We start from the raw sequence: 69,566 nt of genomic DNA on the forward strand, positions 1-69,566 counted from the left end.
TGTGTAAGAAATTCATTAATAAATAGAATAAGCGAAGAAGTATAAAAGAGATTACTAACCTGAATAAAAGAAAGTAGAAGACCCAATAGTTCTCTGGGTAGACAGAGAAAACTGGTAACCCACTATTCATGACAAATTTTCTTAGATATTTGCAAAAATTGGTCATGCTATGTTATAGAGCTTCTGATCCCACATCTTGTTGTAAAGCTTAACAACGTTGTCGAAACATAAAATGTGTTTCTCGTGGTTTTTGGGCAATAAAAATGCCTCTTCTTTTCATCTTCTCAAGTTTCATGCACTATTTTTCTTAATTAGACGATTCATGCTTTGCATTTTAACAATGAAAATGTAGTTATAGAGCTTTCTGTTAAATAAAATCATTGTCTAGTGCTTATTTCAGATTTTTCTGCTTAATTTCCTAATATTTCTCCCATAGTTACCTAACAGTGCTTCTAATATCTTTCTCTTATGCCTCCTGAATTTAAACAGCATAAGGTCGATCATATGCCTCAACTTGCCCAGCTTTTCTGGTGGTCTAAATCCTTGGGGAACACCAAGTGGCAGAAAAAAGAATGAAGTTAGTTCCTGTTTTTGATGATTTGGTTGATATATGACATTTGGTTTGCCTTTTTGTTAAGATTATCAACCAACTTTGCTTGTAAGAACCTGATAGATGGTTTTTTTCCCATGAATTTACAGAGAGACTTGACTGCACCGTATGTAGATGATGGCCTTCTGGAAGTTGTTGGTTTTAGAGATGCATGGCATGGGCTCGTGTTGCTGGCTCCAAAGGGACATGGAACTCGCCTGGCACAGGTAAATAATTAAAGAAGGCAGGCATATTTCAGTAGTCAAACCCTGTTCAGATTGGACATCCCTAGTTCAATTCTCTCTCCCCCAAACTATTTTAAAACTTTATGAGAGAATTTTTCAAACCAATGATTTTGCTTCTTTTCTTATTTCCTTGCATTGTTACAAGGACCTAGATGTGTGTAAAAAAGTTAAGAGGACCATAAAATTAGTATAGTTAAATTGATCAAAACAAAACTTTTTGTGTGCGTGCTCACATGGTCATATTTGTTTTTAGGCATAATTATTAATTTGGACCTCCAATTTTACAAAAAAAAATCATTTTAGTTCTTTAGTTAATTTTATCTTTTTTAGCCCTTAAACTTACATTTTTTGTCAAATCACCCCAAAATGGATAGAAAAGTTTATGTTTTTTAACTTTGCTAATATGGTATACTCGTGGATTGCCATGTGGATGACATGTCAGCATTTAATTAATTTTTTAAAATAAAAAAAAGTAGTAAAAATATTGTTAAAATTAAATATCATTAAAATTATTAAAAAATATTTTTTTAATTTTAAAAAATTAATTAAATGTTGACATGTCATTCACATGGCAATCCACATGCATGCCACATCGGCCAAGTTAACAATTGTTAACTTTCCTATTCATTTTGGGGGTGATTTAACCAAACATGCAAGTTAAAGAATTAAAAAGGTGAAAAATTAAATAAAAAGCTTTTTTTATTTTGTAAAGTTGGGGGTCAAAAAAGTCATTATGCCTTGTTTTTATTGGTATTGATCTCTTTCAGTGTTCAGTTCCATATACAGTCGTTTGGTAGTGGTTGATTTGTTTTTGTCATGGAAAATAGGCACACCGAATCCGCTTTGAGTTTCACAAAGGTGCTGCTGACCATACATATATGAGGATCGATGGGGAGCCGTGGAAGCAACCACTGCCAAAAGATGATGACGCAGTTGTAGTTGAAATTTCCCACCTTGGACAAGTCAACATGCTCGCAACCCAAAATTGCCGATCGAAAAGTGTGAACGATGTTTCCTCATCAACTAGTCATCATAATGGTGAAGAAGATGATGATTTTAGTGATGAAGATGACTCTAGAGCTGAGCCAGAGTTCAGGAAATTTGGTGCAGCAGACACGTTCAGAATCCCAGATGAGATTGATATTTCTCAACTTAGTTAAACATCTGATAATTCCATTTCTTGTGTTCATTACTTATTCACTGTAATAATGTTTGGGGTTCATTTGGTTTAAATATTGCTGTAAAAGGTTATAACTCAATAGTTAAATTGCCGCTTTTTAAACCAGAAACCAAATGATCCCATCTTAATGACTCCATTAGCTTCCCAATAATTTGATTTTGCTTTGGTAATTTGGTTGTAACTTGCACTCCGTCAGCATTACGAATCCCCTATTTTTGTTTTTATTACTGTTACTCGGTGTATCTTTTTTTTTTGGAACTTGAAAGCATTGCAGCAGCTACCTCCTATTTGGGTATTTGAAATCAATCTGAATCTTTTAAAACCCTAAAAAGCTTGAAGCAAATGAATGAGAGGATTCATACATTAATAGAATATACCAATTGCTTTGAAGTTGAACCTCCTAAGTTTATAGAATCCTTTAGATTTTCTTTAAGAAATCAAAAACAATAAAATAAAATTAATGTTCTTGAGTTAACATCTCTTGGATAGACTTCACTACTTGGTGGTCTTCGTAATAGAAGAGACATTAGATAATAAGCTTGTGCTTGCTTGAAAATATCATCATAAATGATTAAGGTGTGCCGTCCAGATGCATAAATTATTTAGCCAAAACAATTCCTGTTTAAGGAGCAAGGTATGATAATGTAGCTTGAGAATCCACTGTTTTGGCTATCCAATGGTGTACTCCATCACTCCCCATTATTGGAAAGTGGTCACTACTTGAGCCACGGAAGATGTTTTTTGACTAATAGCTACATAAACAAATATTACATTTTGCCCTTATTAATTGAGAATCATATCCATGGCTATTGTTGTTTTACCGGTTAATCTAGCATCAATAATTAATTCTCGCTAACCACGTCCTATAAAGATCATTGAATCGATAACAATAAGTCATGTTTGAAGATACTCATAAACAGAAGGTCTCGAAATAATACCTGAGACAGGAGACTCAATTAATCGAGATTCAAAAGCGAGGTCGCAAACCAGTGGATGAATATTAATTGCTACATCTGGAAGAGTAATATGAAGGGATTTAACACTACATTACTGTTACAGTTTTACAAGTTATATTTAATTAATCTAACCATGAACTTTGTAATACAATTGTAGTTTCTGTTCACTTGATTTTTAATCATTAATCATATCAATGGATCAATACTCAACTGATTCTGGACTTCAATTTAATACAAACTGCAGACCGAGCAGTGCATTAGGTTTCGGAGAATAACTCTTTTCTTGTATAAAGAAGGCACTAATTTAGCACCAACTTAACAAAGATAGCTTCAAAACTAGGATTTGCCTCAAATGTCACTTAAATATCAACTACTATCTTTAGTTCAGTCTTTGATTCAAAGTAGTAAAGAAAAACTAAATTGCAAGTGGCAGTGGAGTGTTATGTGTCAGTCTTATCCCGTGAGTGTTGAGTGATGAACGTGTCCAGGGTATTCATCAACTCACGTGCATATATGCCTTGTGCTCCAATGCCTAAGGAAGGAAGGAACGTGCTCAGCATCTTCCTCAAGCTGCAATATTTTTAAAGTTATTTTTATTAGTAAAGTAGAACCCCCAGAAAGAATACGGAAGAAAGGGGGGAAATGTAGGTATTGCCATATATAATAGTTTCCATAAAGATTGAGATGGGATATAGGGATTGATTTTTAACTTTATTCATGTCAGTCTTTCCTCTAATGGAATCTAGCCCACTAACATGCATTAGTAACTAGATACCTGGCAGTGTTGCATTTGCCACTCACTTCTACTCTGTAACACAGTTGAGATACAAAGGTTAAATAACAGGTTAGAGACAATAAAATACAACCCAATTGATGCTTTTTTAGGTAATAAATCCATTGGTAGAAAAGATCATGAAGCAGAGGTGAGGTGGAATGAAATTCAACTCTACTACACAATATTAAATTTAGATGGAATGGATTTCGCCAGGTGGATTAATCAGATGAATTAGATCCCCAATGGATTAATCTATTTATGTATCCATCATACATGTCAAGTGGAAACCATCTCCAATAAACAATTTTCTTTTCCTACCACCAATTTAAAACAGGTATTGGTCCCAAGGTGGTCATTATATATACATGATTTCCAGTCATCTCTCTCTTGTAATTTTCTCCACAATTCTCTTTCTTTCTTTCTTTCTTTCTTTTCTCTCTCCCACTCCCTTGATTACACACAAGAGACAAGTATAGAAAGGTAGGCAGAGATGAGCTTGAGGAACACAAGCACCAAAGACCAAGCTCCAAAAACTGAGTCGGGTATGGGATGTTGTTCAAAGCCAGTAAAAGGCATTTCTGGATGCTTTGATCCAATGAGTACTGATAAATCTGGTAAAAGCAGTAATGACAGCAAGCTTAAACAGGCTGAGGATTCCCTCAGGACTGTCATGTACTTGAGCTGCTGGGGTCCCAACTCCTAATTAATCTCAACCAAATATGTTCATCAACTGATTCAATGTCCTTAACCTTTGACTTTGACTCTTTGAGTGCCTTCACTTCTTCTAAAGCTGTCTAACAGTCGACAGAGTATTTGTACGTATAGTATCTTTCTTTTTTCTTTAGTTTGTACAAATATATGTTCCATGTTGTAAAAGTTGGCTTGCCTGTATAGCTAGGTTTCTGCCTCTCTTGTACAAATAATAATTGTATGTTAAGGAGTGTCGATGCGTTTGATGAAATTCTGCAAAGGTTTAGTTTAAATTATCGCTTTCATCCCATCCATTACTAAGGCCCGCTGGAAACCTAACTTGAAGGACACTAGGAGCTTTCCATTAAGGGGTTAATTAGCAGTGTATGTCGATTTTGAAAGATAATAGGGAAATAAGTTAACTTTTTCGATACAAAAACAGATCGATTTTGAAGAGAGAAACAGAAATATATAACACAAATGATAAATATAAAAAATATATATAATTTCATTATATAATTACATATTTATTATTTTATTTATATAAATAAAAGAGTTATTAATTAAAAAGATGAATTAAAGAACTTGAAAACAATATATTTATTAATTATTAATTAAAAAATTTAAAAAAAATTAAAATAATATGAAATAAAAAATACAAATGTAAATGGGAGAGGAATCAAACTTGAGACTTAAGCATAGCAGAAAACCTTCCTGCAAGACATGTTTTCTATTTCTCTCTTCAAAATCGACTTATTTTTTAAAATATCGAGAAATTCGCTCTAAATCCCTAATTATTTTTTAAAAACAACATTTTCTTCAAATTTTCCCTTTGATTAAGACCCAATTTCATATCTACATTTTTTTCACTCAATTTTTATTTTTATTTTGGTATACCAAAATTCATAACACTCACTTAAATACATATAATTCTTAAAAAGTAAATAATATTTATTAGAAACAATTATATTATTAAAAGTAAAATAAATCAAAATAAGAAATTTTTAAATGAACAGATGTTTTAAAAGATATTTTAAGCTAATTTTTTAAAGTAATGACATGCATTATTGAATTCAAGTGCAATTAAAAGCTTTATAATGGTAAGGTTAGTGTCTTAAACTTTTAAGTGATCAAGTTTGAATCATTCCGTGTAAACCATGAGCAGTTAAGCAAGGATTTCAAATCTTATAAATGAAAAAAACGTAATGTAGGGAGAGATTATCCATCATTTAAGAATTTAATCCAGTTGGATTTTAAATTTGATTGGGATACAAGATATAGAAATTTATTTACAAATGATAGGAGGAGAATGTAGCATAAGGTAAGTGATGAAGAAAAGAAGAGGGAAAAACAGTAACTTGTTCCATATATTATGGGCTGAACATACCAAAAGTAGCCGCTGGTTAGAAGAAGAAGAAGGAGGTATTCGCCAAAACAACATGCTATAAAAAGTAACTGCCTCTTTCCTTTTAGTCTCCTTATTTTCCTCCCTCTACCTTCATTAATATTTATATGCCTCATCTAACCCTAAGTTTTTCGCTGTTCTCTGTGTGTTTATGTTGTAGGAATGAGTTGGAAGAGTAAGGCGTGGGCTGTTGCCGCCACTACTGTTACGGCAGCTGAAGTTTCCAAGGAAAAAAAGCTATGCCTATGGAGCTCAGCTAAGCACCACCACCAAGCTGCCATTAATAATTTGGTGGGATCCTCACAAAGGGAGAGACCATCATCATCAGCAGCATCCACTTGTTCAAGGAGGAGAGACAGGGAAGAAATGCGCCATCAATCTGAAGAATCACTTAGAACAATTATGTACTTAAGTTGCTGGGGACCCAACTGATCATAACCATAACAATGGGAAATACAGTGAAAGGATAATAAGAAGGAAAAAGAGGGATATTTGTGCATTTTATATACAGTTTGTATACATGGAGAGGGTGGGTGACTGACGAATTAATGTATGGTTTAAATATCCTTATAGCTTCAAATCAAATGCAAAGAAAATGATGACCAAATTTAAGGTTTTTCATCTGCCAAACCAATCATAACATTATCTAAGGATATATCAAAGTTTTCCCTTTTTTTTCTTTTTCATGCAGAAGGGAAGAACCTTATTATACATATTAATTTCAGAGTGAGTATTATGCACAATAGTAGGTTTCTCAACCTCTTTTTCTTTTAATTTGAAACATAGTCAGGTTATTGGGTTATAAGACAAGCAAACTTTTGCATGTGTAGTAGACCATTACAACCAATATATAGAGGAGAAAATACTTAATTAGGCAAGTAGGTGTAAATTAATTAATAGTTGAGGGCTTTCGGGTTTTAATTTTATCATTTGTAGTTGTAATGTGTGGATCTCTTTCTTATTTCTTGTATATGCTTTATACTGAATTTTGTCTAACTTTTTCAAATTAATTTAGTTTTTATGTTCGATTTTTCATCTTTCCAATTTTGTGTGTATATCTTATATGAGTTTTATCCAATTTATTATGCTAGTAAGTAGAATTGAAGATGTTATAAATATTTATTTTTAATTTGCTTTATTATATCTTGTATATTACAACCTCAAATACATAAAATTATATTGGGAATTCTTATTTAAGAATGCACGTGAAGTATATGAGTCACAAAATGAGAGTGGTAAGTAACGTTTATAATCGTCAAGAGTTTTAAAATAAAATATCAATATAAGTTTTCATTTATGAGTTCAACACGAAATTTCTATGAATGCAAATTCATCACTTTTACTTTTTCTTTTTTTTGAAATAAAACATTTTAAAATTTTTCAAGACCAACCATAATTCTATGGGTAAACTATCAAATAATTACTTTTGTCTTATCTCGGGTTATATTTTAGTCATTTATGTTTGAAATGTTACATTTTTAGTCACTCACATTAACGTTTTGTAACATTATAGTCACAAAACCGTTAATTGTCATTAACGGTATAACGGTAAGTTGACTTGGCACATTAAATCATTATTTCAAAAAAAAAGTTTAGGTTAAATTATATAATTGGTCCCCATATTTTGTTCGTTTTGAGCAATTTAATTTCTTCTTTTTATGTTCTTTTAACTTTCTTTTTTTTTTCTTTCTTTATTTTTCATTCTCTTTTGCTTTTACCTTTGTTTTCTCCCCTTCTTCATATCTATTTTCCACATAATTAATTCCAAGAAATGAGATTTCAAACATGAGGCATCTGGAAAATTGTTTTGCTTGAATGATCTAATAATTAATTCAAAGAATTGGGATTTCAAACATGAGGCGTCTGCAAACCATGTCAAATAGTCAACTCAAGGTTACTTGTTAATGTGTAACATTTAACCATATGATGGATTTAAGAGCCTCGTTGCACGAAAATCATTTGAGGCAACTCTTAAAACTGCAATTAGAATATGGAGAAGGAATGAGGGAACATAAAAGAAGAAAAAAAAGAAAGAAAGTTAAAAGAACATAAAAGAGAGAGAGAAGGGAAGAAAAGCAAGGAGAAGCATAAAAGAATGAAAAATAAAATAAAAAGTTAAAAGAACATAAAAGAAAAAAATTAAGTTGCTCAAAACAAAAAAAATATAGGGATCAATTGTATTATTTAACCTAAAATTTTTGTTTGAAATGATAATTTAATGTCGATTACAGCTTCCTAAATAAGGAATATTGTGTGTGTATTATCTAGGATTCTGTAAATATTTCAATGATTGTTATCCCTAACTTTAAGGCTGTTTTTAGGGTCAACATTTCTAGAATTAATTTGTTTCCTAGTATAGAGTTTCCTAAGTTAGCTCACTATGTGTATATATATCAGTGTAATTTCCTGTGAATATTTTTAAGCCTGATTTTAACATAGTATTTTTGGGATTTTTTTATTATTTGTTTGGCAACTTCTTCTCATTCCCGATCAACCCTCAAGCCTATAGAATTTGTTCAAAAAACATGGCTGAAACTGTCAAAATCAATAACACGGGGGGTATTTCAGAAGTCTCAGTGAACAACTCAAACCCAACAAGTGAGTTGCAAAACATCCAAGCACCCTACAGGTTAAATGGGAAGAATTACCTGAAGTGGTTTCAACTGGTTCGCACGTTCTTGAAGGGAAGAGGAAAGCTGAGTCACCTACTTGGAACTGGACCTAAAGAATGAGATCCTAAGTTTGGTGCTTGGGATGAACAATACTCTATGGTAATGTCTTGGTTATGGAACTCTATGATGCCAGAAATCAGTGATACATGCATGTTTCTTAACACAACCAAAGAAATATAGGAAGCTATGAAGCAGACTTATTCTAAAGTTTGAGATACTGCCCAAATTTATGAAATCAATACTAAGATTTCATCTACCAAGCAAGGAAGTCGGTCAATTACGGAGTATCCAAATCTGTTGCAAAGCTTATGGCAAGAGATGGATCACTACCAATGCATTCAGATGAAGTGTAGTGAAGATGCAGCACTCCTGTAAAGGTTCATTGAAAATGATCGAATTTATGATTTTCTTGCTGGATTAAATGTTGAGTTTGATGCAGTAAGAGTTCAAATACTTGGAAAAAAGGATCTACCGTCACTAAATGAGACAAATTACGATTGTTTGTGGTGAGAAAGGAAGAAGAGGAGTTATGATTGAGAATAGTTAGGTGGATAGTTCAGCCTTGCTTACAAAAGCTGTAAATGAGAGGAGATTTGGCCTGAAGCAGCCAACTAGCAAAGATAGTAGGCAGACAGAACTTACAAGGCCTATTAACAGGGATTCCTTATGGTGCACCTACTGAAAAAAACCTCGTCACACTAAAGAAAGATGCTAGAAACTCTATGGGAAGCCACAGACAACGAATAAAAATTTTTCAGAAAAAAGTGGACAACCAAAGGGACAAGGGCAAGCACATACAACAAGACAGTTGGCTGGAGAAGAGAATTCTCAAGAATCATCTATTGAGTTCAATAAAGAAGAAATTGAAAAGTTGAAGAATCTGCTGGGATCATTGGAAAAATTTTCTTCAACAGGTACTTGTAGTTTGGCTTTTTCAGGTATATCCTTTTCTTAAGATTCTAAAGTCTCGGGTATACCCACCAAAAGTTCTTAAGTTATTGACTTAGGAGCTACAGACCACATGACCCATTCCTCATAAAAATTTGTTTTATATACACCTTGCCCTAGTAATAGAAAGATAATAGTAACCGATGGTTCTATGATCATAGTGGCTGGTCAGCGTGATATTGTTATAAATAAAACTCTTACTCTTAGAAATGTCCTCCATGTTCCAAAACTGTTTACCAATCTTCTATCCATCCAAAATATTACCAAAGACTCTAATGGTAGTGTGGTTTTCTATCCCAATCGATGTGTTTTTCAGGAACAAAATACGATGAGGATGATTGGACATATTAAGAAAGTAAATGGCTTATACTATCTTGAAGAATCCAGTGGACAAGTTAATACTCTGAATTCCTCACATTTATCATTCATCTCAGAATCTGTTAAAACCAATAAAGACCAAATTTGCCTTCATCACCTCCGCCTTGGTCATCCATCATTTAGAGTCCTTAAAGTTATGTTTCCTTCATTGTTCAAAGGGTTAACTGTTCAAAAATTCCATTGTGATGTTCATGAACTTGCAAAACATAAACGTATCTCTTTTTTGGTAAGAAATAAAAGAACATTTACTCATTTTACTCTTATTCATGGTGATGTTTGGGGACCATCCACTATTTCAAACATTTTTGGGGCTCGGTGGTTTGTATCCTTTATTGATGATTGTACCTGTGTGTCTTAGATATTCCTTTTAAAATAGAAATCTGATGTAAAGTCTATCTTTCCAACCTTTTACAATATGATCAAAACACAATTTGGTGTCGAAATAAAAAGGTTTAGGTCAGACAATGCCAAGGGCTATTTCAATCAATTTCTCTCACCATATTCCAAGAAAGAGGCATAATACATGAGTCATCTTATGTTAGCACACCCCAACAAAATGGTGTTACCGAAAGAAAGAATGGTCACATTTTAGCTATTACAAAAGCCCTCTTGTTCCAAAAAAAATATCCGTAAACAATACTGGTGAGAGGCTGTTTTAACTACTACTCATATGATAGATAGATTGCCTATAAAAGTCCTTTAATCTCAATGTCCTATGTAAGTTCTAGCAAAATTCTTTCCTAATTTCAATACTTCAAATAACCTTACTCCAAAAATATTTGGTTGTATTGCCTTTGTACATGTACATTCTTAAAATAGGGGAAAACTTGATTTACAAGCTGTCAAATGTGTCTTTCTCGGTTATTCTTCCACTCAAAAGGGGTACAAATGCTATCATCCTACCACAAAAAATATTATGTACCAGCTGATGTTACTTTTACAGAACAAGAGAATTAATTTACTAGTCCTTATCTTCAAGGGGATCTCATTCACAGAAGATAATGACAGAGAATTCTTTCTCCTTGATTTTCCAACTCCTGCCCAGTCAAACACTCACACTCAATCCTTTACCCAGCCAAACACCCAGTCCTTACTTGCCAACCAGCCCGCCCAACCCAAAACAAAGCCTAATACACCCAAATTACAAGAAGGGATTTAGGATACTACTCGTCATTTACTGGTTTACTCAAGGAAGAAGGCATCGGTGCAAGTTCAATCATCTTCTTCTTCTATACAACTTACTACTATACAACCCGAGGTAATTGTTGTACCTACTTTGAATATTAATACTGAAACTACTGAAAATTCAGATCAGAAAGACTATGATTTTCCCATTACTATTAGAAAAGAGACTAGAGCCTGCACAAGACATTCCCTGTACTTATTCACGTCTTACCAAAATTTGTCTTATAAGCACAAAGTCTTTCTTACTAGCCTGAAATCCATCTCCATTCCCAAAATCGTATCTGAGGCATTAGATGATGAGAATTCGAAAAATTCCATGAAGATTAAAATGGAAGCCCTTAAAAAAATAAGACACGGGACTTGGTGAAATTACCGAGAGGAAATAAACTAGTGGGATGTTGATGGGTGTTCATAGTGAAATATAAGTCAGATGGTTCTTTGGAGAGATACAAAGCAAGATTGGTTGCTAAAGGGTACACTCAAATGTATGGAATAAACTACCTTGAGACATTTGCTCCTGTTGCAAAGATGAACTCTGTGAGAGTGTTGTTGTCACTAGCTACCAATCGAGGCTAGAAATTACAGCAATTTGACATTAAAAATGCCTTTTTACATGGTGATATTGAGGAGGAAGTCTATATGGATGTTCCACTAGGATTCGGTCCAAATATAAGACAAGTAGTTTGCAGACTAAAAAAGGCTTTGTACGGACTAAAACAGTCTCCGAGAGCTTGGTTTGGAAGGTTTACCAAAGTAATGCTCAAGTTGGGGTATAAACAGAGCCAATAAGATCACACTCTGTTTGTAAAGCACTCATCTTCAGGGGGAGTGACTACTTTATTAGTCTATGTAGATGCCATTATACTGACTGGTGATGATCTGGAAGGAATGGAAAATTTTAAAAAAATGCCTAGTAAAAGAATTTGAAGTCAAAGAACTCGGTAAGTTAAAATATTTTCTTGGTATTTAAGTGGCACATTCTTAGGAAGGAATCTTCATATATCAGAAAAAATACATAATTGATTTGTTAACAGAGACGGGCAAGTTGGGATGCAAACCAATAGAGACGCCCATAGAGGTTAACCACTGACTTGGAGATACACTAGAAGATGTAGTCGTTGATAAAAGTTCATATCAAAGACTTGTGGGGAAGCTCATCTACTTGTCATATACTAGACCAGATATTGCCTATGTAGTCGGTGTTGTAAGTCAATTCATGCACAACCTCAAAAAATCACATCTTAGAGCCGTGTATCATATTCTACAGTACTTAAAGGGCACACCAGGCAGAGGAATTTTATTTAAGAAAAGGGAAAAGTTAACCCTTGAAGCCTATACTGATGCAGATTATGCAGAGTCTATTGTTGATAGAAGATCAACCTCGGGCTATTGCACTTTCCTAAGAGGCAACCTTGTGACTTGGAGGAGTAAAAAATAGAATGTTGTGGCTAGATCTAGTGCAGAAGCTGAATTTAGGGTGATGGCACTCGGGATTTGTGAGCTATTATGGCTGAAAATCATTTTGGAAGATTTGAAGATCAAGTGGAAGGTCCAATGAAGTTTTATTGTGATAATAAGTCTGCTATCAATATTGCACATAATCCAGTTCAACATGATTGTACGAAGCATGTTAAGGTTAATAGACATTTTATAAAAAAAAAAAAAAGCTTGACAGCGGCTTAATTTGCACTCCGTTGTGTCCACTGATGGTCAACTGGCAAATATACTTACCAAAGGATTGTCCAGGAAGTTCTTTCAGAAACTAGTAAACAAGCTGAGAATGGATGATATCCACTTCACAGCTTGAGGGGGAGTGTCAGATTACAGTTTCCTAAATAAAGAATATTGTGTGTGTGTTGGCTAGGATTCTGTAAATATTTCAATGATTGTTATCCCTAACTTTAAGGCTGTTTTTAGGGTTAACATTCCTAGAATTAGTCTGTTTCCTAGTATAGAGTTTCCTAAGTTAGGCTCACTATGTGTATATATATCAGTGTAATTTCTTGTGAATATTTTTAAGCTTGATTTTAACATTTAACGTATCACGTGAGCTTACCGTTACACCGTAAAAGATAATTAATGGCTCAATAATAAATATTACAATACGATAATGCAAATGACTAAAATGTAACTTGAATAACTATTTTAATTGTCTATCCTAATTTTATTTATACACAAAAATATAAAAATATTATCCCTTATACAGTGTGATTGGTTAAAGAAAAAAATACAACTAAAAATATATATAAAAATAAAACAAAAATGAATATGTGGGTGAAATCATTGCCTGTCAAACCTGATTTGACATTGGGATGAAAGAAGGAAAGATGCTTTTCTTTTTTATTTATTATTAGATTTTGAATAATTTTGCAAGAGGGCCACATGGGTGGATGTTATTTTAATGCTCCAAAAGTAATATATGTTGTTTACATCATAACATTTCATCAAAAACAGAGCACACTCCATGAGCTCATCTCGATATTGTATTTTTCGAACCTTTCAATCCATTCTTTCTAAGCAAAATTAAGGCTTATTTTCTACAAAAAAAAATATATTTATATCAAATGATTACATGGAATCAAAAAATGAATAGACATCAGCATTGCACTGTCATTTTCCAACAATGAAAATTAAGTAACCATGAAAGTTGAATGCCAAGAAAACAAAACAAAAATATGTGTATGTTTTGCTTGCAAGCATATGTTATTAGACGTTAAGGAGCTTTCAACAACAGTGACAACTCAAACCACATCCCCAAAACTGATATAATAACTTAGTTTAATATTTAATTCCTACCCCATATCCATTTACGAACAAAATTCCACCCTTGTTTCAACTTTTTATTTGCTTCTATGTATTGAACTTGACAAACATAGACAGATCCAAGTGTGTGTGTAAAGCCAAAAAATATGATGGGTGTTGATGAGGAGAAATCTGAAGGTGAAGGGAAAGTTTGGAGTCTTTGTACGATGCCAAAGTTATGGCAGATGAGTAGTGGCAATGGGAATGGCTCATCTTCATCTTCATCATCATCAATGGGGAACAACAATGTTTACCAGCAAACCCCAAGTAGTGAAAGATCAGCTGTGACTTCTTCAAATGCATTTTTCTCTATGGCCAAATCTTTGCTTCCTGCTCGAAGAAGACTTAGGCTTGATCCTTCCAACAAGTTATATTTTCCTTGTAAGTTTCTCACCTTTTAACTGGATGGGGTTTTGAAGTGAAGTTTTTTGGCTTCTATGATTTGGTTTCCGTTGCATGATCCTGTTCTGTTTGTGGAACTGAAAAGGGGTCCTTTTACTTATTGCAAATGCGTTTCTGCTCAAGTGATTCAATTGCTAAAAGTGAGATTTCATGGCTAGTGATGTGCTATAATTGCCAGTAAGTTAATTTGAGTAACTCAATCTGGGTGCATGAGGTTGAATTTTGTGGTTTCTGTAGATGAACCAGGTAAACAGGTCAGGAGTGCCATTGACATTAAGAACACTAGCAAGTCCCATGTAGCATTCAAGGTATGGAACATGTCCTTATTAATGTCTGATGTGTGGTAAAAACATGTTGCTACTGGTTCTACATTGATTCAAAACATCTAATGAGTGAGAGCTTTGTGGTTCCTTCTACAGTTCCAAACAACTGCACCAAAGAGTTGTTACATGCGACCTCCGGAAGGTATACTTGGTCCCGGAGAAAGCCTTATCGCAACCGGTAATCCATCAACTTAAATAACCCCTTTACTACTTTCTATGCGTCGGCAGAAGAACACTGATTGATTTATGGTTTTAATGAGTTGTTTTTTCTGACGAACAGTATTCAAGTTTGTGGAACCACCGGAGAACAATGAGAAACCAATGGAAAAAAAGAGCAGGGTTAAGTTCAAGATCATGAGCTTAAAAGTGAAAGGAGAAACAGATTATGTCCCAGAACTGGTATAATTCTGCAGATACATTTAGAACATACAATTTCTTCATGTCAAATAGTGAAAACTGAAAATGTGTGGTATAACAATCTTGCAACAGTTTGAGGAGCAAAAGGATGAGGTCACAGTTGAGCAGATATTACTTGTAGTTTTTCTAGACCCAGAACGTTCTTGTCCTGTAAGTAATCAAAACATAATCACAACTGGATTACTTGGTTTATTCGTAGTCTGTTTCTAAAATAAATATCGGTCTCAAAGGCACTGGAAAAACTAAAACGTCAACTGGCGGAGGCAGAAGCAGCACTGGAATCGCGGAAAAAGCCACAAGAAGAGACGGGACCGCGTATCGTAGGGGAAGGACTGGTTATAGATGAATGGAAAGAACGGAGGGAAAGATACCTAGCTAAGCAGCAGGTTGAAGGTGTTGCTCCTACTTAGCAATTACCAACTCCATTCAATCTTTTCCATTGCTTTCTGTTTGTGTTGTCATATGTGGTAAATTTGAGCTGAATTCCATTTGTTCAACGACTGTCATGTCCCCCAATTTATTGTAGATAATGGGGTATATAAGTAACAAATTTGTGGAATTTGGAAGAACCATGTCACGTTCATTATGGTTTTCCTTTAATTTTTTTGTTAAAGTGCACTCATAAACTTTGCTACTTCAGATTTTCAAAGAGTTGTATAATTCATAAAAGCCATGCTCTCTCTCCCTCTCTCTCTCATGGCCCAAACTGGACTTATCATATAACCATTGGTTCACAACATAGGCACTTTCAATTAAAGCAGAAAAGAATTATTTTTTATTGAAAAAAAGGGAGGTCTCACGTAGATCCAGTAAAGTCATGAACAATGTAGCGCCTCAAGTAGGTTCACCCTGGGAAACAGGGTCTTGAGGAAATCTACATCTCAATGAAACGGATCACTCATCATGGACCAAGTTCTAAGACATTTATTGTTTAAAACATGTCTACAGGCTCGGGAATAAAACAGCTTTCTCAATCAAGAATCTTCAGAAGCAGAACTGGCATTTTAAAGCTTGCATATAAATCCTCATTGCCAAGATCCATTAAACAAAAAAGTAACTTTTTTTTCTTATTATAAATGGTGGGTTGCTGGCTCATATCAAGAAATTCAACCATTTTTATTACTTATTTGCTTCATCGATTGTTCTCGGAAGCGCGGATAAAATAAAAGTAATCATCACCAGCACAACTTTAAAAAGAAAAAAGAGATGGGGATGTAGCCGCCGATTTGACACAGAAGAGCCATTGGAAAAGAAAGGCTGTTCCGCAACACGTAAAACGGCATGGTTTTAGCACCAACAATGGGGCATTTTTCTTCAAATCTAAACATCAGATAAGCCCGGGAGAGTTTGTGCATATATTACTTTTGCCATCATAACAAATGGAAAACAATGGACAAGGGTGGAAGCTCCAAGACGAGAATATGAACAACAGAGGCGCTCTTCTATCATTTATATACAACTTTGAAACAAACCCTAGTAAACTACTTCAATAAAACTACTTGGGTGCTGGGCTCACCGTCAACTTAGCTCATACTTTTCTTCATCACTAAACTTTTAGACTCACAATTTCTTATATTTGGGGCTTTCAAATTTGATGATTAAGGTTTTCAAAATTATATCAGTCGTGAAATATGTGAACCATTAATTCATCGGTTTGATTCAATGTGTTGAATTGATTTAGTTAAATAAATTATTAAATAATTTAAAAAATTAAATTATATTTAATTGATTTGTACGGATTCTAGAGTTAATTAATTTAATGTCGTTTTGAAAGACGAGTATCTTAATCATCCGGTCTAATTCAAACTTTACTGATGATTATATCAATTTCATCATGAAATTTCAATATTTCAAACATATTCAACTTAAACCTGAATTATCCACCTTTTAAGGCCTCCCAATTTTTTTTTGACAAATTTCTTTTCTTTTCTTAAGAACACATATAAGATTCGTTACTACAAATAGGATAATAGTAATCTCACGATTAATTACTTCATTTATAAATTTTATAGTAATAGAAATATATATCTTATCGAAATAAAATTTGTAACTTGCTATCATCTTGCCAAGTGAGCAAGGATTTACCTTTATGGAAAAGATAATTCATTCGGATCCGCATGAAAGTCCAACTCTATTGCATTGTCATAATGCATGTATATTTGAAAGAGGATAGCAATCCTCCTTGCTTCTTGCTTCTCTCATGGTACAATCATTTTCTCACTGAGCTCCTTTTTCCTTGATTTATAGAGACAAAATGTAATGTAAGACTAAGATTGGGGTCAACAATTAATCACGGAAAAAAGGACTCATTGAGTCAAGATCACTAACTAATACTAATAGAATAGAACTAGAACTGATCCAAACTTAAATTGACTCAAAACCTCAAATAAATCCAACCCAAATAGTAAAATAATCCTATCCTAAAACAACCTAACTCTCAAATTGAGTTGATGGAAAAATTTTAAAATCCAAATTACCTTGATTTAATAATTCACCCAAACCGTCCAATTGACCATCTGCGTAAAATTCTTTCTCCGCTGTTTCCTAAGGGTCAGTTCTTCATTGCTTTTGAGAAGTGTTTTTGAAGAGTGCTGTGGAAAAGTGCTTTTGAAAAGTTTGGTTTAAAATTTGAGTGTTTAGCATTACTGTTAAAAAGTACTTTTGAGAAATAAAATGTCCATTTTAGACATGTTATTATCAAGTAACAAATATGCATTTAAATAATATTTAAATTAGTTAATATTATTATATTTTAGTAATAATATAAAAAAATTATTATAACTTGTTGTTAATATTTTAATATATAAAATATAAATTGTAAATATTTTTAAGCAATAAATATTAATTATTTATAAAATTTAATTAGAATATATAAACTATATTTTAAATATTTAAATATTTGTAATTAGTATTTTAAAAAATATTTTTTTTATTTTTAATTAATGATTTTAATACAATTGTAATTAAACACCAAGAAAAAGTAATTAAGCACCAAAAGTGCTTTTGGGAGAGGAAAAGCTAAAATTTTTAGCTTCTCCTTTTCAACTCCTTTTCAAAAATGCTTTTCAAAAACACTTCTAAAAAACTAAAAATTTCAACCAAAAGCAGCTTGTTCTTCACAGCTTTTCTTTCAAAAGTGCTTTTAGAGTCAGAAGTGCTTTTTTTAAGCAATAAAGAACTGACCCTAAAGTTCCTAGTGCTAGAAAGTGTGTATGCATCGAGCTTGCTGATGTGGTCTATTTGATCTTTCTTTTTCCTTCGTACTCGTTTTACTTCTCCTCATGCTATTTCTTAATGTAGGGTAATATTTTTCTCTTTATATACATATGCCAATGTTACAGCCATTATTGGCTACGAATTCTTCCTACTTGAATCATTAACACAAATATCGGGGTTTCCCATGATACACTTGTCATTAACAGTTTCTTCTCTGCAAGGCATGAATAGCATCAGATTTGAGGAATGATGCCATCCCGATATTGTATGGGTGCTGTTGTGTCAATATGTCATAGCACAGCAAAACAAAAAGAGGGGAGAAAAACGCTACCAAACCCAAAACCATGAAATGAACCTACATGATACAAAATTATTTTCAGACAAAAGATCAATGTCGTTACAGTAGATGTGTGAAACCGATTCACTGTCCTCACACTATCATCCATGTCAAATGCCGGTAACCAACCCACTTAGCAGCAAGATTGATTCCGATAGCCAAGGCTGCACCTAATAATGGCATTGGAAGCCGTCTCTCCATAGCAATACCTTCTGTTTCCTCCCTCCCTTCTGAAAGCTTCTTTGAATGGTTAAAGATAGCTAACGCTAGATAAGAAGTGATCACCAAGATCCTAACCCAAGGTTCCCCGATGGCAGCCATTACAGCTGCAACAGGCAGTGCTGATGTAACATCATCTCGCTTTTTAATTACACGCGAGAAACTATATAACCCCAACAATAGAGTCCAGTAGAGTGGCTCAGAGATATAGCCAGTCACGGCTGCATAGCCAATGAGACCGGACATTGTGAGCATATATGGTTGACAACTTATGGAGTTGGGAACAGTAGCTTCAGCAATGGCGAGAACCGCTGATGCAAGCACAATAATCACAGTAAGTTCTTTAACAGGGGCATATGCCACAATCCCAGAGTAGAAAGCTCTGACACTATAGATCAAAGTCTCTATACACCTGATCATGGAGGTGATTGGATCCCCAATGAAATAGAAAATAAGGGCAAGTGCAAGCTTCAAGATGTACCCCACAAAACGAACAACACTAAAAGCAGCGTTTCTCCAATTAGATAGCTCTAACAAAACAGCCCTCCATGCATAGAGAAGGAATGCCACAGCTGCACATGGTCCAAAGAGAAAGTGGATTAATTAGCATTATGTTAAACTTTTTTTATGGCAATTCTTTGCTTTATATGATTGTAATGGCGTGACCGAACGGTAGTAATACATGACAACTTTAACAACGCCCTAAACTCGTTGGAACCTATGTTATGAATAGTTTTCATGGGATTTTCAGTAATTACATGGTGAAATTCTAATACTCAGCTGAATAGGACATATGAAGAAGCTCACCAACAAAGAAAGGCCACCTAACAGGAGGATCAGGAGCTTCTTTGGTCAAGTATCGGAACCTCTCCGGCATTGTACTCTCTCCTCTTGCCAACCTCTCCGCTTCATCAACACCACCAAATTCTCCTCCATTGCCAGCATTAGCATAAAACTTGGATTTTCGATTGAGGGAAAGCCCCAACCGTTTCCCAGAAAGTGAAAGGAAATTTGGGGCCGGCCTGGGAATGAAAGCTTGGGGTATTGAGGGAAATGAAGGGGGGGTTTGATGACGGGATAGGACAGTGCGCCGAGAAATTGAAGAAGTTTTAAGAGGGAAGAGTGATGGGTTGAGTGAGAAGTTAGAAGCAATGGTTGGGATCGTCATTGAAACAGTGAGGTGGTTTAGGGTTCAGAAAGGTTTCGCCATTAGCAGAGGATTTGGGAACTGAGAGGTTTCGCCATTATCTTCAAGGTTTTGTTTTGGTAGCTTGGGCTACTTTCATCTCTGGGCTGTTTAGGCCCATAAAAACTTTGAATACAAAATTCTCCAAAATTTATGTACCTCTTGACATGTATTTCGCTTGTAAATATGTTACTTTTTTTGTCTCTTCTACATCATACTAATCAATCTAAAGAATTATAAACAACACTTATATAGGTAGTCAGCATATGTCAAGGTGCATTCTCAATGCCTTTAATATCTAATAAGCAACTGCTACAAAGCTCTAGATAAGATGTTCGTAAATGGAGGGATTAGAAGTTATTCATGCACACCCTAAATTACTAAAACTGTGTGATGGGTGGAACACACAAATAGATTCTATAAATTTTTGAAAGATTGTTGGACTAAGAGCAAATGTCTAACACATCCAAACTCATGAATCCATATCTTAAACCACTTCATGCTTAGTTTTAGGTCTAGATATTGCATTTGTTACATTATTAGGCCTAGAATCTTAAGTGGTTTTGCCTAGTCACTTTCATTTGTGCAAATGGTTTGATGGTGTAATGTTGTAAGTCTTGGTATATGTAGCTTGAGTTGATTGATTCATCGTTATGACATTTTAAGTTGTACAATTGAATAATAGTCGAATTTGTTGAACATGGATGGATCTGCCATTGAAAATTCAAGCAAATTTAGAGTCGAGTGTATAATTATGACCAAGATAACCAATGGGATAAGGGATTGAACTATAGCTTTTCGAGATAAAATTTCCCTTGCTTAAACTCTTAGGGCTAGTTTGGTATTGTTATTGCGATGCAAAAGTGCTTTTGGAAAAGTTGCGGTTGAGAAAAGTGTTCCTTAAAAGAGCTATGGAAAAGTGTCGTGAAAAAGTGTTATTTGTTTATTTCAAGTGTTTGACATTATTGTCAAAAATTAAGGTTGAAAGTTAAAATATCTATTTTAGACATTACGTTGAAAAGTAACAAATCCATATAATAACAATTACACAAGCAGTACAATCACTATTAAATTAGTTAATCAAATGATATTTAAATAATTTTAATTAAATTTATGTGCCATATATTAGATATTAGTAATATAATAATTATTACTATTAGTTTAATAATAGCAATTATCATGAAATTTATGCATCTATACATTTTAACATTACAAAAATTAATGTTTATAATTTTGAATCATGGATAAGAAAAAAAAAACTGAAGTTGCATGATATTGGATATTTTGGTATGAGCTTAGAGTTCACCATAAAATAAGCCATTTAGAATTTAATTTTTCAGAACTCTGTTTCAAACATAGGCTTGAATAAACATTTACATTACTCTTATCTATTCAAGTACAAAGTGAAGTAATGTAAGTCTTTTTTCACCCCTAAACAGCTAAAGTGAACAACCACTGCACTTGATCCCGACTTCTCCATTTGAGTCAATAAACACTTCTTGAAAGTGTTTTTAGCTGAAAAGTCAATATGTTTGGGATTGCTGCTTTTAAACTTCTAAATGCATTTTCAAATATGCCCTTAGTGTTGCTTGTTTGGAAATTAAGCTTAATACTACTTGTGTTGTTAATTTTTTGCAAAATACATCTCATAATCAAACATTTTCCACGGTTGAGTATGACTCCTATTTCAGTCAAATTTGAGAAATAATCTTTCAGTTAAACTCTGTTTAGTTGTTTCAATCAAATACTAATTAGTCTAGATTATTTTATTATTATTTGACCTATGAATTTAGCCTATAAATAGGCTCTTTTACAACCTTAGAAAATGCACCCATTAGAGATTAGAACTCATAACACATTTAGAGAATTTTGTGTTTACGTTTTGAGGGTTCTTTGTTTTCAGGTTTTTAGGGTTTAGTTTTTATCTCCATCCTTTGTACTCTTCGTTCTTTTGTCATTATAATAAAATTATCTTTTCCCGTGATTTTTTTATCCTCTTTGGAAGGGATTTTTCACGTTAAATTTGTGTGTTTAATTTCTCAATTTATTCCGTTTTTTTACTTGTTACTTAATTGGGCAGATTCCCAACAAGTGGTATCAGAGCTAGTTTAATTTTCATAGATCAGCTCATTCAAAGATGGCAGCAATAAGGTTTGAAATTGAGAAGTTCAATGGTGAGACAAATTTCAATCTATGGCAAGTTCGGATGATGGCAATTCTTGTTCAAACCGGCTTGAAAAAGGTTATTACTGGGAAAAAGCTTAAGAATATAAATAAAATAGAATGGGAAGAGCTTGGTGAAAAGACCTTGTCTGCAATCCAGTTGTGCCTCGCAAATACGGTCTTGCAGGAGGTATTGATAGAGAAGACCTCATCCGCATTGTGGAAAAGGTTAGAAACTCTTTATGCGACTAAGTCTCTAGCTAACCATTTAGTGTTGAAACAACGTCTATTTACGTTCGTATGAACGAATGTGAGCTTCTTAGAGATCACACCAGTCAATTCATTACTCTTGTAAATGATTTAAAGAACGTTGAGGTTCATATTGACGATGAAGATCAGTCTATGCTATTATTATGCTCTTTACCCCATTCATACAAGTCTTTTAGGGAGACCCTGATTTATGGCAAAGACAAACTCTTGTTCGAAGATGTGAATGGTCATTTGTTGAGTATAGACAAACTCGAAAATGAGTTTGGTTTGGATAGCAAGGCGGATAGGCAAGCTTTCGTTTTGGTAGCATCAAAGAAACGAGACAAAAGGTGTCGCTATTGTAAAAAGTTAGGTCACGTCAAAGCAGATTGTTATAAACTGTGAAATAAAATAGCAGCTGAGAATAATGAGGAAGATGTAGCTGATGCTAATTTGGCCGATGAAAGCGGTGATGATTTCTTGTTAGTGTCAACGAGCGATAACTCCAAGCTCACGTCTGAGTGGATCCTAGATTCGGGATGTTCTTTCCACATGTGTCCCAATAGAGAATGGTTCTCCATATACAGCTCGGTTAAAGGTGGAGTTGTGCACATGAGAAACGATTCATCTAGTAAGGTAATTGGTATTGGTACTGTTAAAATTAGGATACACGATGGGACGATTAGGACACTCTCAGATGTCAGGTATGTACCTGATTTACGGAAGAATCTCATATCCTTGAGTATTTTAGACTTGAAAGGATGCAGAATCAACACCGAGTCGAGCGATATTAAAGTATCTCGTGGAGCTCTCGTTTTGTTAAAAGGTAAAAAAATTGACAGTGTTTATATTCTGGAAGATTCTATAGTGACCGATGAACTCAGACGTCCCTCGTCTATTACGGAGTCGAATTCAACTAGTTTGGAGCGGAGGTAACTTGGTCATAGGAGGAAAACAAGTATGACCGTTTCATTGAAGAGAGGTTCTTTTTTTATGCAGGTTTTGAAAAGTTAAGGCACTGTGTTCATGAAAATCAGACTCGGGTTAATTTTAATTCGGCAGTATACAAGTCGAAGGCTAAAGGTCTTCCAGTTTTTAAGCACAAATTCAACTCAATTAATTCTCTGCATAGTTCAAGATAGGCCTATGACGGGCTTTGGTAAAGATGGCATTGTGGAAATATGAGTCAATGTGGAGATTTGTTGAGTATGACTCTTATTTCAGTCAAATTTGAGAAATAATCTTTTAGTTAAACTTTGTTTATTTGTTTCAATCAAACTCTGATTAGTTTAGATTATTTTATTATTATTTGACCTATAAATTTATCCTATAAATAGGCTCTTTTACAACCTTAGAAAATACATCCATTAGAGATTAGAACTCATAACACATTTAGAGAATTTTGTGTTTACGTTTTGAGGGTTATTTGTTTTCGGGTTTTCGGGGTTTAGTTTTTATTTCTATCTTTTGTACTCTTCGTTCTTTTGTCATTATAATAAAATTATCTTTTCCCATGGTTTTTTTATCCTCTTTGGAGAGGTTTTTCCACATTAAATTTGTGTGTTCAATTTCTCAACTTATTCTATTTCTTTTACTTGTTGCTTAATAGGGTTGATTCTCAACATCCACTTTAATTTTGCATTCTAGAACACTCATCAGTGAGCTACAACAGTGGAGAATGAATCATGCTTTTAAAGAAAGCAATCCAATTGCTTATGTTTCTGGTAGGAATGGGGAGTTGTTGTTTTAATCATTCGACTACCCACATATTTGATTTTGGGTTTTATGTTATGTGTACTAGCTTTAGGGGCGAAATCAGAAATTTTTTTTGGTGGAATTAAATTGTATATTTTTGCGATAATAAAAATACAATTTTACCATTTGAATAGTCTATATATCTTTATAATTTTTAAAAGACTAAATGAATTTTTTATCATTTTTTGGTAGCCAAAGTACAATTTTACCATTATTAATTTAAAATTTTATAAACTATAAAAAGACTTGAATAGAAGATCCAAGTACCTACCAATACCTAGACTCCCCATTAGGGGTAAGCATTCGATCGAATCGAATCGAATCGAATCGAAAATTTTCGAGTTAATCGAGTTTTCGAATCTTATTTTATCATCCTAACTTTGTTTGAAGTTTTCTCGAATCGAGTCGAGTGAGATGGAATTCGAATCGAATCGAATCGAATATATTTGTTCGAGTTAAATTTTAAAAAATAATTTTGGGTCCTTGTAACCATTGTCACCCATCGTAATAAAATTTGTCCACCTTAATCAAATTTTTTATTAACTTTCAACACTTCATAATTTATTTATTAATTTTTTATATATTGGTTAGCTTCTTTGCTTGCTTAGTTGTTTCAATTATCTTTAGATTCTTGTCACTATGTATTTTAGAATTAAAAAATATATTAAATGTAAAGATATGATTTTTTTTAATAAAAGTTATTTTAAAAATAAAATGTGAAATTGATACCAATATAAAATTTTAACACGAATATTTTATGGCATAATTAATAATTCAATTTTAATATAAATATTCAATATGACTAAACAATTCAATAATATAAATAATATAAAATGTGAAATTTAATTTAATAATATAAATAGTAAATATAAATAAAATTATTACTATTTATGTTTAGTGATTTTTTTTGATGATTTTGATTTTTTATTTGAGAGTAAAGGGTGAGAAGTAAAAGTTTAAGGGAAAAATAAAAAGTTTTGGGGAATAAAAGTTTGAGGGAAAGTAAATAGGGGAGAGTAAAATTTTGGAGGGAAAATATTTAAAAAAAATTGGAGGGGGGAGGGTTTGGGATAGATGGGAGGTGGGATGGGAAGGGAATAAAAGTTATAGGGGAAAAGTGGGAGGGCGTAAAAATTTTGGGGGAAAATAAAATGTTTTGAGGGTTTTTGGGAGTAAAATTTTGGTGGAAAATAGATTTTGGGTAGATTGGGGGGTTGGGAGGGGAGGGGAGTAAAAGTTTTGGGGGGAAAGTGGGAAGGAGTAAAAGTTTTGAGGGAAAAGTAAAAAGGTTTGGGAGTTTGGGGTAAAAATGTAAAATATTATAGTTTGATATTCGAATTATTCGAATTATTCGAGTTATTCGAATTCGAAAACTCAACTCGATTCGAAATTCGAAATTCGAAAAAAATATTCGAGTTGATTCGAATAACTCGATTCGTTTAACTCGAAATTCGAATTTTTTTGATTTTTTCGAGTCGAATCGAGTTTTGCTCACCCCTACTCTCCATGGACTAGCACTAATTGTATTAAGGATCATTTGGTAAAAAAAATCTTAGTACGTGATAAATGGAATCCTAATATAGTTAACTTCATATTTTAATATTTTGGATTTCAATTTTGTCAAATAATAAAACTTCAATAAGGCCAACAAGCTATTAATCTCATTACAGGGGCAAAGCTAGAAAATTTTTTTAGGGGGGTCGAAATGAAATTTTAATTTTTCATAGTCTATATCTTTATAATTTTTAAAGGATTAAATTAATTTTTCATAAATTTAGGGGGCCAAAGTGTAATTTTACCTCTACTAATTTAAAATTTTAAAAATTTCTAAATGACCAAAATAACGAATTTCCATTTTAGGGGGGGCAGGTCCCCTGCTAGCCCCCTGGATTCGTCTCTGTCTCATTATAACTTTTATGTGCTCAAGTAATAGCATGTTGTATTGGGTTGAATCCCAAATATACTATTTCTTCCTTTAAGATTATATCTATGTTCAAGTTTTAACACGTTGTGTTTGCGTTCAATGCTAGAGAAACCCTTCATTAAGCTTTCTTTGTACCCCAACAGAAACCCTTTTTCTTAAAAGTTTAATTTAATAATTGACCCTCAAATCATGCCTTTTTTTAAGTTAAGTTTTTAAATTCTTTTTATCGAATTAAATACCTAAACTTTATTTTTTATAGTCAACACTAGCCATTACCGTTATATCTATTAAAAAAACCTTCTACATCTAATTAAGAAGCGAGATGTAATTAAAATAAAATTAAATCAAATAATATATTAATATTAAATAAATTAAAAAATATCCCTCTTTCTCCCACCTTCTCCTATTTCATTGTAGAATGCAATAGTGGAGATGGGAAAATCAATATTATAAAACTACTTCGATTGTAGTGCTCAGAGATGGCCATTGATGTTTTCCTTTTTCAAATTGTTTCCCCATTGATAGATAGATAAAACTCTAAAGATGAACTTTTAGTAATGTTGTTTTAAATTCAAAAAAAAGACCTCGGATGGGACAGTGAATAAGTTAAAGATTAATGAAAAAAACAAAAAATAAATAAATAAAGGTCTGATGTGTCACAATTTGGTTAGCTCGTGTAACGATATAGGTCAACATTGGTACTGAATTCGACAAAAAAAGGTAAATTATACCAACAGTTACTCAACTTTGGGGTAGCTAAAAAACAGTCACTTAGGTTTCAATTTAGTCACTCAACCTTCAAAAAATAATAAAACAATCTTTTTAACCATTTTCTGTTATAGACGTAACAAAAAAGTGACATGGCAGATGACAGATTCCTTATTGTCATTAATCATCGAATTGGCCGGTTAGCACCAATTTAAACAGCCCTTTTAGCACCAATTTAAGGTTTAGGCAGTAGAAGAAGAAAAAAAGAAGAAGGAGAAGAGAAAAAATATAGATGCCGACCGTGATTTCGGTGTGCTATTATGAAAACCCAACCAACTTAAACACGTCTTAGTCCAATGACAACCCAGGTAGGAGGTATTTTGGGTGTAAGAAGTTTGGGAGTGGGTTTTGAAAACCATGTAGTTTCTTCACTTGGTTTGATCCACCATTGACACCCCGTTCACAAATTGTGTTGTTTGGGTCTTCTGAAAAAAGTGAGGACATTGGAGGATGTAAGGAGGAGTGAGAGAAAAACATAGGTTTTGATGCTTGTATTTGTAATATTGTTGCTGTTTTTTAAACCCTAAACCAACTTATGTGATAGTTGGTATTGTTGTTGTTAGCACTGAAAACTAGCTTATGTGGCTGCTGGTATATTGTTTTGTTATTCATTAATGGTGAGTGAAAGCTAGGGGTCCCAAATGTAATGGTTTGTAAAGGGTAAAAGTATGCTTACAAACTTGAAAGTTGAAATATGAATTGTAATAGGAGAGTATTTAGTTATTGTAATGGCCTGGTATTCTCTCACATTTGTATTTCATTTCATTTGATTTTTTGAATGCTTAATCTTCTTTTAAGGCTTGAAAGAGTATTTGGTTACTATTTTTTATTTTCTTACATTGCATGGATCAATGATCATATGTTAGAAAAGATAAAATAGATGAAAAAAAGACAAAAACACATTGGTCAACATTAAACTTCTTTTATATATTAAGGCCAAAATGTTTAAAAAAGGAAGGGTAAACAATTGCCAAATTGCCTACAATTCTATACAATTAAATATATTTAAATTGTAGAAAAATTTACAAAAAATTCAGTGACTATATGCTTAAGTTTAGATAACAATAGCAATCATGGGCAAATAAGTTTAGATAACAATAGCAATCATGGGCAAATTTACAAAAAATAATCTGCCTAAGTTAAGAAATCAGTAGTAGATATAGGCAAATTTACACAAGTTCAAAAAGTTAACAAAATAACGTCATATTCACAGTGTTATCGTTAGCCTGTCATAAATGACTCTTGAGTAAAAGTCATCTATCTAACAGTGGTTGGTTCCCTCTTGAATGAAAGCTTTTCTCTTGGGGCAGCATCTTGTTGGTGAGTTGGGGTAGTTTGTAACTGAGTTGGGGCAACCTCCAACTGCGTTGGGGTAACATGTTGTTGAGTTGGAGCAACCACTTGTTTGTGAACACCAACTTTGTGTCTTTTGACCTATAGGAACAAGGGAAATCCATCAAACAAATTTGATTTATAAGTAATATAATGAAGCAAAGGCAGATGACTTATTGGGATGTTTTGGCCAACTTCCCCTTTACAACTCCTTTTATTGTGGCCTATTTTGTTGCATTTACTGCACCTCATTTACACTGCTCTCTTTGTCAACCTTTTTATTGTTTATGGTTCATTAGGTTCTTTCATTCTCACCTTAGTAGGTCTACCAGGTGGCTTTCTTAGTATAGGAGGCAATATTGGCAACATGTTTGGTACATACGCCTATTGTTTAGGACCCCTTACTGGCCTTATGAAGTTGGAGTAAATGGAAAGTTGGGTTTGCTTGGTGTACCATGTTTGTACATAAGTTTCTGGGAACTCATCTTTTAGATGAATGATAACCACTGCATGCATGCAAAGGATGCCAGTAAGATCCTAATTCCTGCAGAAGTAGGAATTCTCAACTAGGTCCACCACATGCTGACTGCCTAGACCACATTCAACCTTATACTTGTCCCCACCATTATGTGATGGAACACACCTAAAAAATAGTCACTAAAACAATATTAAAAACAACATGTGATTAGCCCCACCAACAATCATACACAAGGTATAAATATATTAAAAAATGGCAGAATAAAGACATACGTGTATTGGTCTAACAACATGTGATCAACTCCACTAGAATCATACACAATGCAGAATAAAGGCATCAATATATTAAAAAATTATCTATTTACCTTAATGAATATTTGATATTGACATCAATCTTTTTTTTTTAATCTTTGGACACAATATTCTTTTAATTTTTTCATCTTCTTCTTTCTTCTTGACAATCAGCAACATAATCTTGGTCCTAATTGTTTCCATCATGGTCAGAATAAGTTTCCCTCTTGCTTCCAATATCTCCTACCAGTAAGAAAAATAAAGGATTAGTGAGTTGCATGTCCTTAATGATTAGTAAGTAGCATAAAGATAGGGGTTTACCTTGTTAAAACATTCAGAAAGATTATTCACCAACATGTTAGACTGACTCCTAATTGAGAAATGGGACCTTAACTAGTGAGTAGAGTTCTTTTCCTTCAACCAATCATAAGCATGTTGATTGGTATTCTTCAATTTAGCCATGACCTCCACAAAATCCCTTGGAGTGCTTGCTCTGACAGCTTTCCAAAATAAATCTTTCAATTCTTTTGTTCAAAAATCAGCCTTCTTGAAATTGGTATGTCAGTGTCTAACACAAAGTCTTGTTTCTATATAGGAAACAACATATATATTGCTTCTAAAAGTCCCTACAAATAGAACAAAAATAGTTTAATTATTTGACATACCATAAACCCTAAACAGAAACAACATAAAACAAAGTAGACAAATGGAGTTTTACCTTTTGTCTGTTAGACATGAAAGTTATATGGTATGAGCTCATAATTTCTAAGTTTAATGCAAGCAACTCCAAGAACCAAAGCCATGATGCTTGGTTTTCACTTTCGACAGTAGCATATGCAATATGATAAATGTCATTATTTGTATCTATCCCAACAGCTACCAGTAAGTGGCCACCAAAGTAGCCCTTTAAGAAACATCTATCTAAACCTATTATCCTCCTACAACCAACCCTATAGCCATCTTTGTATGCCTACAGAGACATACATCCTTTAAAACAACCTTTTATCCAGATAACAGGTTGTTGTTGTTCCCTCATTTTAGGTCCTAACCTCTATCAAATACTCATAAATCTTCTCATATTGAGCCTTATGATCTCATTCAATTAATTCGAATGCCCTAAGTTTAGCCCTCCTACATTTGGTTAGTGAGACAAGGCAACGGAAATCTCTTTTGACATTTTGTTGCAATGATGTCAAAGAATAATCAAGATCAGCAATGAACTTTTCTTTATAATGTTGACCTATCCAAGCTGAGGTTACATTTTTATTTTTATAGACATTAGAGCAAGTATGGTTAGGGTTTGAACTCCTAATTTGCCAAGACTGGTCAATAGGGTCATTAAAGTTTAGTCTAGAGGTTCATATGTACCAAGAACATTTTGAATTGCAGATTGCCTTTAACCTCTTTAGATCTAATTTAGAGAACTTAATAAAATAACTATTCAACCTACCATACTACTTGGCAGCTTCTTTTAACTGTCTTTGAACTTAAATAACATTCCAACATGAAGTTTAGGATTACTCATGTCATTGTCTAGGTTGAACTCAGGCCAATTTTGGCCATTTGAGTCAGATTCATGTGCAATATTTAACTTCCTAGAATCATCACTATCACACAGTTCCCCTACTTCTATATCATCCATGTTTAAACCATCTAGATTAACCCTAATCCTATTAGACACATCACTATCAAATACATCACTAACATACACATCACTATCAGACATTTCTTCTTCACTCTCATTAAAATTATCATCAATTAAACCTGCCAAAGAAATTTAACATCAATAAATGCAAACAACAACCAAACAATTTAATACAACATAGGCAATGACCACATATTTTAATACAACATGACAAACAATAACCAATACAAAAACAATTTAATACAAACACATCCATTTCTATCATGCACATGGCAGACAATAACCAAACACTTTAACCCTAAACCTAGGCAATGACAGACAATAACCAATACAATATATAAGCTAAAGAACAAATTTAATCCAATTGATATTTGAAACTAGGAACAAATTTGTCTTTTTATAACAAAAAAAAAACCAAACTTGATATTATTAGTCATAAAAATAGGAACATATTTGTCTTTTTAATAAGGCAATTAGTATGCAAATGGAAAACATATTTGAATACACAATATTTCAATAAAAATATTTAAAATACTCATAAGTCATATTTGAATAGTTAAATCAGTTTGATACAAACAATAAACATGACATACACAACATCATACACATGGCAGACCATACACAGTATTTTCCATTCACTTTAATAACCAGACCCTAAACCCTATGTGAATAACAAATGAAATGAAAAATTGTCATGCACGTTAATAACAAATGAAACCAAAATCTAGCATAAACCCTATGTGAATGCAACATTTTTCAAAATTTAAATCTAAACAACCTTAAACCGAAATAACCCTAAATCTAAGAAATAAAAAACCAAATACAGAAACTTACTCGTTACAGTGGATGTAACACATTAGCAGCTTCTCTTTTATTGACCATTGTCTATGAAAACCAAAAACATTGATACGTTTCCCTTTTTGTCTTCTTTTCTCCCCAAACAAAAAATACTAATTGATTTCTAACCCCTAAACCTTGTTAATTAATTTTTGAATCGATTTTCTAACATTAAACCAACCTTGTTAATCGATTCCCGAATTAGTTTCTAACCCAAAACCCTGTTAATTTTTTCCCAATTGATTTTCTTTTACTCTTCCCCTTAATCACAATCAATTTTTGTTTTTTTTTACCCTAAACCAACCCATCTATTCAAATTTTTTTCCCTAAACTCATTTCAAACCTTGAACCTTCCATTGCTTCACCAACGTGGCAAGTTAACTGACCACATCAACTAGTTAACTTGCCACATCAGCGATCTCGATAAGACAATAATGAAATATGTTAATAAGTGACTGATTTGTCACTTTTTGATAACGTTAGTGACTATTTTGTTATTTTTCAAAAGTTAAGTGACTGAATTGAAACTTGAATGACTGTTTTGTCAGCTACCCAAAATTGAGTGACTGCTAGTGTAATTTACAAAAAAAAAACTTAAATAACTCAAATAAAGGGCGTAGTATGAGGACCAACCGATGAAGTAAGCCCTCATTAAAAGGTTAAGTTGTAACGCATCGTTTTAGATGTTTCACCGGTTCGCCGGGACTAATCAGGCGGTGCGTTTTGTATCAATTTCTCCCAACAAAACGATTGTCTATTTCTTGGAAGTAGAGGTGCTCATGGGTTGGGCGGCTCGGCCCGGCCTGGCCTGAAGGCCCGCCCGAAATTTGGGAGGGTTTGGGTAAAAAAATAGGCTCGAAATATGGGCTCGGGCAAAAAAATAGGCCCGTTTTAAAAACGGGTCGGGCCTCGGGTAAAATTTTTTTGGCCCGGGCCAGGCCCGGCCTGGATCTAAATAAGATTTTTTTATTTTTAAAATTTATTATTAGAATTAACTTTCCCAATTCCCCTCCCCATTTCCCCGACACCCTTCCCTTCCCTTTTTTTTTTCTTCAGAGACAAATCCCTAAATTCCCTTCCCTTTTTTCCCCCAAATCGGAAACCCACCTCGCCTGACCCACCATTCCACCTCCGGTGACCGGTCCTCCACGACTCCACCTCCGCTCTAACGGTGCTTCCACCGAATCTAGCCTTCAACGTCTTCAAAGGTGAGTTATCTGTTAACGGTTTCCTAATTTTTTAACGTTTTCTCTTTTTTTTGCTTTTTGATGTTGGTTGTGATTTTGATTTTTGCTGTTAATGGTGTTCTAATTTTGATTTGCTGTTAATGCTGTTAATGGTGTTCTGATTTTGATTTTGCTGTTAATGCTGTTAATGGTTGTGTTTTTTATTTTTGCTGTTAATGGTGTTCTGTTAATGTTGCCATATTTATGGCTTGAAGGTGTCCTGGCACATAAATGGTATCAACACAAAATGAGGTTGAGAAAATGAGTTTAAGGCCATCGATATTGTCAGTGTTTAAGCTATGACGAACCAGTAACAATGAATGGAAAATCTCAAACGAATTGGAATATGATGTTTGCTTATTTAACTGTAAGTTTATTTATTTATGAACTGTGATCCTCTTTATGATAAAAAAAAGACACCTACTCAAGGGTATTTCATTGAAATTATTATTAGATTATTCTAGCCATTCTGAAATGAGTTGTCTAAAAACCCAATACAAACATGTTACTGTAATGATGGTTCAAAGCACATATATGTAGCAGAGAGTAGATAAAACTTGGTCCGTGTAAAGATCCGCATATCGATTATAGTTTGTTTTAATATTATATTCGCAAAGTTGGTGCAGACACATCATTCATGCATTAATACATGATGCCTTAAGTCTTGATTAAGCTCTTTGTGTGGAAAGAGCTATGGATTCTAATTTCGCTTATTTTCTTGTTAACCTAGTCATTCAGTTGCCTTATAATTTGCTAAGGATGAATCATATTATAAATCAATTGTCAGAGTCTCATGGACCTTCCTTTTATGTCTTTGTTGTCACTAGAGGTGATCATGGGCCGGGCGGCCCGGCCTGGCCCGACGGCCCGCCCAAAATATAGGAGGGTTCGGGTAAAAATATAGGCCCAAAATATGGGCTTGGGTAAAAAATGAGGCCCGTTTAGAAAACGGGCCGGGCCTCGGGCAAAAATTTTTTGGCCCAGGCCCGGCCCGGCCTGGCCTGAATATAATATTTTTTTTTTTATTTTTTTAAAAATATATCTTTTGCTTCTTGTGAATCCATTCCCGTCCCCCATCTCCCAAAGGCCATTTCCCCCATTTCCCCTCTTCTACAAATCTCTAGCCCGACTGCCTTCCATTTTTTTCTCAACCTTCACCTTCACCTCCGGCAGCAGTCCTCCACCGATCCACCTCCAGTCCTCCATTTCAGTCACCTCTATTTAAGGTAATATTTCGATTGTCGATGAACCCTAGTTGTAGTTTTGCTTTCTTTTTCAAATTAAAATTTATGCTATTTCATTTTTAGAGGTATAGAGAATTTATCCATAAACTATCATTTGTTAATTTATTTTTTAAAATTGTATCTTTCTCAAATCTTCTAAAATTTGAGCAAAAGAGAATTATTAAAGTTTTTTTCTCTTCTGGCACTTCAATTTCCTATTTCGTTTGGATGTTGTGGAACTGTAAAAAAAGCTGTGATATAAGGGATTTTCTGCTTCTTCTTTTTTTTTTAAATTTCCAATGAAGAATATTAAGTGAAAGAATGATTCCTTTTCTTTGCTGTAGTTCTATTCATGTTTAAACTGCTTCTGTCAAAGCTCTTTGTTAATGCTTGATACATCTTTTATATAACGATTTCTTGAATAGATGGATTATGTATGTACTAAGGAAAAAAGTGGTTTGATTTTCTCTAGCTTCTAGATGAAGCTGATCGAATGCTTGACATGGGATTTGAAGAGGATGTTAACTTTATATTAGGAAAGACATGTTCTGGTATGTCTCTTTGTTGGTACATTGGAATTTTAAACTCCTAGAAGATGCTTAGATTAAAGCTTTTATCGATGCTTATGAGTAAACGCCACTAACCATTGATAACTTAAGGTTCAATCGGGCTAAAAATATTGTTCGTATCTTGATAGAATAATGCATGAGCAATTAGGTTGGAAATCCTCATGTTGCTTTTAACCTTGCGTACTCATCGATGGTAATGTTCAATGCTACATGGCTGCAGCGGTTCATCGGTTAGCTCAAGAGTACATGGACCCTAATCCTGTTAAGGTAATTATCTGAATGCTTGATGGTGTTGTCATAGTTTCCTATATATTTGAGAAAGTAATAAATTTGTTTTCAGGTTGTGATTGGCTCAGAAGATTTAGCTGCCAACCATGATGTTATGCATATAGTTGATATCTGATTTTATTTAACCGGTTAAACTGTCTTTCATATTAACTTATTTTGTATATATATATAAATGCTTTTATTAACAGTTTTTTTTCTTATGTAGGTTTTAAATGATCGTGTACATTATGAGCGATTGACTGCATTTACAATTTCTCTTCATTGGCTAAATAGAATGGGCAGCATTTAAAATTTGCACTCTGTATGTGTGTGACTGTGTGTTCTCTAACATTTTAATTGGGCTTCATTTAAATAAATAAGTTTGCAGATCCTTTCATTCCTTAAATTTAAAATGGTTCTTGAATTTTGATGCTATTATAAGTTTCACTTAGTTGTTGACTTTGAATTAAGCACATGAGCTATTTAAAACATGCGATTGTGCTAATCAATCTAATTTGATGATGTTAGTTTAACATGGCATTGAGATGGTCACTTGATATTCATGTGATTGCGAGTTATGCAACTCAAGTTGTTTGAGTTTAAAAGTTCAAAATCAGTTGTGGATACTTAATTGCATTAGAATTTAAGTACTTTTTATTGGTTCAATTTTGAGCTTTTTTTTATGTTCTTTCTTTCATTTAATTTCAGGAGTCAAAACTGTTGTTTAATTGAGTTGATTTTGTTTTGCATGAGTTAATTTATAAAAAAAACGGGCCGGGCTGGGCCGGGCTTGGGCTTAGGGATTTTTTCCCGAGCTGGGCCTGGACAAAATTTTAGGCCCATATTTCGGGCCGGACCGGGCCCAGGCCTAGGATGTGGGCCAAATTTTTTTCTGGGCCCAGCCCGAATCTGGCCCGGCCCCTCCCATGAGCACCTCTAGTTGTCACCTTCTTTTTCTTTTTTATTATTTCAGTTTTGAAAAGCTAATGAATTTTTATTGGTAATAATGCATTCTTACTACCACTGACTTGCATGAGCTTTGTTTGCTTATATTTGGTAGCCTGAACTTTATGTCAGTGTAGACACAATCATAAGTAGTTGAAACCTGAAGCTCATTGCATCCTGTTGATTCTGGTTTGGATGAACACAATGATAGTAATGCTGATTTTGGGGGATATTTTGATGAGAGTGATGATTATAAACGGTATTTAAATGAATCTAGCACTAGGAGTTAGAAGTCACAGTTGGACATTTATTTGGAAGAACCGGAACTTGAGTTGAATAGTCAAATAGATGTTTTAGATTATTGGAGCAAAAGTTCAGTTCGATACAATGAGCTTTCATTATTGGCTCTTGATCTTTTGACAATTCCAATATCGACTGTAGTTTCCGAATCGGCTTTTAGCATGGGAAAGAAAGTTATCACACTTTTGAGGAGTTCACTTAAGCCAAAAACGGTTCAAGCCGTTGTTTGCTTGGATGATTGGATGCGAGCTAAGGGATTTTCAGCAGGTAATTATTATTCCCGTTTTATTGTTCGAATTTTATATTATTTTTTCATCAATTTGATTATCTAATTATTTATTCTTATTTCATGTTAGAAATTGGTTGCAAAAAGGACGATGAGGACGATGAGGACGATGAGGACGATGATGATGATGATGTTTCTTCAGTAGCTTTTTAAGATACTTTCTTTCTAAATGTTTAAAATTTAATTTAGCTTACAATTTATATTTTGTTATGAAATTAAATATGTTGATGGATTAATGTATGAATATTATGGTTTGTTGCTTAATTTTCCAAAGTCATTTTGGAGGTATATGTACTTGTGGGGTTGAACTTATGTTTTCTTATCTCAAACATAGTTTGAAGCAAAATTAGAGATTGGGATTTTCAGTGCTTGATTTTGTTGTGATTATTATGATTTACAACAAACATATGGCTAAAACTTTGTACTAACATTTAAACAGTGGCATTCAAATTTTTTTAGATTTATTCTGATTAGTTATCATATTCTTTCTTGATATGCTACGCTAGATTTGGACATTCATTTAATACATTCTAGTTGATCTCTTTTCATCTAGTAACTTTGATCTTTGGATTAAAACTTTTAAAAAGAAAAAAGTTGAGCTTTACCATTTTAGTATAGAGTATAGAATAAGAAGTTAAGAACTGTCTCCATATTTTAAAATTTATATGATAAGTATTTTTGGCTACTTTTGTCTTACGTATTAAATTGAGTATGGAACTATGAATCAAAGATCAATGAGAGTAATAGTATGGATCAATTTTGATATTGTTATCCTTTAAAAGCATAAAATGTAATGATATGATAAACTTTAAAATATTTAAGTTAAAAAGTTAAAAGGAATTAAATTCTTAGTTAATTGTTTGTAATTACTTGTATAATCATTTTTATTTTTAAGATTTGATTGTTTGTAATTAAATTCAAATTAATTGTTTGTAATTAAATTCAAATAAGTAATCCTATTTTATTTTTTTTGTTCATTATATACAAAAAAAATTACAATTTGATATTTGATATAAATTCAATAACAATTAGTTTTAACTTTTAAGTAAAAAAAAAGGTCCGGGTCAGGCCAGGTCCAGGCTTCATATATTTTTCACGGGCTGGGCCCGAGCCTAAAAAACGGACTAAAATTTTTTATAGGCCCGACCCGAACCCGACCCGGCCTGGCCCATGAGTACCTCTACTTGGAAGCTGCAGGTCGTATCGTCACACTCCCGTTTCGTAGTAAAACAGCATCATCCATTGATTCCCTTCCCTTACTGCTCCCTCCCTCTTCCATTAAAAAAGAAGATAGAAAGCAGCTACCAAAATGGCTACTTTGCTAGCGGCTACAGGTCGTAGAGCAACTACTCTATCTCGATCCCCGGCTCTGTCTCAAGCCGCTTCTCTCATTCCTCGCCGTGGTCTTGCCGGCGCTGCGGGTATTCTCCGTTTTCCCTTTTTTTATTGTTACAATTTACAAGTTTTTGTTGACTCAAATATATGTAAAGTTTGTCTGAACGTTTTCGAATCTCATTTACCTTAGATCATAGTTGAAGCTAAAGGATCTTAGAAGTGAAGATCCTATTTTTACCCAACATTTCTTCAACTCTTTTGCGCTTTGCAGATCACCATGGACCCCCGAAGGTTAATTGTTGGCAAGACCCAATGAACCCATCTAAATGGAAAGAAGAGCACGTTAGTTTGTTTCTTTTTCATGCTTATATTTCAGTTCTGCCTTTTTATTTCTTACCCTAGTTCCAATTCTTTCCATGTTGTTTTTACCGTGCAAATTTTTGAAAACTGTTTTCTTTTAATTGATTTTGTACACCTAATTTAAGCCCTGTCCAGTCTCAATGATCGGTGCTTCATTTCCTTTACTTGAAGTTAAAAAATTTTGTTGAGTTTGAGCAGATTTTACATCACAGCATACAAGTTGATTCTTTTGCTTTTTACTCGACTATGTACAAATTAATTGATACTATTTCTGAATCAATATAATTTAGATTGGTGGGAAAACAATGTAGTGGAAATTAGACAAGTTGTAAATGTGGAAACTGTCTTGACCTTTTTTTACGGTTGTGCAGTTTGTTATTGTCTCTTTATCCGGTTGGGGCCTGCTTTTCTTTAGCGGATACAAGTTCTTCACTAAAGGCAAAGGCAAGAAGGAAGAGGTACTTTTATACTGAACTTTGGTTGTTATTAGATTGGAACCTCTGCATTTTCTTTTCTATTATCTATTTATATGTGATATGATGAAATTCAAGGAGTGTCATTATGGACTGTCAGTGCCTATTAACAAAATGAAACGACTGCACTAAGCAGAACAAACACATGCATCGCTGATTACAATTAAACAAATAGTCATTGAACAAACAAGTTTTACTCTAATCTCCATTTTTTTTATAAGCATCGGGTAATTTAATATCATCCTGTGCAATCTGTTGTAGTCTCGGAATTCTGAATCAAACAGTTTCCTGAATTTGTTGAGAATGTTGAAGCAGACTTTGCACCTTTACACTGAAGTCTGAACCGATAAACTTCCTCGACCTTGTTGAGAATAGCTTAAACAGACTTTGCAACTTTATCATGAAGCCTGAACTCAACTGAACTCACTAGACTAATCCCCAACCTGTTTATGAATGCTACAAATTTGATTGCATACATACTTAGTGTGAGAACAAGAAATCAATACATGACCTTGGTTTCCAAATGCTCATCACAAACCAACACAAATTACATTAGTAACTAGTAAGAGGCATCTCCTATGAGCCAAGTTTGTCCTTATTAGGAAGTATGTCTAGAATTACCATCCAAGTGATGATATCATGTCTAGGAATCTGATGCTTGAACCATAAAATTCTCTACCAGCTTATGCACGTTTGCATCATCACAAGGTCTAGCTACACGATACCTGCGAGCAGAGTTGAACCAATTAACATCATATGCTGTTACTTGAGTTGATTAAAATTTCCTTCTCCTGACAATGCCTTAGGTTAGGTCAATGTTTCTTGTGGCTTTTCTATTGAGTCAAACTTCATCTCATTTTGTTGGAGATGTTTCCACTAGTTGATGACCTTGTTTTATTGAGTATCTAACAAGAAATTGACAATGGGGTGCTTAGCAATTTCTAAAAGCGTGATGGAATGCCTAAGCATGTTTTCAGATTTACATTATTGTTGAGCATCAATTATATCTTATCCCTTCATTTTAACTTTTGTTTTGTGGCAGAACATGGTGGAAACGACACATTAATGAGGTTGGAGTTTCTAAATTTTACAAATAGTCCATGAATAATGTGTTTCTGGAACTTCCATGTCCTTGGGCATCATCTTGACTTTTCTGTTTTCTTTTCTTTTCTTTTTCCCTTAAGTAAATTTGGAGGCAGCTTCTTATTAGTGAACATACAGCCTGTTTCATTGGCTTGTCTCGTTGGTAATGGGATGTAACAGTTTTTAAGACCCAAAATGTGTTGATGAATTGGAAAATTTAATGAACTATGTTTTTATGCATGTTGTCTTGATTTTGTTTGACCCCTATGCCAAATATAACTTAATAACTATGTTTAATGTTATGTGATACAATATGTTTGACATTATAACAAGCAGGAGCTTGAAGTAATGTGGATACAGTGCTTCGATTTGAGAACCAACCCATCATTCAAAAAAGAGAGGAGAAATCCAGGTTTCATTTATTTCTGAAAATGATTTCTGTATTCCTTTTCGTGTTTGTTTGAAAACAGAAGGTAAAAATGTTTCAAACGATTGAAAGGTACCTTTTTAGGCATATAACTTGTGAAAGTAAGACCAACAACAATGAACACTTGAACTACCATGTAGATTTTTACTAATTCTAAACATAATTTCCTTCATTGCTTAAAGAAAGGATAGTCAATTACTGAAATAAGAGCAATACAGGTACTTAAAAGCTAGGACATAACACTTGAGAAGTGGTGTTAACTAAAACTCAGTCTCAAGACTCGTCCATTTCTTCCTTGTACCCTTGTTTATCTTGTGAATCAGACATAAAATCACCGGAAAGGTCACCATTTGTTGCTGCTTGTTTATCTGTAATCTCCATATCTTCCATTTCATCTCTTTTGGCAACTTCCTTCTCCTGTTCTTCCACGTCCCTGCTGTTATCATTGGTTGCTTCAAAATTTTGCTGATTGACTTCATTTGTGTTATTACTGGCTTCTCCATTGACACCAGTGTTTTCTGATACTTTTCTTGCCTCGGAGTTATCTTGGTTGGTGGACATTGCCTCAGAGTTGTGATGCCTCAACAAATTTGCTGTTGCAAGATCCATTTCCTTCCTCAGACCTGTTTCGGGTTTGCCCCACTCTTCCATGCTTCTTACATCTTGATATTCTGTTGAAAATATTCTACTTGTGCTTTCCACTCCATCTATTTCAGAATTTACATTCTTCAAACATTTTCCAACATTCTCAAGGAATCTCTTCTTTGCAAATATCATCCCTTTTGTTGTGCTTAAATTTCCAAATCTCTCTGCTAAGCTTGAAATCTTACTATCATCCGTTTCCAGTTTGTTCCTACCTTGATGACTTGGTTGGCTTTTATGAAGCTCACCTTCTTGTTGGGGACTACTCTTGTTTTTGCCTTCATCCATGTGCTCAAATGTTGCAGTAGCTTTTGCATGATTCTTTTCCATATCCGTTGTTGTATGTTTAGAATTCATATCATTTTCAAGAGTAGTCTCACCCTTTTTCTCATCTCCATTTTTAACCCATTCTCTGTTGTCTTCCTGATGATGAGGATAACTCGATTTAGTTTTGTCCTGACCTTTTGTAGAATTATAAGCACCTCCGCCATCCTCACGGACACGTGTCAACGCTGTCTTTGACTCCATAATTGTTATATTTATTGGAGGATTTGCTGGGTGATGAGTAGTGAGAGAGGAGTTGAGGCGGTGCTTCAAGTCCTGGATTTCATCCTCCTTTTGCTTCAAAGTTGCTATTAAAGCTGGGAGCTGAGGATTTTGGTTTCCTGAATGTCGGAGGAGTTTGATCTGGTTTTGTTTATCCACCAGTTCAGACTCCGTGGTCTTTTGCTCGTCTTTGAGGGAATCAATGGTAGATAGCATTTCCAAGAGCCTATGATCCAACTCCATTTTCTGCTTTCTAAGAGAGTTCATCTTTGCTTTTGTCTCTTCAGCTTTCCCTTTCAGTTGTTTGGTGTATTCTGTTTGTTTCTGTAATGAAAAACACAACACATGTAGAACCCTCAAGACAATTTATTTATGTAATATATGATAGAAAAGCAGGGAGACCTGCAGCAGGAGCTGAAGGGAAATGAGGTGATGGCTGTTCTCTTGGAGGAGGTTGGAAATGCGTCTCTCGCGGAGCTTGTGGAGGGCCATAATAGCAAGCATTGCAACCCCAAAGGCCAAAAGCAGCACCAACCCACAGGGTCTTGGCCTCTGCTGCCCGTTTCCATTACCTTTCTGAGATATTAATAATCCTCCCATCGCCATCTCTTACTCCTTTTTCAGATATCAACAACCAAGTAAGATAGGGAGATGTTTAAATAAAAAAGGAGGATACTTGGTGTTGCTTAATTTGCTTGTCATGTAGAAAGAACCATGCAACTACTCTCCACCAGCATGGGAGTTGTTTTCAGGCGGTGATTCTGGACTCCACACTCACACTGCATTCATTGTTTTAATGTTCACCTCTTCTTTTTACCACAATGGTAATAGCCCCTCCATTGTTGTTCTGAATTGCAGGCATCTATTTAGATTAACTACTCTGAAAACACTCCAATACCGTCAAATGAAAAATCAGTTGGGATAAAAGTTGTATCGGATCAAAACTCCGAGCTGATTTTATTTAAATAAATTTTTTTATTATAAAATTCAGGCTTAATTAGTAATAATTAAGGTTTTGATGGATTAGCCATAGTTGAGTAGAGATGAAGGTGGTGGTGTCGTTTAAACGCCATTGGTGTTGTTTAACCCTCCAAAATACAACCATTACCAATCAGACAAATATTCCCAAATCCTGCAATTGCGCAAGTTGGATAATCTTTTCCCTGCAATCCATCTCCTAAAAACTCTTGATTTCCCAGCCCAAACATCCTCTTCCATTAAACCTTCACTATACTCTCGCCTCTTGAAGGCATGCACATACCTTCAATCTTTTCCTCACGGGCTCCAACTCCACGCCCACGTCATTAAATCTGATCTCCATATGGATCGTTCTGTAGGTATCAGTTTATTTGCTCTCTACTTTGTGTACCGATTTTAGAGAAACTCGGAGAGTTTTCGATACGTTGCTTGTAAAAGATGATAATTCGTGTACGTTGATGGTTTCGGAGTATATTAGAGCGGGAAAACCAAAGAGTTCGCTTCAACTGTTTCTCGAATTAGTGGGGTTGGGAATTGAGCCTAGTGGGTTCACTCTATCTGCTGTGATAAAAGCCTGTTCGATTCTTGGGATATTGCTTTCATGGGAATTATGAAACGTGGGTTTGATTCGGATAATGTAATTATGACCGCGTTGATTGATTTCTATGGGAGGAATGGGCAGTTGAATGAGGTGTGCCAGATGTTCGATGAATTGCCTGAACCGGATGCAATTTGTTTGGATTCTGTGATTTCGGCTTACACTTGCGACAATTTTGACAGCTTGTGGGAGTTTAGGGTGGTTGAGGTAGGGGAAGCAAGTGCATGCGCAGGTCATTACTTGTAGACTTGGTGTAGACATGGTGATGCGGTTCTAGAACGGTCTCTTCTTGACATGTATGGCAAGTGTGGGTGGGCTGAGGAGTCTCAGCATGTTTTCGATAGGATGTCGAAGAAGGATTCACTTGCTTGGGCTGCCTTACTTGGTGTTTACTGTCAGAATAAAGACTGAATCTGTTATTAGAAAATTTAGGGAAATGCGTGATGAAATTAATTTGTGCATGTGCAAGTGCAAGTGCAAGTGCGGCTGCTTTAACACAAGGGAAACAAGTTCATTGCCAGTATGTGAGAAGGATTGGTTGGAGAAATGTGGTTGTAGAATCAGCCTTGGTGGATCTTCACGCAAGATCCGAGGCTATTGATGTAGCGCATCGCATCTTCATGTGGATGTCTGATAGAAACTTGATAACACGGAGCTCAATGATCTATGGGTTTGCTCAGAATGGAAGAGGTGGAGAAGCTCTAACCACATTTAATGAGATGATGGAGGGCATGGAGCCTGATTGTATTAGTTTTACCGGGGTTCTTTACACTTGGAGTCATACTGGGTTGGTAGATGAAGACGATATTTTAACTTAATGACGGGGGAATATGGGATTAGACCTGAGATTCAACATTACAATTGCATCGTTGATCTGTTGGGCTGTGCTGGGTTGCTAGAAGAAGCTGAAAGTTTGATAGAGGATTCAGATTTTAAAGATGATTCATGTCTATGGGCTGTTATTCTTGCGGCTTGCTCAACCAGTACAAATTCCAGTACTGCAGAGCGCATTGCAAGAGAAGTGATTCAACTTACACCTCACCAACGAGTTATGCTGTGTTGGCTAATGTATATAAAGCAGTAGGCCGATGGGATGATGCTTTTAAACTTAACAAGCTAATGAAAGATAGAGGAGTTAAGAAGACTGAAGCCAACCGCACCTACTAGGAACACACATGCCTTCTTGTCTCAGGAATGATGATGCTTTGGTTTCAAATCCTTTAGATGTACACTCCAGTGTGATTATTTTCCGCTCATCCCCCATTTTCAACCTCCACTAAACAACTTGACCCTCCAATGAAAGGTTAAAATTTTCATTCTTATAACTTTTCTTTTTTTACTTTCTTTATATTCTAAATAAATTATGTTTAATTTTTTCACAAAGTTAATTAGTTTTTTAAGTTATTTATTTAAGCAAAAATAGCTTAAGTTCGAATAACAATTGTAAAAAAAAATTTATAAGTGATGTAATTAGTTAATTAATTAATAGACTGGATTAATTAAAATATTTAAATAAACATAAAAATAAAATATTTTATAACTTTAAATATTATTAAATATATAAATAATGTTAGTAATCATCATACCATACCACCAGCATTTAACACAAATCCTATCATAGTTAATCTCACCAGAAAAGTAACATGATGAAGATATTGAATGAAAGTTTAGTGTACGCCATTTGGAAACTGTTTCTGATTAGCACACCCTAAAATCATATAGATTTAGTACAAAGTCTCAAGCACAAAATGTAGCAGAAGAAAAAGACCACTAATTAGCATGTAATGTTAGCCCTCTTTGCAGACAGGACTACTGCAGGTCTTCTTCGCTCATCATCTCGGGCAGCAGAGATTAAAGCAAAAGAATCCTTCGATTAAGTCGAACAACACGGAAATATGAGCAACACAACTATTAAAAGTTAAGACTGCTAAACCTTACTAACCACAAATTTTGATTGTCATTGTATCCAACTTTTATCTGATTTCTCAACCTTCTTCGTTCAGCAGTATGTGTATATATTTAAACAACATATCAATAAAATGAATAGGCAAGTAAGTCAGCCAGGAAGGGTATGGGAAGAAGATGCAATTTGAGTACATGGTATCTTATCTCACAAGATCTAAGTCCAACACAAGCAAATACCATCTTCTGCTACGGCCTCCTTATCATTATCAGAGTGCTGCCGCCACGGTTCTTCTTGCCGCCTCACGCTTCATCTCGTCAGCTTTACCGCTACCTCTGAAATACATGTAAACTTGCTGCAAATTTGAAAGAGAAAAAGAAAACTGAAGGCTTTAGAAGAAACGAAAATGGGGAAAGTTTTGCTGAAAAAGTAATCAAAGACGAGGAATTTATGACCTGAATAACCCAGACACTGAGCAATGATTCAATGCAGAAAAATCCAAAACCAATGAAGTAGAATATCTGCAAGTCAAAATGAAGCATACCATGTCAAGTCTTCTCAGAGATTGTACTGAAGTAAAACCAGAAACAACAATTGCAGGCAAAGCATCCTAATGGCCTAAAACTTACCCCCACCAAAGCATTGTGGCCAATGAGATCAATCGCAGGCAAAATACCTCTGCACCGTTAACACATCAGCTATAGATTACCATAGAGGTACAAGTATACAAGATTAAAGTACCAAAAAAAAAACTGCTCATATATGAAAAGGATAAAAACATATTTTCCAATGTGGTTGAGAATTCAGGGATAGATTTGCTTCCCCTTCAGATTGTATAAAACTGTAGAACACAAACCATGTATGAATATTCAGGTAGAAATATTCAAAAACCCACCAAGGAAATCTTAGGTTTTAAAAAGGCAAGATATCCACTCTCTAAAAATTGTTACCTTCTCTATAAAAGAATTAAACCAAAAAAAAAAAAAAGAAAAACAATCAAAATCCTTTAGGGAGGAAAAATTTCTAACACACTTACGCAAGGGATTTCCCCTTGAAAATAATTGGGGGAGCAACTGAAGCAAAGATGCAAAAGCCAATATGCAACTGCGAGGAAGAGAGGAATCAGAAATGAGAAGCTTTCTAATATGTCTTCAATGAATATGGAACAATTACAGTGAGAAAGCAAGAAGCATACCAAGTAAAACAAAAAAAACCATCCAAATTTCAACGCACTATCAGTCCTGTAAAATGAACAGGAACATAGCAACACAGGATAAGATTAAGGATTACACGAAAGGCTTACATTTATAATCATTGGAATCAAGACAGTAGAAATAATTGCACAAAGTACTACCATCTTTATATGCAATAATTGGACAGATACAGTTTTTAGTTACTTGTAAACCAAATAAGGAATAACCCAAGAGTAGTACCTCATAGCACGATAGAGAGGGCGATACCACATTACGTAGCCACCAGGGACCCCAGATATGAAATATATAATGGCAAGAAACCAAATTGTTGGACCTGCAATAAAATACAAACTTATACTATGATAAAGATGTCAAAATAGAAATTAAACACTTGACGGATTAAGCACAATACTAACTTTCAAAACCCACCTTCTCCTTTGATCCAGGCTGTAGTAACAGCTAACACATTCCAAGTGAGACAAAGAACCAAACCTTCCATCCAAATAAAATTACAGACTTAAGTCAGCATTGGCCATAATAACAAATTGACAATTTAGACGTTTTTCAAGATGTGAACAGAAATGATCATTACAGCCAATACAAATCACATTTTTAACTGAAAGACTCACCGAAGACTTAAATGTAAGAAGAGCAAGAAAAATATGGAAAAAGAACAAGGCCAAACCAAAACCAACATCCAAGCACTCCATTTTATACTGGTGAAAGTTTTTTCAAAAGAACCAGAAAAACCTGAACTTGAACTCACCTAACAATGTTGTGAAAGCAACATACTGAATCTTTTGTAGGTGGACTGGTATTTCATTTGCAATATCATGATGGATAATAGGAAAATACGGTGGCCAATTTTTGTCCTCTATTACAATTCCAGCTGCCAAGAACAAGGCAAGAACACATGTCAAAATCAAACTGGTAATGCACAAACTCGTGACTCATCAAGATAAAAAATAAAAAAGAACCTACCTCGTGCTATTGCATCCTCTTTCCTTCTCAATTCCTGCAAAATATAAAGCTAACATTCAGTTACTATGAGGACAAATTATTCTAAGAGCAAAATGAATAGCAAAACCACCTTACATACAACACAGTTACATATTGCATCCGAACATATAAGAATCAAGTCATTGCATAATTTAGTATTTTCATAATAAAAAGACTACAGAACATAAAGATATTTTACAAGCATTGAGACAGAAAAACTAAACTGAAATATGAATAAGAAATTCATATTCAAAAACTATGGCTTTGAATTTTTTTGTGCCAAGATAGCAATATTTAAATTACTTCAGAAATCTATATAATTTGTAACTGCAATGCGAAAGGAACAACTTATCACAATTGATATTGAATACCGCAAAAATAAATCGGAAGCACCAGACTTATTATTCAAGGGCCAGCCTCACTCGAGTGTAAACAGCCAACAACAAATTACCTGTTCACGCTTATTCAGTTCAGCCTCTTTTGCTTTAAGTTCCTTTTCTCTTGCTTTTAGATCCTAGATTTGATAAGACAAAAACATCAAAAGAAGTCTTTTGCTTAAACATAATATCCAAAAACATGACAAACGGCCATCCAATATATGAAAACTTTTAGGATACCTTGGCAGAATCAAGAGGAATATCTACAGTTGCACCACGGTCATATGGTTCAGGAGGAAGGGGTGAAAGCCTAGATGTTGCAGAAGGAACACTACCGGGGTTCTATATTGTGTATTTTACAAGCAAGACTTTAAGCATTTGCACAGGATCATTAATTTATGCATACAGAAGCACAACACTTATAGCAGCATATATAGGACACGAAAGTAAACCAGTCACATGAGAAAGTATTACACGGTCAACAAGCAGTCTTGCAAAAAAGTTTCACAAAGCACGCAAGGTATAAGCTAATGGGAAATCAGGTCCCATGCAAATTTTGGATAAACGATGTTGCACAAAACTGCATCTGCAATCAGGTTTCAACAGGCCATGTTCCTAAATATCATGATATACATGACTTTCATGCCAGATCTCCTGTCACATGGAGAAAGCATGCTCATCCCTCCATAACAGCTCTCCTTGAGCTTTGCTTTCATTCTTGGACTGTGTAATGTGGCCTTTCATGGAGCACCTATTTTGGATCTATCTGATCTCCATTCTAAAGAAAACAAGCTGTTTAAGAACAGGGAAATAATAGAATTTATTGAAACCCAGCAACATATGCAGTGGCTGGGAAGGGTTATAAATTCATCCAAGAAAAAATTCTGGCACGGCTATCAATGCTAACAGTAGCAACCACCTCAAGACCATTAAAAATGAAGCATTTCCAATCATATCAAACATTGATAGCATCTTCGCTGATGATAACCAATTTCATCATTGCAACCACCACAAAGCTACAACTTAGTGCATTACCATTAATTAGTTAGAATAAAGCCAAAGCATGGTTATCATGTGAAAATCGATGATCAACTTTCACTAGTCATTGCAACCAACCTATGAATTACTAGACACATACAGAAGAGGTTAGTATGTCAACCATTCTACACCTGTCACCAGATTTTGCTATTCCCACAATTGAAATTGTACTATACAAACATTATGCAGGTAGAGGTAACCAGACAATTGTAGGAAAAATAGTACTTACAGTAGTATAAAAGGCACCTCCACCATAATTTGATTGCCCCGATCCTTTCCTAACTGCTGGATCCTGCGATAAATAAAATGGAAACATACAGATCATTCCAAGCAAAAACAATAATTAAGAGCTTTAACAAAAAAAATCATCATGCAAAAGTTAAATCACTACTAATTTTGAAGGGATACCATGACGAGGTTCAGTGTGTTCAAATCAAAAAAACAAGTAAACCATATTCAACAAAGAAAAGCCGTACACCATGAATTCACACCATCACAAGCATCAGTTTTACGTATCAGAAACAAAGCTTATTGTTAGAATACTGGCATTATTAGAGTCTAAGGCAGTTTCTTTCACTTCGTAGCTTTACATTTCCCGCAACGAAGAAAAAAGTACATGAACACAGTTACTAGAACTACATTATGGAAAACAAGAAATCCTACATAAAATGAACTAAATTTAACATAAAAATTTCCAATCAGCAGCGCAAATGGAACAGATCTAGCAATTTAGCTAATCAGTCATCCAAGTCGTCAAAACCTACGGATCAAATCTCGTCGGAAGAAAGCAGAAAAATGTGCAAATCTACAATCGGTGGCACTGGAATTTATGAAAGAAAAAATGGAATATGAATACGTGAAAACGTGCATACGAAACTTACCGAAAAAGGATTGACCTCTTCCTCTGCGAAAGGGTTAGCATCGAAGCGACTCATCGAATCTCAAAAATGAAACTGCCAACACTAAGGCAATGCGATATAGATCTGAATTTGAGACACTGAGAATAAAAAAGGCTTGGTGACAATGATAGTTAAAGGAAACTAAAAGACGGATTTGGAGAAGATAAAGGGGAGAAAGAAGTGTGACCAAAGTAAAAGGATCAAGTAAGCCGCGGGTGGGGTTTTAAATACGAATCGTAATGGGCTTGAATTATGTCCAATTTTGGGGCCAATTCCGCGTCTTTCTTTAGCGGTTAGCAGCATTGTTCCTTTTAATTAATTAAAAAAAGGGATTAATTGCACATACGTTTTCAAACTATCATGTTTCTGTGTTGAAATTTGTCACGAAATTTCAAAAATTGATCAATCAAGTCCCTTGAGTATTAGACTTGAAGCATTATTGATTCACAATTTAGAGAAAAGAGAGACAATGTTATTAAATTTTATGCATGTAAATCCAAAGTTTTTCATATTAATGCTTAAAAATTTGATTACGGGTTTTAAACATGCTTTACATTATATCTGAGTTAATATTTAACATCCAAGATGAGGACTAAACTAATAGAAAGATAGTGATATTTTAAAGATTTAATTATAATGTTTTAAAGTTTGAAGAGTAATTTAAAATTTAGGGATAATTAATCATTTTGTGTTTGGAATTGGGGATAATTAATCTTAAAATATATACATTTGTTGGCTTCTTTATTTTAGATCTCATTAGTCAACTATGACTCAACAGCGAATACCCTTGAGAATTAAATTACTCGTGATGAGAGTCATGCTGTTGAAGGAGAAAAGACATTTAATTTGGATGATGATTCTCTCTCTCTCTTGGAAAAATTGGATAGCCATACTTAAATTTAATACATAGAAAGAAATTAAGATTCAATATAATATTGGTTGTGCCTTAAAATCGTTGATCCGAGAATCAATTGAAAAACTGATTGAAACTATATTTTTTTTGTTTTTTGTTTTTTAAAATAATGTATTGAAGTGAAGTGAAAGTAGGAATAAAAAATTGATGATGTATGATTGGACCATCCATCCATCGTTTTATGAGAAGCTTATAGAAAATGAATGAATAAGGGAGAGATCCACCACCCACGATATCCCCAGCCTGAAAGGAAAAGAGCAGTTAGTAAAAGCCCAACAACAAATATTTAAGTCCAAAAGGAAGCCCAAATCTAATAACTGAAAACTGACAAATCAGCAGCGCAGGTGAAGTTGGAACCAGCCACCCATTCCCCTCCCATCCTCACCAAAGCCATCGCAACACCATCCTCGTCTCTGTTCACTTGACCACCTGAAAAGAGAAGCTAGAAATAGAGAGGAGAAATGATGCAATCTCGCTTTACCTCTGTTGTTCGTGCCATATCATCCGCCGCAAAGGCAAGGCCCTTCTCATCCACCATCGATTCACCTACCCCCACCAAACCCGATTTTCCTCCCACCCTTGCTGGCCTCCGGGCCCGCCTTGCCGCCGAATCTCCCACCCTCTCCGATTTTGTGGGTCTCCAAACCAATAACCTCTATTCGGTCGAAGTCGGCACCAAGAAAAAACCGCTCCCTAAGCCCAAATGGATGAGAGAATCCATTCCCGGCGGCGAAAAATACGTTCAGATTAAAGCCAAATTAAGGGAATTAAAACTCCACACTGTCTGCGAAGAAGCTCGATGCCCCAATCTTGGCGAGTGCTGGTCCGGTGGCGAGACTGGGACCGCAACTGCCACCATAATGATCCTGGGTGATACTTGTACTCGCGGTTGCAGGTATTCCTTTTTTTTTTTTTAAGTAAAAAGTAAATGTGATGCCTATAAATTTATATATTTACTTATCAAATTTTATTGTTTGTGATCTTTCCAGGTTTTGCAACGTGAAGACGTCGCGAACGCCGCCTCCACCAGATCCCGATGAACCGAGGAATGTTGCGGAGGCAATTGCATCGTGGGGTTTGGATTACGTGGTGATTACGAGCGTGGACCGGGATGATTTGGCTGATCAAGGAAGTGGGCATTTTGCGGAAACCGTTGAGAAGTTGAAAACTTTGAAGCCAAATATGCTTATAGAAGCCTTGGGTATCAATTACATCTTAAACTTTACTTAATTTTTACTTATTGGCATGTCCTCTGACACTGAAGGTTGAAGCTTAGCTCCTTTCTATATATAGATAATAAGTAAATGCCCTTGTAGAAGTAAAATCCTTAATCAGGTTTCGGCATTTATGGTTGGTAGGGATTTATTTTCACAAAATTCTGTAGTTTGACATAAAAAAAAAATTGCAATGAGGGGCTGTTCTTGCTTATTTACCTCTTCAGGATTTCTTATCCAGTCTGAGTTCGTACATCTTAGCTGATTTTGGCTTGCACTGTTTTCAATCTCTTAGTTCCTGATTTCCGGGGAGATGCTGGCTGTGTAGAGAAAGTTGCAAAATCTGGATTGGATGTCTTTGCTCATAATATTGAGACTGTTGAAGAACTTCAAAGGGTTGTACGTGATCACCGTGCTAATTTTAAGCAATCTTTGGATGTTCTAATGATGGCCAAAGAGTATGCTCCTGCTGGAACACTTACCAAGACTTCGATTATGTTAGGATGTGGAGAAACGCCTGATCAAGTTGTGAAAACAATGGAGAAGGTCAGAGCAGCAGGTGTTGATGTAATGACATTCGGTCAGTACATGAGACCATCAAAGCGTCACATGCCCGTATCAGAATATATTACACCTGAAGCTTTTGAAAAATATCGAGCCCTTGGCATGGAAATGGTATGCCTGTGATGTTTGATTCTAAAATTTATAGTTTTCTTCATAAATTGCCGCTATGTCTCTGCTCATATTGATTGAATGCCTAACCAATTTACCTTATCTGGTTTCTTTTGATAATTTTCTTAGTCTGTCTTTGGCTTGGTTGACTACAATTGCTTGTTGAAAGAAAAAGGGTACCTTCCTTTAATGGATCTTGTTAAGTTGCTTTTACCAATGGTTTTTAAGTGCTTTTGCAGAAGGGATCTAAAATTGAGGAATGAAAATGTTAGAATGTATGACAATATAATTGCCAATGCTAGCTTGCCAACTATATTCATCTCATCTTTTTGCTGTTCCCTTTTAAAACACCTGCCATTCATGATTGGAGCTGACAGTTAATGAGTTCTAATAATTTGTACTACTGGCACTCGTATCCATTCCAGGTTGATGTAGAGCTTTCTCAACGTATTCTTAAAAGTGATTTTTAGGATAAAGTTTTGTTTATTTTCATTCATAAATTTGCATACATGATATGTTTATAAGTTGTTTAAAATGAGATTCGAACAAGCCTACGAACAACGATAATATTTATTTTATAGAAGATAATGAAATAATAAAAATAAAGAGATGAAATCTTAACTGGTGTGTATAAATTCCTAATACTGATGGGGATATATTGCTAATTGTTTTGCTTTGCTTTTATGCAAAGTCTTAATTAGTTTACACATCATTCTTTAAGAATTCTTTAAGTTTCTTTCTTAAATAAATATACTAGTTTGTTATTGCAATAGTGTTTCTTTTTTGCCAGAATATTGAATCAGCTATTGAAGTTGTAATAGTACTTAGTAAAAAAGTGTGAATATGCAGGGATTTCGATATGTGGCATCTGGTCCCATGGTCAGATCATCCTACAAGGCAGGAGAATTCTACATCAAATCTATGATAGAATCTGATCGTTCTGCTGCTTCTTCATAGTTCCTTTTCTCTTCATTCCCTATGTTATTCTTTTTCTTTGGCTATCATTAACTTGCTTCTGATACTACACAGCTTGGCTAATAAATTGGTTTGGAGGCTGACAGCCAATGATTCGGTACTCCAATTGTTGCAGTATATTGGCACCAATTTCTAATTGAGATTTGTGTCGTATTTGTTGATGTTGTAATTATACGTAAGCTACACTTTTGGTGCTTTATGAAATATTATGATCAAGGTTTAGGTTTTAATTGTATAATCATGCATTTTTGCCCTCTAAGTACAATACAAGTGTTTTCATTCTCATTCCATAGGGCTGCTAGCCTATGTACGAGGGTGTTAGAATTTGTGATCATGCTCAAACTCCTTAGACATTGTATTAGATAGGAAATATTTTATTTTTCATGCTTGTGCCAATAAGCTACTAAATGCTTAGACTCTGTTAGGCTTACTAAAAGACTTCAGTATATAAGCATGAGCCTATATTTTGACTTGTCCATTTAGTATACGATTGAATTATGAAAAGAGAATTGTTTAGGATCAAAATGGGATAGCAATGGGGCCCCCAAATCCTTTTGGACCTCAGCATATTTTAGGCCCTTAGTTTGCAGTCTATGGGTTAAGGTTGCTCAATTAACAGCTCATATACGAAGAACAAAGAAAGAATGGTCATATGCATGAATGGATTTAGACCCTTTAGTTAGTGTTGTGTTGTTTGGGATTAGTTTAAACTTGTTGTGGCCATAATAACGTTAAGTTTGAAGTTAATTCAAAAGATTGATTCACACACTTGTCTTAACTCTTAAGATATTGCAAATTTTCCTTTTGTGAATTCCCTCTCGTTTGTCACAAAAAAAAGGCAGCAAATGAAAATGTCAGTTTTCTTAAAATGCAAATGTACAAATATAAAAATATCCTGGTGCTTTTTTTCCATTCCATGCATGCTTCTTGTCTCAGTTGCAGCATCAGCTTAAGCTTGAAGGCACACCAATGCTTTGGCTCTGTTGATGCAGAGGTCTCAAGACACGGTCTGGTGGACATGGCAGCAGAGCTGGAGTAGGATGTGCAATGAAAGTAGGAGTTTCCTCACCAGGCATTAAAACTGATACTTCACTCGCATAAACTGTCATCTGCATAATTAAACAGATTTTCAATGTTTAAGCAACAAAACAGCCAAGTATTTGTAAAGAAGGAAGAGGATCCAAATCAGTGAAGGTACATTAATTCATGAAACCAGACAAAGTCTTAATTGTGGTTTAACATTTATTATTATATTGTTCGTCCATTAACCAAGGGAGTTGAAAACCTTAGAAGAGACAAAAGGATGAGTTATTGCATTCTTGGGATACAAGCATAACTAGCATATAAAAATAATTGAGGTAAGATAAGAATAATTATATGTAGCCAACACCATTCCCCACTAATAAAACAAAACCATTGTCTGCAAAATTTTCTACCTTTTCCCCACAAATAAAGGGGTGGGGGTTTCCAACAACCGGATGAAATTGAAAAATAGGCACAACTCAACTAGGCAAGTAGCTAGCAAGCAAAGCTAAGATGATATATTATTAAACTAAGGGACAGATGAAAGCGTGCCATGCTTTGATCATACAAAGTGGGGAATCCACAGCACCATATGTTAGTATTATTCTATTCTTCAGCTAAGTAACACATCAGGTGATGGTGTTGGCCAATGCTTTAGCCAAAACTTGCATCCAACCAACAATTCAGCATGGAACGCTCCACCCTTTTATCAATGCACTTAATGCAAAAGGACATTAATATATGAAGATATGGCATTAAAGATTTTGTTGCTATCTCCTGTTAAGATCTTAAGGCGATGTTCCTTCATTTTGACCCCCCCCCGCCCGGGGTTGCCGACTTTTGATTGGATGGAAGCTCAAAAAGTCAAAATGATGGGAAAGATTTAGATATTAAAAAATAAACAAAAGTTAGGCAACACTTCAAGTCTGCCGGTCATTAAGTGTGACATTTGAGACAAAAATCACATGTTGGTGATGCATAATGCATACCGCTGTGTGAACTGAGAATTCCGAGCCATCCACTGCCATCTTCCATGGAGATGATGGGATTAGTATTTAATCGGCATGCCTTATCCTAAAATTAACCCACAATCCTCAATCAACTAATTAAGCTAAACTCTAAATGCTATTAGAGCCATATAGCATAATACCATGGGGACAAACAACAAGGCCATGGTTTCACGAGTGAGAGAAAAAGGAGGCATGACAACTGGCAAGATGGTCAGCATACATGTAGAAGATGGGTCCTTGCCACTAACCTTTTTGTCTAAGGAAAAGAGATTTTGTCCACAAAGACCAAAAACAAAGTTGTCCACAAATTGAAATACTTAAATAACCCAATATACACGCAGTTGAAGGTTACTGTATGATAGTATCAAAGACTAAGTTCAAGCCTTGATAACTCTTTCTTCTTCTTTTTTAGAAAAATATCATGAGACACCTGTACTATAAATTAAATTATATTTCGTTTTCTCTATTAAAAAAAATTAGTCCTTATACATGATCACAAAGTAAATCGATTCTTTTATTAGAAATTCCTTCTATTTTTACTGTTAAAATTTTATCTTTGTACATCAACACGGAGTACACATGACAAGCCACATGTCACTGCTTAATTATTTTGTTAGTCATGCCAGTTTTTAACAATAAAAATTTTAACAAAAAAATCAATTTACTCTTTGATCTAATGTATAGAGACTAATTTATTTAATTTTTTAGTAAAAAAGACAAAATACAATTGGACTACTCCATGATAATTTTTTTTTTTTCGAATTTCGTCGGGTGTTCGAAAAGATGAGGGAGGAAGATAAAAGAAGAAGAGCACAAACTTTATGATAAAAGTGTAGTAACGAAATGGATTAGTTTTGATGCAACAATGCAGTTTGCATAATGATCAAAGTGATGCACCAAATTAGCTATAATTACAGACACAACAAAAGAAGAGTCACAATCATGCTGCCAAGCCCACTCATTAACTCTGCTAAACAGCAAAAATAAAACATCAAATTGCAAGAAACACATATAGAGATAGAAAGAGAGTGAAAGGTAACCATTTCTAATATTAAAGTTTTCATGTATAATCCTTTTCTATTATTCTGGATCACTCATTCCATTTTGTTTCCACATACCAAGAAAATCTTATGGCAAATTTCGAATACTTGAATTCAACCGAAAAAAAAAAGGGGGAAAGTTTAGAGAGAGAGAGAGAGAGAGAGCTTACTTTGGGAGAAGGGTAATTAAGCTTGGCATTGAAAATATTGTGAGACTCAAGGTCATTAGGGGTTGTAGAGGTATCGGAAGTTGGCCTGAGGAACCTCTCGAAGATAGCCATAACAAGGAACATTGATATGAGAATTGCAGTAGCTACAAACCCAAACGACACCGCATTCACCGAGTTGTCGAAACGTCTCCAATGCTCTTCCCTCTCTAAACTCAATGGATCCACTGTGGCCGTAGGTGGCACCGTTTCCCAGAAATATTCACCACCCATTAACCCAAAAACACACCAACCAACCTTGTTGTATAAGGAGCAGAATCAAGCAAAAACACTTGTAAACATGATCAGAGAGCCATCCTATTCCCATGTATGCATGTAGTATGATAGTATCCTATCCTCCATTAATAATAACATGCCTTAACAAAAAAAAAAAAAAAACACCACTTCAAGTTTGAGGCACTGGAAACTTCTTTCTCTCAAGGTTTCGCCTTTACTTATATATATATATATATAATATGCACCAACACTTTGAATGTTCTTTGCCCTTCAAGCCTCTTAAGAAGAGAGGATAGATGAACAGGGTATTACCGCCGGTTGAAAATGAGAGAGCTTTTTTGGGTTGTCTGAAAAATAGACCTTTTATTGCTTCTTCTTACTCACCTCTTGGCTCTTACAATTCAATCTTTGCATTCTCCTATATATATATAAAATATAGATATAGTTACTGTTGTTCAAAAATTTTTTAAATAAAATCATTATTACTATTAATGCAGCATTTACTCCAAATATGATGCTACGAAAACTTGTCACTATACAAGAACCACTATCATTACCGGAGTTCAGATTTTTTTTTTTATTGACTGACATAAATTTAGAATCTTTACTTAAATCTAAGGTTTTAGTACATATTTTTGTCTTAATTATTGGAAATTTTCGTATTAAAAATTTTCAGACCGGGTAGTTCTTAGCAAGATAGATACGCATCTACGTACGGTTCATTAATTACAAAATTAGTTCTGGATTAACTTTTTTGGGCAGCATTTTTGCGTTTGAACTTAGGAATACAATGTTGAATATCAACTCCAATGTGTTTTGTTAGTGTTTATTGTTGTGTAAAGTTTAGCTTTGGTCAACCGTAATGAAGTGACACAATTGAAAGTTGAGGATGCAAGTGGCACACTAAGAAAAATGGAATAAAATTCAGTAAAGCAATGGTTTGCATTGAAGACGATGGTTGAAGAGGACATGCTGGAGCACATCCAGAATGCCAAAACTCTCAAAGAAGCATGAGATACATTGGCAAGTTTGTTCTCCAAGAGAAATGACACAAAGCTTCAACTCCTCGAGGGCAAATTATTATCGATGGCACAACGTGACATGACATCTCGTAGTATTTCCACAAGGTGAAGTCGTTATGCTGAGAGATTGGTGATTTGGATCCACAAGCTCTGATTGGGGACACTAGGGTGAAGAGGATAATCATACATAGTCTGAGACTAGAGTTCAGAGGCTTTGTTGCTATAGTACAAGGATAACAAACCCAACCATCACTTGTTGAGTTTGAGAATTTGCTTGCTGGTCAAGAAGCGTTAGCAAAGAATATGGGAGGAGCAAACAGTTTATGCCAACAAGAGAAGTTGGAATTTCAAACAGCAATGTAGATCGAAAAGAAATAAGGACAAGGTAGAGAGTTTACGAGATAAAGGGAGTTCTCATACAGGAGGAGACTGTAAGCTGGTTGGTCATTGTGATGTTGATTATATGGGTGATCATGATACCCAACACTCAACGACTGGGTATGTGTTTTTGTTTGGGTCAGAAGCAGTTTCTTGATGCAATAAAAGTCAGTCAACTGTTTCTTTGTCAACAACAAAAGTTAAATATCGAGCTGTAACGATGGTAGCTCGAGAAAGTACTTGGCTCATGTAAGTGTTACGGGATTTGCATTAACCAATAGAGTGTGCTACTCCTCTGTTCTTTGATAACGTGTCATCAATGCTTTTGGCTGAGAACCTAGTTTTCCATATAAGAACTAAACATGTGGAGGTTCATTATCACTTCATCAATGAGAAAGTGCTGCAAGAAGAGATTAAGTTGCAACATGTTAAGATGGAAGAGCAAGTTGCATACTTATTCACGAAAGGCTTGAGTGGCAATAAGATTGAAGTTTTTGTCACCAACTAGGTATGTTGGAAAGGAAGTAAGCTGGTTTAGAGGGGGAGTGTTGAATATCTAACCGCCTCCAAACGTGCAAACATTTAAAATAAAGATCGTGCAAATAAAATATATAATTAAAGTGCAGTATCTGAAAGCAAACAGGTCAAATTGTAATATAGAAGTGTTGCAACGAAACATCGGTAAGTATTTCGAGGATCATACCTAATGGAGGTTGAACTAAATCTAAAATTATCTTCTACGGTAACAAGTCTAAACAGTAATCACTAAAAATTATATTACGATAAGTAATAGTAAAAATTAAGGTCATAAAATAAAACAAAATTATTAAAATGAAGTTGATAAACGAAAAACTCTCTAATAATAAGCAGAAGATTAACTTGCTTCAGTGGTTGTAATTAACTTCACAATTCGGGTTTTATTAGTGAATCAGTTATTAACTAACCCGTATTACCTCTTGGCCTTTACTAATTAATTAATCGACTAGTACTCACTTATCTCTCAGTCTCACTTTTCTGACCAGGATAAATCACTATTTACTCAGTAAACTTATCTCTCAACCTCGTTTCAATCCTAAGGTTTAAGCACACATAAATTTATACCAACTAAATCGTATGAGAAACCCTCATTCTTCCATTAATCACTCCTACATCCACTCTTTAATATCCTTAAAGGACTTAGCCACTCATTGATTCAATTACTATCTTCATTAGAATTAAATTAATCATGCAAAACACACAAATTAAATTAAAACAAAAAAGGATAGAAATTGATCCGCTTGATAAATTGGATGTGTTCGAATCCGCGAAATCCTTTAATAGTTGTCGAGATATCGTCGTTTGCAAGAGAAACGTAAAATAAAATTATGAAAATACTTAATAACGAAGACTTGGACTTAAAATCAAATCCAAGTTGAATAACAAGAAATAAAACTATTTTTAAAATAAAATAAAACTAAGCGAAATCCTAAACTACTAAACTAAAACCCTAAAACGGCTTGGCAAAAGCTCTCTCTAGTTGAGCATAAGCCTCCTATTTATAGGCAAAGTTAGCAGCCCAAATTAGGTCAATTACAAGCCTTAATTGCACTAAATATTGATTGTACGGATGAAATCACCCTTGCTTAATTTCTGCCCTCTGTCAGACCTATGTCACGGCACAGCCTAGTGCGTGTTGCGATACACAACTTTGAATATAAATTCTTATGCTCGTATAGCTGTGTTGCGACACCGGAAGCTTGTGTTGCGACTCGGTTGTCGTTCCTAATACTTTTGGGCCTGAAAATAGGTGTCATGCATACTCAATTAAATCATTAAAACTACCTTAAAGTTGATATTGACCCAATAGGTCAAGTAACTCGAAATATTGCATAAAAATGTTTATTTTGTAATAATTTAAATCTAAACTAATAAAACTTAAAATGCAATAATTAAACACTAAACAACTTAAAAACAAGCTCGTTAAGTGTCAAAAAGTACTTAAATTGCCACTACAATTTGTGGCAGGTCAATATCAACACCAGTTTGATGGAAAATGTGTTTTGTTAGTGTTTACCGTTATGCAAAGTTTAACTTCTCTTTAGTTTTTAGGCACTAAGTTTAGTTTAAGTATTTTGTTAGTAATGGAATAAATTCCACATTATTCAGGAACAAAAAGGAAAATGTTATGAGTTTATATAAAAACCCATATCCTACATAGCTCAAAAACATAAAAGTAGTGAGACTTTGGGTCTATATAAAGACTTATGTTGTAAGTATTATTTGCACCAAACTAAATATTGAATCTTCTATTTGGTTTTTTAAAGTCTTCCTTTATTTTCTTATTTTGGAGTTTTAGAAGGTGTAGCTAAATTTTAGTTTAGTGGTGTCATGAACTTGAGTGTTCTACAACCACAGAGCATACTAAGAAAAGTTTCACTTCTTCCAACCTGACTTTGATACCAATTGTAGAACACTTAGGCCCATGGTAACATTAAACTAAAATTTAGCTACACCTTTTAAACTAAGAAAAAAAAGAGGAATTTTAAAAAACCAAATAAAAGATTCAATATTTGGTTTGGTGTAAATAATACTTACAACATAGGTCTTTATATAGACCCAAAGTCTAACTACCTTTATGTTTTTGAGCTATGTGGAATATGGACTTTTATAAAAACTCATAACCCTTTGCTTTTTATTCCTAAATAATGTGGAATTCATTCCCCTACTTATATAAAACTTAATACTAAAATTAGTACCTAAATACTACTCACCAAAGTTAAACTTTTTACAATATAAACATTGACAAAATATATTTTTCAGTAAGTTAGTGTTGATATTCAAGACTCCCCCTCAACACTAACTTCCACCATGCCAAACTGATGGCAAAAGCTTCTGAGTTTGTTGTTAGAAAAGCCTTTTGTAAATAAGTTTGCCCATCAACTACACACGGCTTTCTTTGTACTCCTATAAATTTTGTAATTTCTTCTTATCACCTATAATTTGATTTGAGTAGCTCGAACAACCAATCCAATGGTTCTCATGATCAATTTGATTGGACATTACAGTTGTAAAAACCATATTCTTTTTCATAACAAACAATGTGATACGAGATCAAAGGCCCGACAAATGCGTTCCAAACTAAATGGGACCATCCAGGAGTTTGTTAGCAAGGCCTTAGATGCGTACACAAAAGAAAGGGAAAATCAAGATTTCAAATATTGGGAATCTTGGTCCAAGACACCAAATCTTGCAGCCAAAGCGCATTGGATCTCCGTTACGAGCATCAACGATTCAATTTCGGTAGGAGATGGATCACAAGCCCAAATTCTTGAGGGCAAGGCCCAATAAGAAGATTCCAAGCCCAATCAAGAAATCCACCCATACTTAGTTGAAAATCAGGCCAAATTGTCAAAGTGGCCCAAGTTGTAAAGTTTTATTTTTATTTATTTATTTATTTATTTTACTTAGTTTAAATTTTATATTCAGTCCAAGAGTTCCAAATAAAAGACCCTTGGCGAATTTCCATATTAAAATAATTAGGAGTTTTTTTAGTTTTAGTTTTAGTGTTCTAATTAAATTAGGAAAACATTTGAAAGGCCTATTTATATGGCTTGGCCACCACCCTACATTACATTACAATTACATTGAAAATTTCAGATTTGATTTGAGTGAAAATTCTCTTTGAGTTCTTCAAGGATTTTCTCTTGAGTTTTCTTTAAAAGTTGTTTTAACAATCTTTTGATTGTGGAGCCATCTTCAACCTTCTTCTTGCCATTGATATTCTTTGGAGGGAGATTAGAGCCGTTTGAAGGAGTTGTGAGATCTTTCGGGATTTCAAGGCTTCTTAGGACTTATCTTTTAATTTCTTACTGTCAATTCTTTCTTTATTTCTGCTTGTGCCGAATCTTTATCTAATTTATTTTCCGTTCTTATTGTGTTTTCAGCCTTTTTCTATCTTAAGGAATTAGCCCAAAAATCCCCAATTTCTAGGGTTCTTGCCGATTCATCCATACTCTTTTTGGGAGAAATTAGATTGCCGAAATTTGGGGAAAACTATCTGGGTGTTCAATTGGGCAGAATCACAATCTCTTCTAGGGTTTCAAGATTCCTTATTAACACTTATTTCTATTCTCTATTTGATTCTTTACTGTTTTGGGGATTTTATTTCAGATCTGAAAATTCAAAAATCTAATCTTTTAATTTTCTGTTTCGTTTCAGATCTAATGGTTTAGGGTTTTCGTAGGAGTTTCTCGTGACTTGGCAACTCAATCTTGGTCCGCGCGCAACCCCCGTATCATTTGGTATCAGATTTTGGGCGTTTTGGGTGTTCTTGGTTGATTTCTAAACTGATCTCTATTTTTTAAATTACAAACAGCAGTTTTACCCAGAAAAATTTTCGAAAAAAATTCATTTGAGTGGGTAAACGTTTTCTGATTGATCTGAAATTTTACATACATATTTTTGGCACTGTTATTGAATATAAAAAAATATTTCCCGCAAAAAAATAAGTCGAAAAAGTCAAAAAATTGAAAAAAGACGAAATCCAATAAAAAATTTAAAAAATATTCAGCGGGTTGAATTTGGTGCCCAAATTTTCCAGATCAAAAATTCAATATTTGAAGACATTCCAGATTTAATTTTGTGATTTTTTGAGATCGGGAACACCTCGAACGAAGTTGTCAAGTTACTCCGCAGTTTTTCGGGTTTTCTGTTTTCAACAATTTTATTGATTCTTAGCTGTAGGTTTTCATTTGTTTGCTTTTTATTCTCCTTTACAATATCTAACACCTTCTTGTTTCTTGTGTTAGTAGGATTTAAACGTGTGCCCAATTCTTCCTCGGTGTAACACGAATCAATTGGTGTCTCGTCAGTTTTTGGCATCCTAGTGCACATTAGGATTCTTTGGTAGATCGGTTCATCCACTCTCTAATTGGTTGATATAAACTCTGATAAAGAACTCACAAGATTGAATTCTACCTCATTGAGAATTTGAATTTTCTTTTTGAGTGATTAACGGTGAGGTTTGCTAACTTTTATTTTTGAGTGTTGAGTGTTTTGCAGATTTAAAAAAAAATGTCTACAGGTGATAATAATGGTGACATATTTAAAAAATTCCAACAACAGTTGGATGAACAGGCTGCTGCTCTTCGAGCTTTGACTGCTACCATCAATGAGGTGCGATTGAATCAAGAACCTCATCCAATCAAAGAAGATAGGGATAACCAACCCCAAAGGCGCGGCCCTCGACGTGTCACTAGAATGGATGATGATTTTCATGATTGTGGGCAACCTTCTTTGGCAAAACCGAAATTCACAATTCCCCAATTTCGTGGTAAGAATGATCCTGACGCTTATTGTGAATGGGAATCTAAGATTGAACTTATGTTTCGGTATTATAAATGTCCGGATGATGAAAAGGTAGCGTTAGCAACACTGGAATTTTCTGATTATGCATTAAGTTGGTGGACTCAACTTGGGGTAAACCGCCATCGAAATTATGAAGGTGAGATTTCGACATGGGATGAGTTGAAACAGATTATGCGTAAAAGGTTTATTCCACCTCACTACTATAGAGAAATTAAAACAAAGCTGAGAAGACTTATCCAAGGTAGTAGGACGGTGGATGAATATTTTAAAGAGATGGAGATGCTCATTCAGAGAGCTAACATGGAGGAGGATGAAGAAACAACTATGGTTCGATTCATTGATGGTTTGAACAGGCCGATAGCTAATACATTGAGGCTACAAACTTATATTGATTTGGAAGAAGCAGTTCACAAAGCCATTGAGATCGAGCAACAATTAAAGGAACAAAGGTTTGGGTCATTCTCTACTTCACAATATTACCGAGGTAACAATTCCAATTCTGATTTTAAGAGTTCAAAACCACCTTTTGTTACTAATAAGTCTTCTTTGAGTAACAAGCAGTCAGATTGGAAAAAAGGGGCTCCTGCTAAAACGCAAACACCTTCTAAGCAGCCCAATTTAGGTGATTCGAGTGTGAAGAGGACTCGTGAGGTTGAATGTTTTAAGTGCAAAGGGCGTGGTCATTATAGTAGGGAATGCCCTAACACGAGATTCCTTCTTCTAAAAGATAATGGTGAGTATACTTCCGACTCTGATAAAACAGATCCAGATATGCCAGAACTTGTTGATGACAGTGATAATGGCGAAGAGTTGGTTGAACCACCCAGAGAAGGAGACTTTGCTGATTTTCAATGCCTTGTAGTTCGTCGAACCCTTAACATTCAGATGAAAGATGATGATAGCCAAAGGGCCAATATTTTCCATTCTCGGTGTTTTATTAAAGGTAACTTATGTTCACTCATTATTGATAGTGGTAGTTGCTCAAATGTGGTGAGTAGCCATTTGGTTGATTCTTTAAAGTTACCTTGCACCAAACACCCTAAGCCATATCACCTTCAGTGGCTTAATGAATGTTCCGAAGTTAAAGTTACGAAACAGTCCTTGGTCACTTTTAAACTCAGCAATTATGAAGATGAAGTATGGTGTGACGTAGTCCCAATGCATGCGGCACATTTGCTCCTTGGACGACCTTGGCAATTTGATCGCGATGTTACACACCAAGGTAAACTTAATCGATACTCCCTTGTATTTAAAGGTAAGAAATTCACTTTTGCTCCTTTAAATCCTACTGATGTATATAAAGATCAATTGAGGATGATAAAATTTTGTGAGGGGTAAGGAGAAAGAGCAAGTACAAAAGACAGAGAGAAAAGAGGCTAATAGTAGTGGAAAAAGTCAAAATTTAAAAAGCCCAAAGGTGAGTGAATCCTCTAGTGGTAAAATAAGCGAAAAAAATCTTTTGGCAACAAAAAAAATATGTGAAGAGAGCCCTACTTAATAAACAGCCTTGTATCCTTGTGAGGTTTAGGCAAAATTATTTATCTTTATCTAACATTAACGAAAATTTGCCTAGTGTGTTTCAATCTCTTTGCAGGATTATGAGGATGTTTTAGTGAGGCCCTAAAGGTTTACCACCTTTACGAGGGATAGAACATCAAATTGACTTAATACCCGGAGCTTCAATCCCAAATAGACCAGCCTATAGATGCAATCCTGAGGAGACAAAGGAATTGCAAAGGCAAGTTGAGGACTTACTAGACAAAGGGTACATTCGTGAGAGCCTAAGTCCTTGTGCTGTTCCTGTCTTATTGGTGCCAAAGAAAGATGGTACGTTTCGTATGTGTGTTGATTGTCACCCAATCAACAAGATAACGGTAAAGTATCGACACCCAATCCCTAGACTTGATGATATGCTTGATGAATTACATGGTTCAATAATATTTACAAAAATTGATTTAAAAAGCGGTTATCATCAAATTCGAATGAGGGAAGGGGATGAATGGAAAATGACTTTTAAAACAAAATTTGGATTGTATGAATGGTTAGTTATGCCTTTCGCCTTACTAATGCACCTAGTACATTTATGAGATTAATGAATCATGTTTTAAGGCTTCACTTGGGTAAATTTGTAGTAGTTTACTTTGATGATATTTTAATTTACTCCAAGTCATTAGATGATCATGTTTTCCATGTTAGAACCGTTTTGGATATTCTGCGAACTGAAAAATTATTTGCCAACCTTGATAAATGCACATTCTGTTGTGATAAACTAATATTCTTAGGTTTCATAGTTAGTGCTCAAGGTATTCATGTCGACGAGGACAAAGTCAAGGCAATTAAGGAGTGGCCGACTCTAAATCAGAATCGAGGTGAGATCTTTCCATGGTTTAGCTAGTTTTTATAGACGATTTGTGAAAGATTTCTACTATTGCTGCCCCATTGACAGAGGTTATAAAGAAATCATGGGTTTCAAATGGGTGAAACCCAAGAAAAGGCCTTTCAAACTCTAAAAGCTAAGTTATGTTCTGCTCCTTTGCTTAAATTACCTGATTTTGCTAAAACTTTTGAACTTGAGTGTGATGCTTCAGGAATTGGAATTGGCGCTGTTTTAATGCAAGATAAGCAACCTATTGCTTATTTTAGTGAGAAATTGAATGGTGCACAGTTAAACTACTCGACTTATGACAAAGAACTATTAGCATTAGTTCGTGCACTTCAAGTATGGCAACATTATTTGCTGCCTAATGAGTTTGTCATACACACAGATCACGAATCTCTTAAATGGTTAAAGGGACAAGGTAAGTTGAGTAAAAGACATGTTCGATGGGTAGAATTCATTAAAACATTCCCTTATGTGATACAATATAAAACAGGTAAAGATAATGTAGTTGCAGATGCTTTGTCTAGACGATATACTTTAATAACTACATTGAATGCTAAAGTCTTAGGGTTCGAACATATTAAGGAACTATATGATGATGATGCTGATTTCGGCCATATCTATAAAAATTGTGGACATACTGCTTTCGATAAATTTTATCTTGTAGATGGCTTTCTTTTTCTTATGAACAGGTTATGCATACCAAAGTGTTCCATGAGAGACTTATTGATTCATGAGGCCCATAGTGGAGGTTTAATGGGACATTTTGGAGTGGCCAAAACACTGGATATCTTGCAAGAACACTTCCATTGGCCACATATGAAAAAGGATGTCGAAAAGGTATGTTCCAAGTGCATTACATGCAAACAAGCAAAATCTAAGGTAATGCCTCATGGCCTTTACACTCCTTTACCGATTCCTACTTCACCTTGGGTAGATTTATCCATGGACTTTATTCTAGGTTTGCCTCGAAATAAGAAAGGAAGAGATAGTATATTTGTTGTTGTTGATGTGTTCTCAAAGATGGCACATTTTATTTCTTGTCACAAAACTGATGATGCTACACATGTAGCAGACTTATTCTTTAAAGAGGTGGTAAGACTTCATGGCATCCCTAAAATAATTGTTTCTGACAGAGATGTCAAATTTCTTAGCCACTTTTGGAAGGTATTGTGGGGTAAGCTTGGTACTAAATTACTTTATTCCACTACATGTCACCCCAAACCGATGGCCAAACCAAGTAGTTAATCGGATCTTAGGGACTTTATTACGATCTGTTGTGGGAAAGAACATTAGAAATTGGGAAGAATGCCTACCGTTTGTTGAATTTGCATATAATAGATCTATTCATTCTACAACTGGTTATTCTCCATTTGAACTTGTTTATGGTTTTAACCCACTAACAGTACTTGATCTTGCGCCATTACCACTTGAACACATTGTTAATTTAGATGGTGAACAGAAAGCTGAGTTGGTGAAATCCTTACATGAGCAGGCTAGGCAACGAATAGCCAAAACATATGATGCCAACACCAATAAAGCAAACAAGGGGCGCAAACGGGTTGTCCTAGAACCCGGAGATTGGGTTTGGGTCCATATGAGGAAAGAACGATTTCCTGCAAGAAGAAAGACCAAGTTGGACCCAAGGGGCGATGGGCCTTTCCAAGTACTCGAGAGGATCAACGATAATGCCTATAAAATTGATCTACCTGGTGAGTACAATATAAGTTCTACTTTTAATGTGGCTGACTTGTCCCCATTTGATTTTTCAGATTCGAGGTCGAATCTTTTTGAGGAAGGGGGGAATGATACGAGATCAAAGGCCCGACAAATGCGTTCCAAACTAAATGGGACCATCCAGAAGTTTGTTAGCAAGGCCTTAGATGCGTACACAAAAGAAAGGGAAAATCAAGAATTCAAATATTGGGAATCTTGGTCCAAGACACCAAATCTTGCAGCCAAAGCGCATTGGATCTCCGTTACGAGCATCAACGATTCAATTTTGGTAGGAGATGGATCACAAGCCCAAATTCTTGAGGCAAGGCCCAATAAGAAGATTCCAAGCCCAATCAAGAAATCCACCCATACTTAGTTGAAAATCGTGCCAAATTGTCAAAGTGGCCCAAGTTGTAAAGTTTTATTTTATTTATTTATTTATTTATTTTACTTAGTTTAAATTTTTATATTCAGTCCAAGAGTCCCAAATAAAAGACCCTTGGCGAATTTCCATATTAAAATAATTAGGAGTTTTTTTAGTTTTAGTTTTAGTGTTCTAATTAAATTAGGAAAACATTTGAAAGGCCTATTTATATGGCTTGGCCACCACCCTACATTACATTACAATTACATTGAAAATTTCAGATTTGATTTGAGTGAAAATTCTCTTTGAGTTCTTCAAGAATTTTCTCTTGAGTTTTCTTTAAGTTGTTTTAACAATCTTTTGATTGTGGGAGCCATCTTCAACCTTCTTCTTGCCATTGATATTCTTTGGAGGGAGATTAGAGCCGTTTGAAGGAGTTGTGAGATCTTTCGGGATTTCAAGGCTTCTTAGGACTTATCTTTTAATTTCTTACTGTCAATTCTTTCTTTATTTCTGCTTGTGCCGAATCTTTATCTAATTTATTTTCCATTCTTATTGTGTTTTCAGCCTTTTTCTATCTTAAGGAATTAGCCCAAAAATCCCCAATTTCTAGGGTTCTTGCCGATTCATCCATACTCTTTTTGGGAGAAATTAGATTGCCGAAATTTGGGGAAAACTATCTGGGTGTTCAATTGGGTAGAATCACAATCTCTTCTAGGGTTTCAAGATTCCTTATTAACACTTATTTCTATTCTCTATTTGATTCTTTACTGTTTTGGGGATTTTATTTCAGATCTGAAAATTCAAAAATCTAATCTTTTAATTTTCTGTTTCGTTTCAGATCTAATGGTTTAGGGTTTTCGTAGGAGTTTCTCGTGACTTGGCAACTCGATCTTGGTCTGCGCGCAACCCCCGTATCACAATGCCTCAACATCCTATTTTTTTTCAATGTTGACGGTAACAACATTACCTTTCATAGGCTTTTTCTTCGACCAGCAAGTGTGTGCCTTATGACTCTTTTTACTGTAATTGTAGCAGCTCCTTCTAAACTTTCTGTCACTAAGATATGGTTTCGCAACTCCCCTTACACCAGAACTTCCTTTATCCTGAAAACTCTTCGCATTGTCCTCGTTCCTTTTCAATCCACCTTGCTGCTTGGAATTCCTACTGCTTTTGTTGGTATAGAATGCTTGCTCCTCCCGTATTCTTTGCTAACACTTTTTGACCAACAAACAAATTCTCGAACTCAACAAGTGATAGTTGGATTTTCCATCATTGTATTGCAATAACAAAGCCTCTAAACTTTGGTATCAAACCACGGATGATTATCCTCTTTACCCTGATGTCACTGATCGGACCTTGTGGATCCAAATCACCAATCTCTTGGTATAACGACTTCACCTTGTGGAAATATTGTGAGATTGTCATGTCATGTTGCACTATCGATAATAACTCACCCTTAAAGAGTTGAAGCTTTGTGTTTTTTCTCTTGGAGAACAAACTTGCCAATGTATCTCATCCTTCTTTGAGAATTTTGGCATCTGGAGCACATCCTCTTCAACCGTCGTCTTCAATGCGAACATTGCTTTACCGAATTTTATTTTCCATTTTCTTAGCATGCCACCTGCATTATGTCACTTTATTACCGTTGACAACCTCCCAAAGGTCTTGTCATTGCATATAAGACATTATTCAAGTTGACCATGTATTATAGTTGTTATTAAGCTTTTTCATTCCGCCGACAACTTGCAGGTCTATCATTGTATCGACAGATTTTTCTCACAATTAAATACCTAAAGTGTGAAAGTATTTCATGAACGATGTACCAAGTAGTTCCCAAAAAAGAGATGTGGGTCACAATGGACACTCTTAAGTATCAAGTCTTTCATTAACCAGAACCTTTCCTAGGCATGCAATTTCACACTACCACACTTCTTTCCAAAAACTAAGCAACCAAGGATAATTTTCAAGTATGAGAATTTCTTTTCTGATGTGGAAGATCAAACAATGCTACAACCACAAAGCATACTAAGAAAA

At 34.7% G+C, this 69,566-nt stretch overlaps 8 protein-coding genes and 4 non-coding genes across 17 annotated transcripts in view; 4 read left to right on the forward strand and 8 right to left on the reverse strand.

The window, feature by feature from the left end:
* Positions 1-2,247, forward strand: part of LOC105783246 (diacylglycerol kinase 5) — an 8,238-nt gene extending 5,991 nt beyond the window's left edge. For all 3 annotated transcript variants that reach the window (XM_012608582.2, XM_012608583.2, XM_052626588.1), the window contains 3 exons: positions 490-577; positions 700-816; positions 1,662-2,247. In XM_012608582.2, coding sequence (XP_012464036.1) covers positions 490-577; positions 700-816; positions 1,662-1,994 — 538 coding nt within the window. In that variant the 3' untranslated portion in view covers positions 1,995-2,247. The remainder of the gene's footprint in view (positions 1-489; positions 578-699; positions 817-1,661) is intronic.
* Positions 2,248-13,796: 11,549 nt separating this feature from the next.
* LOC105783059 (vesicle-associated protein 4-2) lies at positions 13,797-15,636 on the forward strand. The gene is made up of 6 exons (XM_012608241.2): positions 13,797-14,206; positions 14,465-14,535; positions 14,647-14,728; positions 14,831-14,949; positions 15,040-15,117; positions 15,198-15,636. The coding sequence occupies exons 1-6, from the start codon at positions 13,933-13,935 to the stop codon at positions 15,375-15,377; spliced, it is 804 nt and encodes a 267-aa protein (XP_012463695.1). The 5' UTR covers positions 13,797-13,932; the 3' UTR covers positions 15,378-15,636.
* Positions 15,637-15,760: 124 nt separating this feature from the next.
* On the reverse strand, positions 15,761-15,876 carry LOC128036446 (small nucleolar RNA Z278). Its single transcript, XR_008193241.1, has one exon. It is a non-coding gene; the product is annotated as a small nucleolar RNA Z278 (small nucleolar RNA).
* A 34-nt stretch (positions 15,877-15,910) lies between these two features.
* LOC128036439 (small nucleolar RNA Z223) lies at positions 15,911-16,004 on the reverse strand. Its single transcript, XR_008193234.1, has one exon. It is a non-coding gene; the product is annotated as a small nucleolar RNA Z223 (small nucleolar RNA).
* Positions 16,005-16,055: 51 nt separating this feature from the next.
* Positions 16,056-16,148, reverse strand: LOC128036475 (small nucleolar RNA U36a). The gene has a single exon (XR_008193270.1). It is a non-coding gene; the product is annotated as a small nucleolar RNA U36a (small nucleolar RNA).
* Positions 16,149-16,177: 29 nt separating this feature from the next.
* LOC128036477 (small nucleolar RNA snoR134) lies at positions 16,178-16,322 on the reverse strand. The gene has a single exon (XR_008193272.1). It is a non-coding gene; the product is annotated as a small nucleolar RNA snoR134 (small nucleolar RNA).
* A 2,206-nt stretch (positions 16,323-18,528) lies between these two features.
* On the reverse strand, positions 18,529-19,992 carry LOC105783058 (hypothetical protein). The gene is made up of 2 exons (XM_012608240.2): positions 19,547-19,992; positions 18,529-19,311 (listed from the first exon to the last, which is right to left on the reverse strand). Exons 1-2 carry the CDS (start codon positions 19,905-19,907, stop codon positions 18,614-18,616), a joined length of 1,059 nt encoding a protein of 352 aa, XP_012463694.1. The 5' UTR covers positions 19,908-19,992; the 3' UTR covers positions 18,529-18,613.
* Positions 19,993-37,382: 17,390 nt separating this feature from the next.
* On the forward strand, positions 37,383-45,632 carry LOC105782122 (uncharacterized). Of its 3 annotated transcripts, none has more exons than XM_052625952.1 (5): positions 37,383-37,603; positions 37,789-37,859; positions 38,249-38,335; positions 39,770-39,845; positions 44,428-45,632. In XM_052625952.1, the coding sequence occupies exons 1-5, from the start codon at positions 37,492-37,494 to the stop codon at positions 44,499-44,501; spliced, it is 420 nt and encodes a 139-aa protein (XP_052481912.1). In that variant the 5' UTR covers positions 37,383-37,491; the 3' UTR covers positions 44,502-45,632. The 3 variants fall into 3 exon arrangements, with proteins under 3 accessions (XP_052481912.1, XP_052481913.1, XP_012462087.1); XM_052625953.1 differs by lacking the exon at positions 44,428-45,632 and adding an exon at positions 41,445-41,491; XM_012606633.2 differs by lacking the exons at positions 39,770-39,845; positions 44,428-45,632 and adding an exon at positions 39,393-39,673 and having other exon boundaries at positions 37,387-37,603.
* Positions 40,041-41,766, reverse strand: LOC105782118 (uncharacterized). Its single transcript, XM_012606622.2, has 2 exons — positions 41,451-41,766; positions 40,041-41,372 (listed from the first exon to the last, which is right to left on the reverse strand). Exons 1-2 carry the CDS (start codon positions 41,652-41,654, stop codon positions 40,134-40,136), a joined length of 1,443 nt encoding a protein of 480 aa, XP_012462076.1. The 5' UTR covers positions 41,655-41,766; the 3' UTR covers positions 40,041-40,133.
* LOC105782120 (secretory carrier-associated membrane protein 1) lies at positions 44,563-49,234 on the reverse strand. 2 transcript variants are annotated; one of them, XM_012606627.2, is made up of 13 exons: positions 49,016-49,234; positions 48,364-48,426; positions 47,337-47,438; positions 47,171-47,233; positions 46,702-46,735; positions 46,487-46,609; positions 46,150-46,212; positions 45,961-46,054; positions 45,723-45,768; positions 45,564-45,631; positions 45,157-45,205; positions 44,983-45,048; positions 44,563-44,882 (listed from the first exon to the last, which is right to left on the reverse strand). In XM_012606627.2, exons 1-13 carry the CDS (start codon positions 49,067-49,069, stop codon positions 44,796-44,798), a joined length of 912 nt encoding a protein of 303 aa, XP_012462081.1. In that variant the 5' UTR covers positions 49,070-49,234; the 3' UTR covers positions 44,563-44,795. The 2 variants fall into 2 exon arrangements, with proteins under 2 accessions (XP_012462081.1, XP_012462083.1); XM_012606629.2 differs by lacking the exon at positions 47,337-47,438 and having other exon boundaries at positions 49,016-49,233.
* A 1,042-nt stretch (positions 49,235-50,276) lies between these two features.
* LOC105782119 (lipoyl synthase, mitochondrial) lies at positions 50,277-53,045 on the forward strand. The gene is made up of 4 exons (XM_012606623.2): positions 50,277-50,841; positions 50,936-51,147; positions 51,456-51,835; positions 52,682-53,045. Exons 1-4 carry the CDS (start codon positions 50,408-50,410, stop codon positions 52,787-52,789), a joined length of 1,134 nt encoding a protein of 377 aa, XP_012462077.1. The 5' UTR covers positions 50,277-50,407; the 3' UTR covers positions 52,790-53,045.
* Positions 53,046-53,594: 549 nt separating this feature from the next.
* On the reverse strand, positions 53,595-56,726 carry LOC105782121 (uncharacterized). Its single transcript, XM_012606631.2, has 2 exons — positions 56,051-56,726; positions 53,595-53,916 (listed from the first exon to the last, which is right to left on the reverse strand). The coding sequence occupies exons 1-2, from the start codon at positions 56,318-56,320 to the stop codon at positions 53,752-53,754; spliced, it is 435 nt and encodes a 144-aa protein (XP_012462085.1). The 5' UTR covers positions 56,321-56,726; the 3' UTR covers positions 53,595-53,751.
* Positions 56,727-69,566: the final 12,840 nt, after the last annotated feature.

Source organism: Gossypium raimondii, chromosome 13 (assembly GCF_025698545.1).
Source record: "Gossypium raimondii isolate GPD5lz chromosome 13, ASM2569854v1, whole genome shotgun sequence".
NCBI lineage: Eukaryota > Viridiplantae > Streptophyta > Magnoliopsida > Malvales > Malvaceae > Gossypium > Gossypium raimondii.

What these genes read in the sequence shown, in the direction of transcription:
- LOC105783059 (XM_012608241.2), top strand. Translation starts at nt 13,933, where the DNA reads ATGATGGGTGTTGATGAGGAGAAATCTGAAGGTGAAGGGAAAGTTTGG. An exon ending in AGAAAGCCTTATCGCAACCG is followed by an intron (nt 14,729 to 14,830) that starts GTAATCCATCAA and finishes TCTGACGAACAG; the next exon opens with TATTCAAGTTTGTGGAACCA. An exon ending in CAGATTATGTCCCAGAACTG is followed by an intron (nt 14,950 to 15,039) that starts GTATAATTCTGC and finishes ATCTTGCAACAG; the next exon opens with TTTGAGGAGCAAAAGGATGA.
- LOC105783058 (XM_012608240.2), bottom strand. Translation starts at nt 19,907, where the DNA reads ATGACGATCCCAACCATTGCTTCTAACTTCTCACTCAACCCATCACTC. An exon ending in TAGGTGGCCTTTCTTTGTTG is followed by an intron (nt 19,312 to 19,546) that starts GTGAGCTTCTTC and finishes GACCATGTGCAG; the next exon opens with CTGTGGCATTCCTTCTCTAT.
- LOC105782122 (XM_052625952.1), top strand. Translation starts at nt 37,492, where the DNA reads ATGGCTACTTTGCTAGCGGCTACAGGTCGTAGAGCAACTACTCTATCT. An exon ending in GCAAAGGCAAGAAGGAAGAG is followed by an intron (nt 38,336 to 39,769) that starts GTACTTTTATAC and finishes TATAACAAGCAG; the next exon opens with GAGCTTGAAGTAATGTGGAT. An exon ending in AAAAGAGAGGAGAAATCCAG is followed by an intron (nt 39,846 to 44,427) that starts GTTTCATTTATT and finishes CCCTCTTTGCAG; the next exon opens with ACAGGACTACTGCAGGTCTT.
- LOC105782118 (XM_012606622.2), bottom strand. Translation starts at nt 41,654, where the DNA reads ATGGCGATGGGAGGATTATTAATATCTCAGAAAGGTAATGGAAACGGG. An exon ending in CCCTTCAGCTCCTGCTGCAG is followed by an intron (nt 41,373 to 41,450) that starts GTCTCCCTGCTT and finishes TTTTCATTACAG; the next exon opens with AAACAAACAGAATACACCAA.
- LOC105782120 (XM_012606627.2), bottom strand. Translation starts at nt 49,069, where the DNA reads ATGAGTCGCTTCGATGCTAACCCTTTCGCAGAGGAAGAGGTCAATCCT. An exon ending in GAGGTGCCTTTTATACTACT is followed by an intron (nt 47,439 to 48,363) that starts GTAAGTACTATT and finishes TACACAATATAG; the next exon opens with AACCCCGGTAGTGTTCCTTC. An exon ending in TTCAAGGGGAAATCCCTTGC is followed by an intron (nt 45,206 to 45,563) that starts GTAAGTGTGTTA and finishes TTAACGGTGCAG; the next exon opens with AGGTATTTTGCCTGCGATTG.
- LOC105782119 (XM_012606623.2), top strand. Translation starts at nt 50,408, where the DNA reads ATGATGCAATCTCGCTTTACCTCTGTTGTTCGTGCCATATCATCCGCC. An exon ending in TATGCTTATAGAAGCCTTGG is followed by an intron (nt 51,148 to 51,455) that starts GTATCAATTACA and finishes TCAATCTCTTAG; the next exon opens with TTCCTGATTTCCGGGGAGAT. An exon ending in GAGCCCTTGGCATGGAAATG is followed by an intron (nt 51,836 to 52,681) that starts GTATGCCTGTGA and finishes GTGAATATGCAG; the next exon opens with GGATTTCGATATGTGGCATC.
- LOC105782121 (XM_012606631.2), bottom strand. Translation starts at nt 56,320, where the DNA reads ATGGGTGGTGAATATTTCTGGGAAACGGTGCCACCTACGGCCACAGTG. An exon ending in TTAATTACCCTTCTCCCAAA is followed by an intron (nt 53,917 to 56,050) that starts GTAAGCTCTCTC and finishes TTAATTATGCAG; the next exon opens with ATGACAGTTTATGCGAGTGA.